A 58,559-nucleotide genomic window follows, 5' to 3' on the forward strand; every position below is an offset into this window, starting at 1 on the left:
TGCTGCCTTAATAATGTCTCGTTTGATAATAATATTTTAAATATTATTAACAACTTGTGTTAAACATTTGAAGTTTTAAAAGTATCAATATAACAAAAATATTAGGTTGGTGGGACAACTTTTTCCTATAGAACATCAAAAAAATAACATGTAAACAGTTTTCATCCTTCCCTTGAAGTGCTCCAACACCCACCCTACTTTTGCCGTACTTGAACCACGAAAAAAAATATATATATAAAAATACAACAAAAACAATTCTGTATTCGAGTAGGTTTTTATGGAAGATATTTAAAAAAGTAACAAATCCTTACCTCGCATGTCAATTTGACCCTCATAGGAATGAATGGGATGCGAAGAATGCTTCAGTACACATAGAAAAACCTAAAAATGCTAAAACTTTACAAAAAAATAAAAAAAATTATAATGTCTACATGTAAAGACGAACACATACTGAAGAGAAAAACTGACTTTAGCAGCAAGTGGCAACCTCCTCCAGTTTCTCTTGATGTGCAATTCATCGACTGGCCACTAGAGCCAGGCTCCAGAATCTCATTGGCTGCATAGGTCTTGGTGCACAATTCCGATTTGGTGACTACATCCGATTTTTTTGATGACCTGCTTACATCATCTTTTTAAAGCGACCAGTATCCAATATTTGCATTTACACTGTACACTGGTGAAACAGGCCAAGACGTTCTTAACCGGAAAAGGACAACAGCACGATATGCAATGGACGCAGACAATATGATTGTTTTTCTGTCTGCACTTTTCCACACATCTTTAAAGGTCAGCAAAACATCTGTCTCGTAAGGCGGAGAAAAAAAAAGGAGAGCCCTTGACAGGGTTGCCAGGTTTTCACAACAAAACCCGCTCAATTGCAACTCAAAACTGTGTTAAAGTAGCCCAATTCTGCAGGGAAAAAACTGCAGACCTGGCAACATTGGCCCTTGATCGCAGTTCTTGTCCACCTGAGTTGATGTCATTCGCCTCCGTCTTTTTTCCAATGGCATACGACTCACTTACTGGGGAATATCCGATTTGACCGCTTACATGGCAGACGCAAATGCACGTAGGCCTATCCGATTCAATGAATCCATGCGTTTTTTTACTGCTTACACGTTCATGTCATATCCGATCTGTGCCACATCAGAGGAAAAAAATCGGAATTGGGTCACTTGAACCATGCAGTGATGGCGCCATTGAGTCCAATGTTAAAATGCCCAACTATACAGCAGAATTAAACATGTTTACAGCCTGGTACAAATTATGGTTTTGGTCTATACGGCTAATTTTGCCCTTCATGACAACTGTTAACTTATTTGTGTACATTATATAAAGCCTTCTGCATAAATAAGGGTGTGGCCACTTTGAGTGACAAGTGGATTGCCGTTTGTCTGCTGTCTGTTAGTCATTACGTCACCTCAGCTCCGGCCACGTCCCGCCTCTTTGCCTATTTTCTGTTATCCGGGAGTGACACGCGGCGACTGCTCTTCAGAACCCTATGGGTGACGACATATACTCTTCGTCCACATTTTCTTAAAGTCTGTTTGGACCCAGCGGAACAGCTCATTTGCTCCATATAGAGCTATTAAACCATCTAATGGCAAGAATCATGAAATATCATGTTCTATTATCTCTTTTCCCACAAGAGGTCAGCAAAGTTATTTTTAATTTAGGTTGAAAGAATGTGAAGAATGTGCTTACATTATTTATTGATTAAGGAATAGTAATGTAAAGGTAAATAATATGAAAAATAAAAATAGAAGAAAAAAATATGATCAAAATTAAAATGAAATAAGGTTTCTGAACAACAACAAAAAAGTAAGTATAATTTTAAGGCTTCGGATCATTTTGACCCACAAGGGAAGGATTTTTTACTAACTGCAATGGAAGGATGAAGGTTAAATTGTACATGTTTGATCAAATCTATAATCACAACATAACCACTTCAGCTGGGTTAAGCATGTTTTATTACTTCCCAGAACCTCTTTGGGCTTTGGAACAAAATACAGATTTTATTATAAATGAAGGTGTATATTTTCATATTTTTTTAATATTCAAATTTGATAGTCTCACACACATGAGAGACATGCTATCAGTAATCAATTGTTATCAGTGACAATTGTTTTTGGACCTAAATAACTGTTGATTTAAAACTATTACACATTCATATTATATTTATAATCGTAGAATGGACAAAACATGCATTTCAAATACAAAGACAGACCATATCAGACCAGATCGCATTAAGAGCTCTTATCTAAATGTTGTTTTTTCTTGCTTGGCCTGGATGTTCTGTCAGACAGAGATCATGTTCAGTAAGCCAGAAATGTAGCAATGAGAAATAAGGCTCAAATTTTCATTATGAGAAGAAATTATACACTAATGCTCAGCGTGGCATTTGCATCCTCTAAACATGCTACTGTTGCTAAGAGACTATTGTTTGATGGTAGTTTTGAGAACTGCATTGACCTTATTTCAAAAAGACATATTGTTATGCGAGGTTTCTGTTTAGTTTGTATTAGTTTAGCTGTGTGAAGGGCCCTTCATTTACACGACAATGAAGTTTTGGGGGCCTGGGGCCTATTGCACAAAACTAGGATAAGGGATTAAGCCGGGATATTTTGGCGATCCTGGCTCAATTTATCTGCTAATATACAGTTATCTTTCGTTATCGTTCTTGGTATGAGTTTGCCTTCAGGGTACTACATTTTGCATAAAAAATACTAATATCACCAAGATATCCCAGCTTAATCCCTTATCCTGGTTTTGTTCAATAGGCCCCTAAAATCAAACTTTTATAGTTATCATCTCTGTAAAAATATTTGTGTAATGGTGATGTCTTGGGCATGCGTGTTCAGTCTAGGAGCATAGTGTTTCTTTACAAAGTGACATCGCCACCTACTGGCCTGGCAGCAGAATACAAAACTTTTTTAAACAAAGATCCGTGTGAACGAGAATTACTATATTTTGACAACATTGTTGCCTGTAAGTGAAAAACATTGCTGTCACGTAAACATACCCTTAGTTCATTTTTATTCTTTGTCCCTGTTCATTATGGGCTGTTTACACACTGTTTTCAACTAAAAACGGAAGAATTTTATGCGTTTTGGCCATAGACTGTAAAAAAAATTTGGACGTAGTGTCCGTCATCCGTAGGTTTCCAAAGATAATTTCTGAAGCCTTAAGTAGGCGGGGCAGTATATACACAGGTCCTTCTAAAAAAATTTGCATATTGTGATAAAATTCATTATTTTCCACAATGTAATGATAAAAATTTAACTTTCATATATTTTAGATTCATTGCACATCAACAGAAATATTTCAGGTCTTTTATTGTTTTAATACTGATGATTTTGGCATACAGCTCATGAAAACCCAAAATTCCTGTCTCAAAATATTAGCATATCATGAAAAGGTTCTCTAAACGAGCTATTAACCTAATCATCTGAATCAACTAATGAACTCTAAACGCCAGCCTGGCTCATTACTCAAAACCGCAATCATGGTAAGACTGCCGACCTGACTGCTGTCCAGAAGGCCATCATTGACACCCTCAAGCGAGAGGGTAAGACACAGAAAGAAATTGAATGAATAGGCTTTTCCCAGAGTGCTTTATCAAGGCACCTCAGTGGGAAGTCTGTGGGAAGGAAAAAGTGTGGCAAAAAACGCTGCACAACGAGAAGAGGTGACCGGACCCTGAGGAAGATTGTGGAGAAGGACCGATTCCAGACCTTGGGGGACCTGCGGAGGCAGTGGACTGAGTCTGGAGTAGAAACATCCAGAGCCACCGTGCAAAGGCGCGTGCAGGAAATGGGCTACAGGTGCCGCATTCCCCAGGTCAAGACACTATTGGGCTACAGAGAAGCAGCACTGGACTGTTGCTCAGTGGTCCAAAGTACTTTTTTCGGATGAAAGCAAATTTTGCATGTCATTCGGAAATCAAGGTGCCAGAGTCTGGAGGAAGACTGGGGAGAAGAAAATGCCAAAATGCCTGAAGTCCAGTGTCAAGTACCCACAGTCAGTGATGGTCTGGGGTGCCATGTCAGCTGCTGGTGTTGGTCCACTGTGTTTTATCAAGGGCAGGGTCAATGCAGCTAGCTATCAGGAGATTTTGGGGCACTTCATGATTCCATCTGCTGAAAAGCTTTATGGAGATGAAGATTTGTTTTTTCAGCACGACCTGGCACCTGCTCACAGTGCCAAAACCACTGGTAAATGGTTTACTGAGCATGGTATTACTGTGCTCAATTGGCCTGCCAACTCTCCTGACCTGAACCCCATAGAGAATCTGTGGGATATTGTGAAGAGAAAGTTGAGAGACGCAAGACCCAACACTCTGGATGAGCTTAAGGCCGCTATCGAAGCATTCTGGGCCTCCATAACACCTCAGCAGTGCCACAGGCTGATCGCCTCCATGCCACACCGCATTGAAAAGGTTTCCCGACCAAGTATTGAGTGCATATCGGAACATAATTATTTGAAGGTTTTTTTGTATTAAAAACACTTTTCTTTTATTGGTCGGATGAAATATGCTAATTTTTTTTAGATTTTGGGTTTTCATGAGCTGTATGTCTAAATCATCAGTATTAAAACAATAAAAGACCTGAAATATTTCACTTGGTGTGCAATGAATCTAAAACATATGAAAGTTCAAATTTTATCATTACATTATGGAAAATAATGAACTTTATCACAATATGCAAATTTTTTGAGAACGACCTGTATGTGTGTGTGTATATATATATATATATATATATATATATATATATATATATATATATACACACACTATTGTCCTAAAAATCTAGCTTCATTAGATAGTTGACTTTTGTCTGAATGTAGGCCTATGCCACTGTTGTTTTATTGTGTTCACCATACACATACCAAAAATAGGATAACATTGGTATTTTAGTTGAGGACAGAAATGACAAAACCTATTTAAAAGTATGAGTGGTTTGAACTTGTTTGAAACCATATAAAATATGCAATTAGACTTAAAAACCTGATAGACCTTCCTCATGTAATTGGCCTGGCATTTCCTTTATGGGTACAGTGGATGCAAATGTCAATAATCACAAGGGTGAGTGGACTCAATGTCATTCTGAAAAGAGAAAAGCAATCCATCTCTGAATGACCAGAGTATTATTTCAGCTGTTTGTGTAGTTCTGTAGCGCCCTCTGCAGATGATGCACAACTGCAATAATAACATACCAACCTAGCCTAATATATTCATCTTCTTCCTGTCATCTCAGTTCATAATCCAAATATATTTGGACACTCTAGCAATTATTAAAGAGATGTTTTATAATGAATAATATTTATAATAATAAATAATATATATATACAGTTATCAAAATGTCACTTTTTCATACAATGAAAACACAACTGCAATTATACAAGCAAATAAGGAAATAAATAAAAATCAATTACACTAGAGCAGGTTTATACAATTCTTGCCCTGGAGGGCCAATGATGCAATGCAGAGTTTAGCTCGAACCCTAATAAAACACACCTGGAGATGCCAGCTGCGTCCCAATTCGCCTACTTATACTACGTCCTAAAAGTATGTACTCTTTTTGTGAAGGTATACTTTTGAGTGTGTAGCAGAAAAGTATGCAAGCTTCGGGACATACTACTTCGCCATCTTTAACGGACTCTGTCGCTTAGTTACGTGCATCCCGTCACCGTTTATCTGCCCTGTCAATCATCGTCAGATTAGTCACAGTTCAAATTCTCCACATTCAGTTTAATCTCCTACCGTATCGGAGAGAAATGTAGGCGCTCGTTGATCTGCCATGTGTGGGCCTTCGTGGGTCAGAGACTTCATGTGTTTGCAGTTTAATGATGCATTTAAAAGTTAATGGCCAAACGTGTCATTAAAAAAGTTCACAATGCTGCTGCAGGTGAAATATAATGTGGACAACACTGAATATATTTTTGTCAGGTTAAATATTGATAGTTGGCTACTCAAACCCCTTTATCTAAACTTCTCTACTTAACCGTCTGACCCGCACATCCGTCATGTTTGTAGTTTTTTAACGCTTTTTATCCGCGTTTGTAGTTCTAATCGAATTCTCGTCCAACTCGCAAGGGGTTGTGGGCAATATCAGCCGTTAGAGTGAGCATCGATCCATACTTCGAATTCGGACCGGAAATAGTAAACCACTAATTCTATTTTCAAATACTATTTAGGATGGATAGTATGCGAATTGGGACGCAGGGAATGTCTTCAGGATCATTAGAAAATCACAGCTGGGCGAGTTTGATCAGGGTTGGAGCTGAACTCTACAGCACATTGGCCCTCCAGGGCAAGATTTTAATATCCCTGGACTAGACTATCATGTTTTAGTTATCGGACTCTTCCAAAAAAAGTTAAGTCAAAATAAGAAAGGACACTAAAAAAAGTTTACACTTAAAAGTGTTCATGCTGCCTTAAAATATTAAGTTTAGTCAACTTGAAATGTGAAGTTGTACTAAGTGACAACTTGAATAATTGTTGACAACTTTAAATTTTAAGGTAGCACAACTTTTAAAGTTGAAACAATTTTTTTACAGTGAACGTGAGAAGATATTTTCTGTTTTCTTATTACTTTGTATCTACATATTTAAATTTAAACAAACGTGCTATAAATACAATTAAGACAAATATAAAACGGTTGCTAAATAATAAAAAATACCAAAGACACATTTCTGTTAAAGCATTTTTTTAATAAGCAATTTCATTAAGTGTCATTCTTCCTACAGAGGATATAGTCTCTTGAGATATCAGAATGTTGCTATGCAACAAAAATAATAATCCCCTATGATGTGGTGAACAGGTGTTTACATTATAGTGACTGAAACACCATTTTGACCAATCAGAAGCCAAAACCAGAATTTGGCGTGACATTTTATTTATCATTAATATGTCGAGTGTTTTTTTTTAAATATATATTTACAAATGTGATCCTCTATAAAAGGGTAGCCACAGACCAAATAGGTTGTCATTTTTGTAAAATTTTCTAAACAAATGTGTAAATCTAAGAAAATTCTATTTAAAAAAAATGTGTGGCCTATTCTGTAATCAAAATGCCTTTGAAAATTGACATTTTCAAAAATAATAGTAATTTAATTTACATTTATTCATTTAGCAGACGCTTTCAACTGAATGACAAATAATGAATACATCAGTTCATCTTTAACCAGGTACAACACCACTGACAAAAGACCACTACAGTTATTGGTGAATGAAATGTATTGCTTATTTTTCATTTTTGTAGCATACCTTCTATGAAATTAAACCTCTTTTAAATAATTGTAATAAACGAATGACCCATGATAAAATGATGATTCCTGAGAACCATCATTCCTCAGAATTTCTTATAGCAATATCTTCATGTATATTATATTGCATGTAATTTGTTCACATATACATTAAACTCTGCTTTTTGTTTTAACCAGTGCTTTGAGTGACAATCTATAAAATATTATGGGCGACCAACCCCAAACCTGTAACAGCACACACCAAACACTGTCCACCCAAAAAGGCAGGGAAAAAACATTTTCTGCACACTTGATGCCTTAAAGGGATAGTTCACCCAAAAATGTCACCATTTACACACCCTCATGTGGTTTTAAACCTGTATGAGATTCTTTCTTCGGTTGAACACAAAAGAAGATATTTTAAACAATGTTGGTAACCGGACAGTTGATGGTAGCCATTGACCATTCCTTAGTAAGAAAAAAAAAATACTATGGAAATCATGTGCCATCAAATGTCTGGTTACCAACATCCTTTCAAATGTCTTCTTTTGTGTTCAACAGAAGAAAGAAACTCGTACAGGTTTGGAACCACCAAAAATGTAACTATCCCGTTGATATTAATGTCTGTGCTAATATATGCATTTAAAGGAGTGTGGGGACACACAGATTTGTCCATTTTCCAGCTATGTAACTGCCTTTAGTAAACTCAAAGATCCTTCTACATGACTGGACACTGAAGGGACAGTAATGGGTCATTTATTACGGAGAAAGGAATGACATCAGATGACACCCTTTTTAACATCCACATCCTCTTCTTTTACCTACAAGATTAAAATGACAGCAGATTAGATGAGATACTCAAGAACTTATTGCAGGGTGTGAAGGAATTTTTTTTTGTTTCAAAGTGCCCCATTATGCTTTTTTTGGATATAAATTGTTATGTAATGTGTATTATAGCTGTTTGTAATTGTAAACGGATCAAAGTTAAAATGGAGTTATTGTCTTCCAAAAGAAGGTTATTAAAACATTTGCATAATGACAGCCTATGGTCTTCATTGGCGGCCTGTAAACAATGACGCCATTGTTACTGTTCATATCACTCTGTATACAACTGCTGAGGAAGCCTCTGGAGATAACATTCAGCTATGGCAATGGATGTTACATTTCTGACACGTGATGCAAGTGGTAGATCAATCACAACAGACTTGGCCATTTGACCAATAAGAGTAGATCAATTAGGGATGCGCGGTGAGGAAATTTTTCCACTGGTTAAAGGGGGGGTGAAACACTCAGTTTCAGTCAATCTCATGTCAATCTTGAGTACCTATAGAGTAGTATTGCATCCTTCATATCTCCGAAAAGTCTTTAGTTTTATTATATTTATAAAAGAAATATAGGCTGTACCGAGTCTTTCCGGAAAAAAACGAGCGCCTGGAGGCGTATCGTGTGGGCGGAGCTAAAGAATGACAAGCGCGCAAAGCGGTGACGTCCTCAAGCGTGGAGAAACCCATCGCTATCTCAGCTAATACAGATAATGATCCAGAATCAAATCTGAGGGAGAAATAAATTGAACAGGAGAAACGGCAACATCAGGACGTCCGTCTCTGTGGTATGTACTGTATTTAGTGGCCTCTCCACATTTCTGTGTCTTTACTCGCAGTGTATGAGGACATGATTCGGTTTATGGACTATTGTATGCAACTAGACCTTAGAGGTAGCAAGCAAAATGGTTTTGCACGTCAGAATACTGTAACGTTATACAGAGAACAACAATGGAGTAACCGTTAAGCGCATTTGAATGACGAAGCACGCGATCGTGTCGTTTACTGATGTTTACTCATGCGTCCGTAGCCAAAAGCAGAGACATTTGAAGCAGTTTAAGTTAACTCACCGGCTGCTTCCAAAGCTGGACCGAAGCTTTATCGCTGGGACTGCTCCGTCAAAAACACACTTCTTTGGTATGATTTGGTAAAGTCCTGACAGCAGTGGCGTGTAAATCCACTTTGAGACGTGACTGAAACGATGTTGTTAAGCTTCCCGTCATTTCTGCGTTCAAATCGGTTCAAATGCAGCGCTGCCTTCCCGGAATGCTGTGCTGAAGCGTTGAAGTCGCTCGACGTCACCCATAGGAATAAAGAGAAGCGCGGCGCCACATAAGTGTTCACGGACGACTGGATCTGCATCTGAGAGACTGTTTACGGGCGCGCGCACCCTACCGGGAGAAGAGCCCGTACGACCCATACAAGGACCTTCCGTTCTATTAACGTCAAGTAGACCCATACTCGAAAAAAACTCGCCGAAACTTGTGAGAAACCGGAAGGAGTATTTTTAACACAGAAATACTCCATCAAACGTCCAACATTAGTTTTTGAAACTTTGTCTATGTTTAGGATGGGAATCCAAGTCTCTAACAGTGTAAAAAGCTCAGTATGCATGAAACAGCATTTCACCCCCCCTTTAATCGACATGTGACAACACTGGTAATCACAGGAGTTTTTCCCTCTTTTTTCCCCTTGCTTTTAAATCGCTTATGGTACATGCCCACTGGCACAAAGCAGAGCAAGTGCTTAAAATAATTCCTATAGCAGCTCAACTTCCAATGGAATAAACTGAAATCACTCGCTCTGCTCTGCGTCAGTGGACACGCACGGTATGAATTAGCAGCAGTTCAGGGGCGGGAACTGCTTCAATGGTGGGTTCATTATTATTCTTAACTCCTTCCCTGCCAAACACAGAATTTTCCATTATTTGTGAGAAAACGCTTCCCTGCCAAACACAGAATTTTCCGTTATTTGTGAGAAAACGCTTCCCTGCCAAACACAGAATTTTCAGTGTTTCCGTGTTTTCACTGTTATATGCTAGGGGGGCACTATTACACATCTTGTGAATGAGTACTGAATCTCCAGATCAAAACACAGGCGAAAAAGACACAGTAAAACAAGTCATATGTAAAATAATGTGATCATCAATATTAAACAGCATATAAATCAAAACTATCTAAATGTTACTGAATGAAATGTGGACCCAGGTATGGGACTTGTGCAAGCATTAGGGGTACTGATGGACTCAGTCTACTCCATCTGTGTTTGGTCATCATCTGGATAAAAATGTGATTTTCTCAGATATTTTTTGTTCAAAATGTTTTGTTTTTTTTAATGAAACATATATAAGTGTAGATCAAAATGGAATTAAGCTAGCCTGGATGCCAGCCGAACTTAGCTCCACCCACAATTTTTTTAGGGGTTCTCTGGGGGAAAAAGGGCGTTTGGGGGGTAAAATGTGTGTTATTTTGGCAAGAATGCCTGCTAAAATTCACACTCATGGGTCTATACATCACATAATAGTCGCTTCAACCCGCGGACATAAAAAACAACCCGCGGGGGGAAAAACGCGGACTTGGCAACACAGTGCGGTTGAACAATGTTGACATTTGACAATGCATCGCTTCGTTGCTCTGATTGGTTGTAGGTCTATCCAATTGATGTCTTTTCTGGTTCGGTTGAAACATGCCCCAAAATCACAGCCCAATGGAGCAGTTTTAGACTCATATTCTGACTAGAATTGAGTATGACCACATCAGGGTAGAATGAAGCTAGAATAAAACTTTTTTTTGTTCAAAGCAGAGGAGGGTCTGTTTGTTCTTTTGATATATTGCACGCTCAGATATTTATACAACAAAATATTCTGGGGCCATTACATTTTTGTGAAAATGATCAAAAACCCTGGCGGTAGCTGGCAACTTAAAAAAAAAACATTGGCAGGGAAAGAGTTATGGAAAAACAAAAAACAAAACAGTACATGACAAATTACAAACTTTCTTGAAATGAATGACAAAGCCACTTAAAGGGATAGTTCACCCAAAAATTAAAATTCTGTTGAAAAATCTAAATGAAAATATTTTTTTCCCCCACTATGGTAGTCAATGGGGGGGTGAGATCTGCTCGGTGACAAACATTCTTCCAAATATCTTCCATTGTGTACAGCAATACAAAGGAATTTTTACAGGTTTAGAAACAACTTACAGGTGAGTAAATGACAGAATTTTCATTTTTGGGTGAACTATCCCTTTAAATAAGGGCTTTTACATTAATCTTTGAAAACAAATCTAACCCTATTGTCTTGTTAGTCAAGAGTGAGGCAAAATGGACAAAGTGAGGTAAAATCGGAGTCCTGGTGTTGACGTTGTTCGGCTCACGCAGAAGTGACTGTGTCATGTTGTCACGTCTTCCCTCTTTTACAGTATTAGCATTTTCATCCATCTTGTGGTGTCCTGGGAACTAAGATTCACTTAAAGTAGGATCTGAATCGAATTTTCCAACTTGAGAACTACATAGTCACAAAGAATCGTTCTTTACACAGAATCTGAACCAGTGTCACAGACCATAATAATGTCAGCATCACTTGGCCAATGAGTATCGTTTTGCAAAAGGCAGATAAATAGTTTGATAAATTTGGTGAAAGGCAGGCTGTTCACATGCAATTATATGGGTAGTGTTTAATTAAAATTTTTGCTCATTGCATTCCTTCTCTTATAGACAAAATATTAAATAAAAATATATGGATTAGAGGCGTGTGATCAACGAGTTTTTCGAATGACTGTATGTGATTGGATAGTCCTTCAACCAATCAAACCACAAGAGGCGTGATCAACAGGCAGCGACCCATCGCTTCTCCATTTGTCATCGTGTTAAACCCGCCAATAGCGTGCCAGAAGGATAGGCCAGTCTGTGATTAGTTCCCGCAAAAGTGTAACAGAAGCAGTAGAAATGATTGGTAGACAGGTTTCCAGGCTGAGTTGCAGGGCGAAATCAAATCGCCGGCAGATCAGGCTGGGTTTACCCAGTCTAGATCCTCCCAGTCTCCGATCGTATTTTGGTAGTTTTTTTTTTCTCCACTGCAACTCAGCTGTGCGTCATCTCATTTTATTACGTCAAGACAACAAAAGATGTGATGAGCTACTCATCACAGAACACGAGGTTAAAAAAAAATCACGTAAATTTATATGGTCGCCAGTGGCGATCTCAGCAAAAATATCACTCACAAATTAATATTTTTTGTCGCAAATGCTACCGTTTTAATCGCAGTCTGGAGGCTTGTGCAATGTTTATTATAAGAAAATTCCAGTGTTATTTTGATATTGGATGCATGTAAACCTATTGTAGGAGACCTCTAAAACAATATTAGGATCCTTTAAAATAGCATAATAGGGGCACTTTAAAAAAACGTGTGGAGAATAGTCCTTAACTCCTCACCTGCTCAACTCCTTCCACCTCGGGAACGTAGAACTGCAGCATGTTCTGGATGCCACTCTTCAGTGTGATGATGGAGCTGGGACAGCTACTGCAGGAACCCTGCAGCTTCAGCTTTACAATACCGTCCTCAAAACCATGATACAACACGTCACCGCCGTCCTCCTGCACGGTGGGCCTGAGGTAGGACATGCAAATAGAGGAAAGGAGGTTGCTAGCATGATTATTCTTACGACTTCTGTGATTAAACATAAGAAGTGCTGACTACGGCAATCCATTTAGAGTATTCCTGTTGAGTCCAGTTGTCCTGTTTAGAATGAAGTGGTTCAGCATCCAGGACTAGTTTTATGATCTCTATTAACTTTTTGAAGTGTCAAAGTGGTAGTTGCATAGCTGTCAATGGAGGGACAGAAATCTCTCAGATTCCATCAAAAAGATCTTAAGTTGTGTTCTGAAGATGAACAAAAGTCTTACAGGTTTGGAGTGACATGAGGGCGAGGAATTAATGACAGAATTGTCCTCTTTGGGTGAACTATCCCTTTAAAGGCTGCACTGAACATAATAGAGAAAGTACAGAAATGTACTGTGGTACCTTATGCGTGTGTCCAGTAATTCTTTAATCATGGCCACCACTTCATCATCATCTTCCGAAGGAGCTGCAGGCATGAGCAACGTTTGTAAAGATCTTGAATTTAGTGATGATTTCAAGATAAGCATTCGAGGAAAAAAGAGAACAATGTTCAACCTGTGTCGGCACGTGGGGCATCTGCCTCATTGACAACAGGAAGCCCAGAGGTGAAGAAGTCCATAATTGTAGCAAAGACATCTGGTTTGATCACCTTCCACGGCGTTTCACCATCAGCCTGAATGAAAAAGAGGCATAATGCTTAAAAAAATCAAGTTAAATCATAACAGTTTTTAACCGGGCTGGTGTTTTACCTTAGTAATTGTTATGAAGTCGGGGCCAAAGAAGACACTCTTGACTCCTTCAATTCTGAACAACTGTCTGAGGAATACAAACAGCATCAGTACAGCAGAATCCCCTTCAGGTTCTGCTAGGAACACTATATTGCCAAACATTTTGGGACGCCTGCCTTTATAGGCACATTAACTTTAATGCAACCTATATATATATATATAGTTTCCATTATTTGGAAATTATATATATAGATATATTTATCACAAATGGTATTTGCAATGTCAAGCATCAATACTACTATTGCTCATGTGTCATTCATCTGTCATTTAAACATTTTTTCTCCATGACAGGTGAACTGACAGGTGAATAACACTGATGTAGAAGCATCTAACCCTAGCTGTAGCCTAAACTTGGCAAACTGTAAACTTTTCCCTCATATCTGATTGGTTGTTTGAAACGTTGTTCCAAAATAATTCAGGAACATGTTGTACTTGGAGAAATCACGCTCAACAATGCTTCTGTTTGACTGAAATTGCCTCTAATACATTACAGTTTTTGTAGTGTTTTCAAATTCAAAATAATCTAAATACTAAAAAATACATTTTAATCCAATTTTATAAAAGAAAAATTATTGTAAAGTGGATTTTTAGAGTTTAAAAATATATAATAGGGTCAGTGACATATAAGGATTTACAACTGGCCATTTTAAAATACAAACAAATAATAACATCTATTGCAATTGTTCAAACATTAAGAGTTGCTTTCTTAATGTAGTTAACAGATTTATTATTCTTGTAAATTGCATAAAACTGATAAAATGTTTTAAAAATACCATTCACTTAAGTATTCTGTATCAGGGAGTCCTGTTTCAGCCACAGAAATTAGATATTTTATTTTAATACAGTTATTTCTATTATTGGTCACACGACATGTTGAGTGGTCGCTTCAAAATTATTAAAAATATATTTAAAGAGATCAATAAACAATACATTTCATACACACAAAATTGAAATTTAAAAAAATTGATTTAATTTTATTAATTATTAATTTCACAGAATTGTTCTTATGAACATATATATATAGTCATAAGTCTCATGGGTATGTTTGTGGCAATAGCCAACAATGGGTCAAAATTATCCCATGGGTCAAAAATATCGCTTTTTCTTTTATGCCAAAAATCATTAGGATAGTAAGTAAAGAAGATCAAGTTCCATGAAGATATTTTGTAAATTTCCTACCATAAGTATATTAAAAAATGTATTATTAGTAGTAATATGCATTGGTAAAGACTTAATTTAGACAACTTTAAAGGCAGGGGTCCAGGGTCACACATGTGGCCTTGTTTTAAGCCCCTTCCTATTCTCCTGGCAATATACTCTGCTCTTGCTCGAGTTAACACGATGCCTATGGCGAGCATTTTGTTTCTATACTTGGCAGTGGCAACTGGTAAAATAAATAAAATAATAAATAAATAATAAATTACTAATAAATGCATAATTACTGAAATTAATGGTAGTATAATTGTCTATAATTGGTAGTTTCTTGATGGTTGCATCAAATCATACACTACCAAATGGTGTAGAAAATACATTTGAATATATTAAGGGTAATTTCAACAATGTTTTTAAAATGGCAGTTATGGCCAGATGGTCGCACGGCATGATATTTCGACACTTTAAATGACTATAAAAATGTTCACAAAACTAATATTTTTGGAAAAAATTCAACCATTTTTAACTGGGCAAAAAAAGGCAATCGGACAGAAAATGTAGGCGTCACGTCATTGACCCAATAAACAAAATAAACAACGGATGTGTTTAGTGTTAGTGTTAGTGTTTAGACTGGATAAAAACACAATCTTCACCTTGCCAAGGGCGAACAATACGCCTCTCGAGGTCCAGCGAAGTCCAGAGTCCCCGATTCCATCACCATGCGACCAGGGAGAAACTTCAGGCTGTTTGGGTTTGGAGTATCTTGGGTCTGAATAAACATGTTTCTGACTGATGAGATGGAAGAAGCGTTATGATTCATTCAACCAAACACTTTATCATAATGTACAAGCTGAATATTGGTAATACTTACTAAACATAGTGTTTGTCTGCTGTGGAATCTGCCTTTTGCGCACTCTGTGAAGGGGGGGTCTGTTGAGCCCTGTCCCATGGTAACTGCACACAGGATGACTTCGAGCACAGCAAATCATCAAATTATTGTACAGATTTTTACGATGAGATATTTTCCTGATATACCCTACTAACATATAGAATAACATATAAAGTGCTCTCGCAAAAAATATTCCTGCAATATTACATTAACATAGTATTATTATATAATAGCTGTGTGATGATACTATATAAATATATCATTGCTGTTTTGTTTTTTGTTGTTAATGGTAGTCAGTTTCGGACAAATTACTAGTTATTGTTAGTAGAGTAAAACAATAGTAACTTAGCATCGACGTTTGAAAAAGATCGCGTTATTATTGTTTGTTATGGTTTCTATGTTAAATGTATTTTGAAGGTGGTTATGGGCACCATGGTCATTTTTCTAATCCGTTTAGTAACCAGCTTTTGCATTACAGAAATCAATCTAGAAAAGTACAAATAGATATAATTAAGTGTATAACAGTGATTATAACAATGTGTCAACTTATGAATATTCATGACTTTATTACTCCAGTAAGTACCCTGCCTCTGCGTCACTCAGACCTTGTCAGTGTCAGTGATAATCTATTATGAAACCCTTTAAAACCCAAACGCTTCGCACGACTCTAAGCAATCTGACAGACATTACTTCTAACTCCGCACTGATATAGAGCAGTATTAAATAGTACAGTAACGACTTACGATCTCGTTAAAAGAACAGCTAAACTCCTTCCAACCCCAATGCTCTTGTAAGCGGCCATGCTCTTGAGGAGCAGCAAACTGTGTTCTTCTTCTTCTTTTAATTTAATGGCGGATTGCAACCATATCTTATCAGGTGCATACCGCCACCTACTGTACCAGAGTATGAAGCATGGATTCAATGAAACTACCTTACATCATGGTATTATAAATAAATAAAAAATAAAAAAAACAAAAATAAAAAAAACCCCATCATATTCTATAATATACCCCTATATTTTTCTGGTATTCCACAACTGCTTTCTGTGTGTCCTATATACCTTCTCCTGTCGTTCCCAGTATACCTTCAAGGTTCCATGTTCTTCCTGCCTGCCTTATTTTTTGCTTTAGACTATTCCTTTGTTCTACATATTTCCTACAATGCAACATTATGTGTTCCACACATTCTGTAATTTTGCATTCATTTGATTGATTTTTACCTAACATAAACAATGTTTTATTTAACCCCGTGTGGTCAAACCTCATTCTGGTTAAAACTACCTCCTCCCTTCTGTTTCTTCTGATTACACCCTGTGCATTGACAGATTTCTGTATACTATAATATTTCCTTCCATTATTATCAGTATTCCACCTATATTGCCATTTCTTCATCATTTCTTTTTTAATCATTGCCTTAGCTTCTCCTTTACCAAAGGGGATACTTATAATATCGTTGATTTTTTTGCTATTTTATCTGCCCTCTCATTCCCTTTTATATTAGCATGAGCAGGTACCCAGCAGAATCTCACATCTATCTGAAGCTTTCTTAGTCTAAATAAACTTTGAAGGATTTCTAGCATTAAATCTTCTCTATTAGATTTCATATTTTGAATACTGTAAAGGGCAGCTACAGAGTCAACACAACATACCACTCTGTCTGGTTTTACTTCCACCAACCACTGCAACCCTACAATAATTGCCATCAACTCTGCCGTGTAAACTGATAGCTGATCAGGTAATTTTTTCCCAATACTTAAATCCCATGTCGGAATGTATATTCCTATGCCTACCCTATTGCAAACTGGGTTACGTCACTTCCTGGATTTAATGCGGGGCGGAAATGAGAGAGAGAGGGAGAGAGAGAAGCTTTTATTTGTTAAGATTTCTTTCGCCATGCCAATAAAGCTATCTGAATTTTTTTTTCCTTTTTTTGTACAATTTTCCAACAAAACATACAATGATATGTAACTTTAAACAAACAAACAAAAACAAGACAAAAAAAAAAAAAAACAGAAGCTGAAGTTGAAGTTGGGGGATACACATAACAGATCTTACATTGTACAAGGTAAATTATTACATTTTGCTAATTACTTTTTTCAATATGAGAGATGTTTTAATACACTTCTTATTTCTAGTAACTGAGTTCTAGATAGACATTAGAGTCTGATAGACATTACTTTAGCTTTATGCAGGCTATATGAAACTTCACAAGAAGAATAATTAACTTTAATGCATTATCAATTATATCAGATCCAGTATTACAGTCCAAGAATAGGATCATAGACTCTTCTATTTTAATTATTTTGTCAAATGTATCAAAAACCAACATAGATACCTGCTAAATTCTTCTGAATATTTACAATTACAAAACAAATGTTTGAGAGCTTCAGATTCGAATTTACAAAAAGAGCATTGTGGTGAGAGGTCTTCTTTAAATTTGTTAAGAAACTCAATACATGGATAATACCGGTGCAGGTTTTTAAAATGAATTTCCTTGACCTTATTTGGCAGTAAAAACGTACTTACCTACGTACCAACTTTTCTCAATCGAAGCTATATTTAATAATAACTGTGATCTTTCAAACTGGAAGCGATTGAGGGACTCAAATACAACTATATAAAAAATAAAAATAAAAACATTCACTGATGCCCCAGAAGGAAACACAATGTTGGGACAATGTTGAATTTGAAGATCAATGTAAATTTTACCTAATTTGTCATCAGGAAAACATGCATCTTCTGTTGCTTCTATATATATATATATATATATATATATATATATATATATATATATATATATATATATATATATATATATATATATATATATATATATATATATATATATATAAACAAAATAAGAAATATTTCGACATTTTCATACTGTACAAAATATTTTATTTATTTAACAATTATTATGCCTATTATTTGTTATAAGCAGTACAGTCTGAAAAGGAGCGTAACTGTGAAAGAAGCACATTTCCTCAGACAAGCATGACTTGACCGATAGATTATCCTGTTGTTAGTTTGGGAGCAGCTCCTGCTCCTGCTGTGACCCGGATGTAGCGGTGCTCTGCCTCCACTCGTCTGATCCTCTTATCAGCGTCAAGGTGGCCGAGATGGATGTTGTCAACCAGGTAAGGCTTTCAATCACAGCTATTCGCATAATAAACAATGTACTGCAAAGTCCTCAAACTTATTCGCATATAGGTATAAAGGCAAGCAGGGCACTGTTATCTGCCTGACTAACATTGATTTTAACAGGACTTATCAGGACAAGAATATACCTAGAGACGACGTCTTGTTGACTTTCAGGGAATCCCTTTTTGATGTCACACAAATAAAACACTACAGAAAACCGTTAGCAATTCAAGACAATTCGCGTAAAACGGATTAATAACAATAGGATGCAAGCAATGCATTGCGATTGCGACGGTGGAATTTTATACGATGGGATATAACGTTACGTTATTATTTAGTATGAATGACTGAACTAACAACAAACGGGTAGCTGCACGATTCAGACTCGCTGATCAAATAGCTTAAATTCTTTATTTTTTTCATGTAGCATCTGTGTGATGATGAGTAATAAAAGTACGACATGTATCTATCTGTATTTATTGATGTCCAATTCGCGAACGAATCGTTTTTGAACCTTTTTTTTTTAGTGATTCGAACGAGCCGATTCATATATCGAATGGGAGACCTTTGGGAATAAAACTGTGAGTGGGTGACGTTTTTACAGTCTATGGTTGGAAAAATATACAGTATAAATATACCAAAACTAGAATGCTGCTTTTGACGATTCTAACTAACTTAGCTTAATAAATAAAACCGCCCGAGAGAACCGATTCCCTTAAATGAATCGAACTTCAGAATACTATTTAAACAGTGTTTGTCTTACATATAACATAACATGGATATCGCAATCTGGTTTTCAATAGCGGGTATATGGTTTGCATGGGCACTGAAGAGCAAGTGAGAAATGATTGTGCGACGCTGCATCAGTCTGCACTGCGCCGCATTCTCTCGCGTGCTCTCTGGCCCTATGCCCGCTGTGCGAGTCAAATATATCGGCCTGTAGCCTGCAAATGCTCGCTAGTTGCACTTTCATAAAGGAAACGTTGAGATAAGCAGCTTTGACTAATTCTAATGCTCGCAAAGTCTCCCTCTCCCCTCACGTGCGCTCTGTGGACGCTGCGGCGGGCAGCTGTGTCGTCATCACTGACGCAGGCAGGGAGCGAGAATGAGAGGGGGGAAATGTATTCAGAGAAAAGAGACGAATGCAAAATACGCGACTGTGCTCAGTAGAAGCGAAAAGCTGAAAATGCTTTCTACATTCTACAGACAGATATACTTTAGGTACAAAGATAGCTCTCTTGTGAAAAAGCAGTGTGCATAATATTTGTTAATGTGCACTTCGAATCGTATTTTAAAGGCACAATATGTAATGTTTCAGCATTAAAAATATAAAAGATCACTATATCTATGTTATATATTTTTTAAAGTTGTGTGTTTACATTATCCCGACAGTTCCAATTAACTTCTAAATCCAGAGAAATTAATATTTTAATTCGAAGACACGGACCGTGTCTTTATTTCCGTTATGTCGCCCGTCTTTCACGTCATATCCACGTTTGCGTCTTGCTTCCTGCGGAACTCGCCGAAAACCGCCAAACTCAAAGAGGAACACTGACAGTATAAGGGGAACACCCGTATAAAAAAGTCTGTATGATAATGGATCATGACTACTCTTTGCCTGAACGTTTTGCCAGCTCAACAAAGCGCAAACGTACGGGTGAAAAAAAATGACCCGAGAAGATTTTGGGACAGTAGAAGAAGCAAGAGACGTGTAAACCTTGGAGAAGCCTTTGAAAGATGGCGAAATCTTCGTGACAAGCTCGGACTGCAGAGAGATATGCTGATCTCGCTTTCGTTTTAATAAACAGGTAATTTAAGTAACCATTCAGCTAACATAATAATCATATAATCATAACATGCTGTATGTTTGCATATTGCATAGCGATCTTGACCACATTGAGACGCGTTTAGCTGAATACGTATACATTTTGTATTGCATCGGCTTTTCAAACAGGCGGATTCTGTGTTTTTGGAGACTGAAACTGAGACTTTTTAAAACTGATAGTATATTTCTATCCGTATATTTGGTGACACGATGTCATGTGTAAAACGCAGATGGACTAGCTATTATTGGTTTTATATGTAGCTGGAGAAAGTAACGTTAGCTTCATAAGGTAATATGCCACAAGGTGACCGTCACTTTTATCATATGTTAATACTAGCTACATATAATATCGATTTAATAATGATCTACTTATTCATATATCTCTGAGTTCCAAAAATAAATGTTTATTAGAATGATTGATGAACGTGGGGAGCGACACAGCGCGTGTTCCAATGAACAACGTATTGCTGGTGCTGGTTCTCTCATTTACTATTTTATGTTGGTAATGATAAACTAAATTGAAATTTATTTCCTTATTGAACAGTTGATATACAGAATGTTCGACAATCGCGGATGCCATGTCAACATATCTATAATTTGAGTAACTCAAATTATGATGCGCGGTTAATATGTCAACATAGCCTACCAACTTATAGGTATGTTGACATAGCGACCGCCCGCACAACATTCTGTCTCACACATTAGCTAACGTTACTGATAAGTTTGTTAAGTAACGGTAACTCGCTGCTATTTCATTAGATTGACATTATACAAAGTGAAAAGCCGTAACTAAACTTAACAATAATAGAGATGTAATATAACAATTACCTTGTCAGTGAACATGTTTTCTGCTGGAGATGCCAGATTCGCTGGTTGACAGTGACAATGACAACAACTCCCATGAGCCCACGCACTTTCCCGACGTCATCAAAGTACGTCTGTTGTTATTATTTTGAATGAGTGACCCCTAGTGGCCAAAATTTGCATACTGCACGTTTAAGTAGGCTATGTATACAATATAAAAACTTAACTATGATGTACTGAATTTTTTTGGAGAAACATAAAAAATATCAAGTACATTTTAAAGCTGTGAAATCAAAAAATATACTTTTTTGAATTAAGTAAAAAAATACCACAACAAAACAATTTGAGTATTTAACTTAAAGGGGTGGTTGCATGCAATTTCACTTTTTTTACTTTTGTTAGTGTGTAATGTTGCTGGTTGAGTATAAACAGTATCTGCAAAGTTACAGTGCTGAAAGTTCAATGCAAACGGAGATATTGTCTTTTAAAGTCCCTGTAAAGGCAATTCTATGAAAAAATTCTAAACACATTATAAATGTTAGAAATGTATTGCTAAAACACATTGCAAAGACTGTGAACTGTGAAGTACTAAATTGTGGAGTTAGACCGTTAAACAGTTTTTCACCATTGCTGTCCTCAGGATTTTCTAGGCGGGGCTAAAACGGTGGCTCGATGACGCACTGGAGCCTCTGCGCCTGGCCCCGCCCCTACTGTCGATGACGCGCTGTAGACACTGAGGCTCATTACTAGAGCACATTCGCATCAGTTTGCCGCTCAATCGCGAGTACTATTAGTTACTATAGCCTACAGTTTGCTAGCTAGCTATGCCTTCGTCGCGGAAATGCGTTACCTGGATGTAGTCACTTACAAAACAGATCAGTGTCCTTATTTAAATATCCGAAAAACGATCATATCAAGAAGAGGTGGATTAATTTTATGAAGAGCCAATTTGATAGAGAGTTGAGGATCACCACTAACAACCGCCTCTGTAGAGATCATTTTACACAGGATAGTTTTATAAACTTTCGTCGAAGACAACTGGGATTCACTGATAATCCGCTGTTACTGGTGAATGGGGCTGAACCGACTATCTCCCGCTTTCATCCTCCCGTCCCGCCACCTGCTAGCCTAACTTTATTTGTTTACGCTAGTTACATAACTAGCTAAATTGCATAAAACTGAGAGGAAAAAAGCACAGAGAATTCTGTTGCAGATCGAGGGGGATGATGTTGGTTATCGAATATGTCAATGTCCTCTAACGCCGGTTTCACACTGCACGCGCAAGCAGTGCGTTGGCAGGGCAGAAGCAGAGCGGGAGCCGCGCTGTTGTGCATTCACACCGGCAGCGTTCGTCTCGCGCAGATGAACCGCGGCTCGTTCTCCTCTGACACTGTCATTCTCGTGCTTTGATTTATGATGGGAAGCATATATGCTGTAAATGCAACCGTTTCCCCCTTTGTCCCAAAAACACATGCATATAACATGTTGTATAGGTAGTTTACATGATAAAAGTAACCTTAATATTCCTCTGGGTTTAATCATTTGTGTGATTATTAACGATGAGTATTATTAGTAAACAGTGCTCTAATCTGTTAACATGGGCACCGAAAAAAACACGCTGCTTACGCCCTGCTAACGCATGCAGTGTGTGAAACCGGCCTTAGTTTGTTTCTGGCTCTGGAGCATAGACCGTAAAAAAATACTGGACGCTCAAACATGTATGGCGATTTGAGTGAGGCAGAGGTAGCTTTCCCGCGAGTGGGGGTGGTTTCGGCGCAGCCAGCGGACACGCCCCCAGCGTTTGAGAGCAGAGAATACTGCTTATTTTTTCAAGATTTTGATCTCTTATTTTTTTTACTTTTATTATCATTCAAATTTGGCTGGGTGGTTAATAACATATTTCTCTGTGGTGTTACAAACTGAGATCACATACTTAATTTTGACTTTACAGGCTCTTTAAAGTTATGGCAGTTTATTACCTACAAAAATGGCTGGTTTGGACTACAACAAGCTTCTTCCTGGGTTGGTGACATCATAAACCCTTGCTAGTCACCGCAGATGTGACTTCTGCCGGTAATGGTAAGGGGCGTGGCGTTTCCGGACAACCTGTGCTTGGTACTTCAGCCAATAAAAATACAGGAAACTACATTTGGCCATCTAAACATCTAAGACCATTGAATTTTTCGGAGGGATGGGCTTTATAGAATCAGGAAAACAATTTATATACAGGAACAAATAGTAACAAAAGCACAGGACAATTTCTATGAATATCAACATAACCCTAATGAACTAAATTGCATTTTATGTAATTTTAAACTATAATACATTTTGCATTTAAAGGGTTAGTTCACCCAAAAATGACCAACGTCATTTCCTCTCTCAAGAAAAGACACTAAAGACATCGTTACAAAGCCCATCTGGGCTTTCCATTTTGGGCCTCTGACGTGAACTCACGAAGCACCATGATGTATACCCTGAGAATATCACGTTTCTCACAGTTCAGGCATCCAGGAAATGCACACTTTAGCACCATGTTGAGCACTATGCCAAGACCTAAAGCACAATCAAAGTAGAATTCAACAGCTTAGATACAGCGCGTCTTCCTCTGCAAAGTTTCTAACTTCCGGGTTAAGTGTCAGCACACCAGTTCATACCATAGGCTGTAAAAAAATATGGACGACTCGACATCATCCGTTTCCGCTTGCCCGAGTTGAAGCTTTCAGGTGGCCTGCACGGCGCTGACATCTTGGGACCGAGTGCGCACGCGCAGTAGCGATTTCGGGACCGGAGTTGTGCAGTAGAGAGCAGGAAGTAGAGGAGGAAGTACAGCTGCGATATCAAAAGCCCGCCCACACTCTCACAGATGCAGAACAATTAGTTATGTTAGTGTGAAATGAACAGTTACGGAAATGTAGAAATTAAAGCTAAAATTCCAATCTGCTCCCAAAAATCCTGAAGACAGTCAGTTAGTGCCTCAGTGACAACTTCAAGATGACAATCTCAGCTGTCAATCATGACGTCACACCCCCCGTTTTTATAGCATCAGATAACTAAGTAAAACTAAACTTTTTTTTAAAAACGAACACTTGAAATGAAATCATCGTGATGATAACTGCCTTCAATGACATAAACTAACTTTGGGGAAAAAATATTTGAGGTGTAATTTATTGTTTTTATTGTGTAATTTATTTACCCGAACGACATTAGGGTATGTAATTAAGGAGAGAATTCTCATTTTTGGGTGAACTAACCCTTTAACATTAGCCTGGATGCCTGTTGAACTCAGCCCTGAACACAACATTCGAGCTTGGGCAGTTCGGTCTGGACTCGATCCTTAGAGGAGTAATTATGCCAAAACAGAAACTGTTTGGACCAATTAAACTGTCAGGGCGGGCTTTAGACGATGATGGACAGATGATAAACCGTAACGTAATCATGTACGTCATCAAAGGGGCTTGGGTTGAATTTGTTCAAATCCTAAACGGAGAGCTTGTTTGGATCTGCATTGACCTTCACTATTTCTCCTGAAACTATGATCATGTTGGTAAGTACTTTGTGTATCATTAAAAAAAAAAAAAGAAAAAAAAAAAAGGCATTTGGGGGTAACGTGTGTTATTTTGACATGGTTGCCTGCTAAACTTCACATTCCTGGGTCAATATATATCACATAATTGAGGTCACTTCAACAAGCGGACATGGAAAACAACCCGCGAAAACACAGTGCAGTTGAGCTCTGTTGACATTTGAAAACTTTATAGCTCTGATTGGTTGTAGGTCTGTCCAATTGAGGTCTTTCCTGGTTCGGTTGAAACGCCCCATAATCACAGCCCAATGGAGCAGTTTCAGACTCATATTCTGACTAGAACTGAGTATGACCACGTCAGGCTAGTAAAAGTGTACAATATGAATCAATTTTCCAAACAGTTTTGTCTTACCCTGAATCATTATGGTACTGGATTAATTGAGAATGACCACGTCAGGCTACTTTAACATGAAGCGTTAAAAATGGTCTGAAAAAATGGTATATTATCATAATAAGTCTCTTAAAAGTATGCTAAATTGTACTTCTTTTTCACAGATAGATATACCAGGTTTTTTGCAGTACTTTTTGTTGTTGAATGACATAATCTGTTTATTTGTTTTTTTCAGTTGGTCGCCACTGGGCAGTTCACAATCATCAAGCAGCCATTAGGATTCATTAAAATCTTACAATGGGTAAGTAACTACAGTTCTTGCATGCTGTTATTCTTGCTATTTTTAATACATAACGTCCTATCTTTTCTCTTTTCTTCATATTATTTCCTTCTAAAAACGGTAATCTCTTTATATATTTGGGGTTGCACCTTTTAAAACTGTAATTTTACCAAAAGCACTGGTATTTCCTAGAGGCAAATGTAGTTTAGTTTCTCTTAATTATAGCTGGCAGTAAACACACACACACACACACACACACACACACACACAAACACACACACACACAAACACACACACACACACACACACACACACACACACACACACACACACACACACACACACACACACAGTGTTGTACGTTGTACACAGCTTGTGTGGGTGGCTGTGAACAGTCACTGCTGTTGCTTATGTAATGAAAGGAACCTGGCACTCGTTTACAAGTGATGGTATATCAAGACAATCGTTTATGAACCTTTAGATTCTTTGAGTTCAGGTGCTCCAGTATTTTTAGAAAATGTGTTTACAAATATGTGTTTTTGTGCATGTATAAACAGTGCTTTAAGTGGCCCAAAAGAGGTGCTGTTACTCTATTATTAATATTTTATTTTTTATTGTTTTGCCGACTCCCCTACTCCTCTAAGGTAACAACAACTATATTGGAGGGGTTTTATATAAAGCGCAGGGTTGCCAACTTCTGGAAAAGAAAATAAGTGACAATCGTGGTTCTTTAGGAAAATAAGGAACATAATAAGGGACACTCAAAATATGTGTACTGTACCGCACACAGTGTATGTTATTTCAGTTTCTACAGTTAAGTGTGTGTAAAGGCTCTCAGACAAACACATTTGAGTCATTCTGTGTCAAAATATGCAAATTTTCAGAAAATTTCCCAGCTTTTGTTCATTGTGTTTCTGAAGAAAGACAATCATATAAGAAAAAAAGACACAATATTTAATCTGGTGGATTTATATTTACTGAGTTATTCTATATTTTGTAGTAGGGGTCAGAATGACAAAATTTATAGGGGTGAAAAAATGACTTTATATCCTTTTTGATACTAATTCTTAAAACACTTTTGGATCCTTCATTTTAAGGCCCATTAATTTCCAGAGATATATGGATCTCAATGTGGCTCCATGAGTTAATTGGTAACCATTTTCAATGGTCTTATATTTTCTGAACAACAAATAAACTAGAATGTATCGATAAACTGATCAGCTCCATGAGTCGGTGGGCAGGGCTACTGAATTGAGCTGAGGGCACTCTGTGCGATTTTGCCCACGATTTGTCCGTCTGAGACAAATTTTGCAAATCCTAAAAGATTCCTCTGATCCTAGGCTTATTTGATGATCAATGTCCGTTGCGATCAAATTTTACCTCTGTGCAGGACCCATTACTGTGCAGGACCCGTTACATGTGCTGTAGAGGCGGTGTTTCGTAGCGCAATGACGTAAGGATGAGGCTCACAATCGTTTTCTGAGCCTGGTGTCTATAAAAGCTTTTCTTTGACTAACAAGGAAGTTTTCAGCTCTGAAACTTACAAGATAATTATATATGACCATGACCTTTTATATATCAAAAGCTCAAGGGAAAGTTGATTTCTCAGTTCATCACCCCTTTAATAGCTTGCGCTTTGCTTCACTTGTAATATGTCACGTATTTGTGCCCATTTCTGTCTAAACTTCTCTTTATAGCTTGCTCGAATTAATTGTTCAGAATTGTATAGTCATTGGATCGGAGCTGGCATGCATCCTCAGTTAACATAATGGTCTTGGTTTTCTCCAAGAAAAAAAAATGCAGAAATGTAATGGATGTTATGATGCTTTATTGCATAAATACATTCACTTGCCATTAAACAATTTAACTCCCATTTGTCAGGCACTGTGTAGGCTGTAGTCAGCACACAATCACAAAGGATAACAAAAGGAGTCTTCAATAGTAAATTCCACTAGGAACAAGAAGGAGAATCACAGGGAAGAAGCTCAAGAAATAAACACGCTTAAAGGAATAGTTCACCCAAAAATTTTAATTCAGTCATGAATTCCTCACCTTCATGTCATTCCAAACCCGTACGACCTTCGTTCATCTTCTGAACACTTCTTCTTCTTCTCTCGGCTGTTCCCTTCAGGGGTAACCCACAGCGAATCATCTGCCTCCATCTATTTCTATCCTCTGTATCCTCCTCTCTCAGACCGACTACCTTCATGTCCTCCTTCACTACATCCATAAACCTCCTCTTTGGTCTTCCTCTTGACCTCCTGTCTGGCAGCTCTAACCTCAGCATCCTTTTACCGATGTATTCACTCTCCCTCCTCTGAACATGTCCAAATCATCTCAACCTGGCCTCTCTAACTTTGTCTCCATGTGCTGTCCCTCTGATGTACTAATTCCTGATCCTATCCATCCTCGTCACTCCCAAAGAGAACCTCAACATCTTCAGCTCTGCTACCTCTAGCTCTTCCTCCTGTCTTTTCCTGTCTCCAAACCATACAACATTGCTGGTCTCACTACTGTTCTGTACACCTCTCCTTTTCGTTCTTGCTTGTACACTTTTATCACACAACAGACCTGACACTTTTCTCCACCCATTCCAACCTGCCTGCACACGCTTCTTCACCTCTTTTCCAAACTCCCCATTGCTCTGGACTGTTGACCCTAAGTACTTAAAATCCTGCACCTTCTTTACCTCTGCTCCCTGTAACCTCACTGTTCCACTTGGTTCCCTCTCATTCACACACATGTATTCTGTCTTGCTGCGACTAACCTTCATTCCTCTCCTCTCCAGAGCAAACCTCCACCTCTCTAGACTTTCCTCCACCTGCTCCCTGCTCTCACTACAGATCACAATGTCATCCGCAAACATCATAGTCCATGGAGATTCCTGTCTGACCTCATCTGTCAGCCTGTCCATCACCACCGCAAAGAAGAAGGGGCTCAGAGCCGATCCTTGATGCAGTCCCACCTTCACTGTGAAGTCCTCTGTCTCACATACGGCACACCTTACCACTGTCCTACTGCTCTCATACATATCCTGCACCACTCTAACATACTTCTCTGCCGCTCCAGACCTCCTCATACAATACCACAGCTCCTCTCTTGGCACTCTGTCATATCTAAATCTACAAAGACACAATGCAGCTCTTTCTGACCTTCTCTGTACTTGCACTTCTTCCCTTAGCCTTGCTTCCACTACTCTTTCCCACAACTTCATTGTATGGCTCATCATTTTAATACCTCTATAGTTTCCACAACTCTGTACCTCTCCCTTGTTCTTAAAAATCGGCACCAAAACACTTCTCCTCCATTCCTCATGCATCCTCTCACTCTCTAAGACCTTGTTGAACAAGCTAGTTAAAAACTTTACTGCCCTTTCTCCTAGACACTTCCATACCTCCACTGGTATGTCATCAGGGCCAACTGCCTTTCCTCTCTTCATCCTCTTCAAAGATCTCCTAACTTCACCCTTGCTAATACTTTCTACTACCTGGTCAACAATATCTGCCTCTACAACTCTTCTCTCCCTGTCATTTTCCTCATTCATCAGTTCTTCAAAGTACTCCTTCCATCTTTCCCTCACCCTCCTGTCACCTGTCAAAACATTTCCATCTCTATCTTTAATCACTCTAACCTGCTGCACATCCTTTCCATCTCTATCCCTCTGCCTCACCAGCCGATACACATCCCTCAAACCTTCCTTACTATCTAACCTTGCATACATGTCCTCATACGCTCTCTGTTTGGCCTTTGCCACCTCTATCTTGACCTCACGCTGCATCGCCCTATATTCCTGTATACTTTCCTCCGTCCTTTCACTGTCCCACTTCTTCCTAGCTAACTTCTTCCTCTGGATACTCTCCTGGACTTCCTCATTCCACCACCAAGTCTCCTTGTCTTCTTTCCTCCTTCCAGATGACACATCTAGCACCTTCCTACCCGTCTCCCTGATCACTTTGGCTGTAGTAGTCCAGTCATCTGGAAGCCCCTCCTGACCACCTAAAGCTTGCCTCAACTCCTCCCTGAAAACCACACAGGACTCTTCCTTTTCCAACTTCCACCACTTTGTCTTCTGCTCTGCTTTTACTCTCTTCATCTTCCTCACCACCAGAGTCATCTTACACACCGCCATCCTATGCTGTCTAGCTACACACTCACCTACCACTACTTTACAATCGCTAATTTCCATTAAATTACAGCGTCTACATAAGATATAGTCCACTTGTGTGCTCCTGCCACCACTCTTATATGTCACCCTGTGTTCCTGCCTCTTCTGAAAGTACGTGTCCACCACAGCCATCTCCATACTTTTAGCAAAGTCTACCAACCTCTGTCCTTCTGGGTTCCTTTCCTGAAGACCAAACCTGCCCATCACTTCCTCATTCCCACTATTCCCTTCCCCAACATGTCCATTCAAATCTGGCCCTATCACTACTCTCTCACCTCTGGGAACAGTCTGCATCACTTCCTCCAACTCGCTCCAGAATCTGTCTCTCTCATCTTGCTTACAACCTACTTGTGGAGAATAGGCACTAACAACATTCAACATCACACCTTCAATATCCAGCTTCAGACTCAACAACCTATCTGACACTCTCTCCAGAACATTCTTCACAAACTTCTCCTTCAGGATCACTCCAACTCCATTGTTCTTCCTGTCCACACCATTATAAAACAGTTTAAACCCTGCTCCAATGCTCCAGAACATTCTTCACAAACTTCTCCTTCAGGATCACTCCAACTCCATTTTTCTTCCTGTCCACACCATCATAAAACAGTTTAAACCCTGCTCCAATGCTTCTAGCCTTGCTCCCTTTCCACCTGGTCTCCTGGACACACAGAATGTCAACTTTCCTCCTCTGCATCATATCTACTAGCTCTCGGCCTTTACTTGTCATTGTACCAACATTCAAAGTCCCTACTTTCAGTCCTAAACTCTTGCCTTTCCTCTTCTCTTTCTGCCTACGGACACGCTTTCCTCCTCTCCTTGTTTGACTAACAGTAGCCCAATTTCCACCAGTGTCCTGTAGGTCAACAGCACTGATGGCGGTCGTTGTTAACCCGGGACCCAACCGATCCGGTTTGGAAGTCATATTCGTGATTCGCATAATGGATTTGGCAAAAAAAATTTGTCGGAGGCCCTTCCTGACACAACCCTCTCTATTTATCCGGGCTTGGGACCGGCACAAAAGGTACACTGGCGTGTGACAAATAAAGATATTTCTGATGAAATCTGAGAGGGTCTCTGGCCAGGGATGGAAATTAGCACCTGCCACCAGCCAAATGCGGGTGATTTTGCGTTGTGGCGGGTAAACTCGCTTCACCTACCGGCCACCGTGGCGGGTAAATAAAAATAGCATACTGTTTCCCCTCTTTATAAACTGTGTTCAGTGAATGCGAGTGCGGCCGTATGTCCGAATATGACCAGTCGTTTTCGCCGTCATTACCCGGATGTAGTGCCAGAAGACGCGAATAATAACCATAATAACTCGCGCGCACTGAGAGAAGATCCGTCACTAGGTGCGTTTCCATTACCCTTCAAATTGCGCATATTGAAATTGCGAATTGAAAACTCGCCTAATGGAATTGTCTTCCTAATGAAATTCCTAATGGAATTTCGCAAAAACTCCCATATATCGCAAAAAAGTTTTTACGCTCTCATGAGGTGGTTTTTCAGGCAATTCGAAAAAGGACATTTTCGCAAAACTGCAATGGAAAGAGTTTTTTCGCATTTACAGGTCACCTGTTGCGGTGACACATTGCTGCAACATAGGGCCAATATATTATATTTTCCACTCAATTCCACACCGTAAAGATAATGTAGTTAAAAGGACATATATTTTCTCCTAATAAGGACTACAGGCTATATATACTGTAATTAAGACATATATTCAAGAAATGTATTAAAACAGAAAGAGATAGCCTATAGTTTCAGCCTTACTCAAAGGCCGAGGAAACAGGCCAGTTACGCACGTCAATCCATTCCAGACGATCTTAGTTTGCTTCTTATTTAATAAACAGGCAATTAATTGATGAAACATCGATAAAAATAAAAATACAATTTATACAAAACGAAAAAAAAAAATTAAGAAAGACTTTCTAGAAAATAAAACTCGAAGTGATCAAAATCATGTGACTCCCCAGGTCACAAACATATTGCGATTCTTACTCATGCTGCTCACTTTTCATAATGAACATATTAATTAAATTAATAATATAACAGGCTAATGTTTAGTCCTAAACGTAGCCTATTTAGTTTCGTAGTTAGGCTATGTTTTTTTTAACCCACGGCCGATAAAAGCGCCGACGTTCTCATTTTTTCCTTCTTCCTTTAAGAGAGATGAAACAATTCACAATACTCTTGTCATTTTTAGCTATACAGATAAGTTCAAGACATAATTATAAACTATAAACTGTCTATTTTTATTTGTGGACTCAGGGAATTAATTATTTTGCATGCACTCACTCCAAACGCGGTCTTCATTTTAAAAAAATTATTTTGTTTATTAAATGCCATTTTTTTCTTTTCCAAAGCATTTCTAAATTCAATTCACATGCCCATCAAATGAAATATCTAGCCAAAATAACGAAAGTGGTAAAAACAAAAACAAAAAAACCCAACAAACATTTGAGTTACCATGCAAATTCAAACATTTCGCTCTACTCGCGTCAACCTGGCGCGCGTAAAAGTCGATCATTATTTACAGATGATGGTTCGGTTTGGAGAGAAGACGAGACGGAGCTTTTTATTAAACTCATAAAAGACAATAGGATTACAGTAATACTGGATGCTAAACACAGAAATGCCACATTATCATGAAGACCTTGAAGCAGATCTGACACACACACACACACACACACACACACACACACACACACACACACACACCTCATATCCGTGCCGCTTAAGTAACCTAAGGGGCTTTCCTTGCCATTAATGCTTGGATAACACGTATGTCTCCTTCCAATAATAATAATGGCTAGTGTGATGGATGGGATATACAAACCTACCAAGTGCCATCATTTTGGAATGACCTATCGCGAGAGGAAAGTAATATGTTTTAGTCGCATAACTGCAGCTATGGAAACGCTGTCATTTCGCAACAGTTTTTTATCGACATTTAAGAAATATCGCAAAAGTTTTTCGCAAATCTGTAATGGAAACGCAGCTACTGTCATCCGGAAGCGCGCACCCGTCTCACAGCGCGCAAATATTGAGTTCTCTTTCAAGTCTTGTGCTTAAACGGACAAACTCACACAAAAAGTATGCCAACATGTTCATCTTGATGAGAATTCTAGCAGACATAGTCTGAATATGCCTTAAGTGAACTTTATACAGTCGAGAAAGATGACGCATATCCCTCTATTAGGTCTTAAAGGGGCAGTAGCTTTTACTGCTATGTTTAATGTCAAACAAACGATAAGGACATCACTCACTGCTCTTGATTGAATAGCTTTTGTAAGTTTAATAAGGAATAATCTTTCATTTAAACAGTTAAATATGCAGTTATTTTACATTTGATTACTTTATTACATTTCTGTAGGCTTGTAGACCTGTACATTATTATTTAATGTACACATGAGTGAGATCAAGTTAAACATTTTACTTTGAATTTTATTTTATACTGTTTGATGTTGCAATGTGCTAAATAAATATTTGCATAATTTGTAATTGATTTATTATTTGAAACTTTAATATTAATTAATGTACTTGCAATGCCTTGATTTTTAGTAAAGTTACTCAGTCATAGCATTAGTCATAAATGCAATGGATAATTGGCATAATTTCTTTTAGTGCTTCGGTTTCAGCCAATAATTTTTATTTCGGTGCATCCCTACTGACAATGTTCTGCTCGGTATGTCGTCAACACGCTTCAGGAGATGCCAAAACTAGTAGTTTCATTGTTGGTACTAAAAACCTAAAACTGGAAGCCATAAAAGAATCATCCAAATGCCACATCCAGGTAAAGAAAAAAGAAAAAAGAGAGAACATAGAGCCCTACTCATTTAATGAAATGTATGTCAGTTCATGGTTTGTGTGTGTATAAGAGTGAAAAAATGTCAGTATTTCATTGAGATTTGAGATTAAATAAACTGCTTAAGTATTGTAGAGCTTGTAGTAGTAATTTTCACGTGCAGTTACACATTGTCGGTTAAAAACAAGAAAGTGGCTGGTAAAAACATTGAGTGGCTGGTAGATTTTGAAATCCACCAGCCACAGTGGCCGGTGGACAAAAAAGTTAATTTCCATCCCTGTCTCTGACCCTCCATAGACAGTAATTTAATCACCACTTTCAAGGCCCAGAAAGGCAGTAAAGACATCGTTAAAATATTCCATGTGACTCCAGTGGTTCAACCTTAATTTTAGGAAGTGTTGAGAATACTTTTTTTTACTTACTTAACTTAATACTTAATACTTTTTTAAGTGTAGTTCATTTTCTCAGAGAGTCCTCGTTGCTCAATTAGACATTTCGACATTTGCTTTTTTTTTCAGTCTTACCAAATGGATGTTATGATTTCATAACTTTTAAATTATATTAATGCATTTAACTTATTTCTGACTTTCTGCATTTAACTTATTTCTTTTTTTTTGTAGTGTTAATAAACTAGGGCTGTGCAATATATCGAAATTATCGAAATATTGCAAATTTACTAAAATAATTGTAATTGTAAACGAAATCTTGTAAATGTTTGCTAAAACACAGCTGGTCAGTTTCAGAAGTTGTAGCGATGCTTTCGTTTCCCAGAAAGAATGTGAAACACAAATGGTTTCATTCTCAGTTTTTAAATAATTTTTTTAATATAATTGAAATGGATTTTACACACTAATTGGAATATTGTATCGCATATTGAATATCGCATTATTTAACAAAATATTGCTTATCGCACTTTTCTTAAATATCACACAGTCCTAAAATAAACTATGAACTCTGTAAACTAGAGCCGATAAATGCAGCATGTTATTTTTTTATCCCATTATCACAAATATATCTATTGTCATTAGTGTATTTTTGATTGCCCATCTTGTCCTATTGCCGAAACAGAATCCAGGTTTGAAACAAAAGAAACAATTAAAGTGTAGTTACATCATTCCTTATTAGTGCCTTTCACCATTCTTTATTAATTTATTCCTTTATAGTTGAAAATCCTACCCATACTTAATGGCGATTTTCTTACAGTAGTTACAGCATCACAAAGCGAAAGCCTAGATGGGAACACGTAATTCACAGCAGGATAAAATGCAGCTGTTTCAAAATGAATTGAAAGAAAATCTGTGGTGATTTTAAAAGTCTGAAAGCTGGGATTTCAGTTAACAGCTTTCTGTTAAAGATTACACAACATCCAGTAGGATCAAATAAGATCGTACTGGATCTATGTTTTAATTCACCAATTATTTTCAACATCTGTCAAGCGAAGAGTGTCAAGCCCTGAACTTTATTAAAGCAAATACAAAATAATCGTTCTTGTGTGATTTACTTTCTGTTGTATTTTTGTCTCCATCGTTCTTATTATCTGTCCTGTTGCCTTCGCACAAAATCACTCAGTGCAAGTAATAACCCATTTAATTCCCTGAGACACTCAGACAGCCCAGAATAATGAAGTGTTGTGTTTATTTTATCGGGTACTTGTCCCATAATACATCAGTAACTATTTTGTACTGAGATTCATAAGTTGCATAAGTTGTGCATTTGAGTATGTTTATGCACATGTATGACTATTTAAGTGAGCTGCAGAACATTTTGGAACATTTATGCTTATCGAAAATGCACAGAAACATGATTTATTCTCTACAAAAACAAAAAAAAAATTAGTTAAATGTAGTTAAAAATTATTTACTTACCAGCCAGCAAGTAACCAACCATCAGCTTTGAAATGTGGATGAAATAATGTCAGTTTGTTGTTTCAATGTTAATTTTTTTTTTAGGAGAATTGGTTCAGGTAAAAAAAAAGCAAAACAAAATACTAATAGATCTAATGAATCTAATACAATCTAATAAATCTAATACTAATTCTCCAATGTTGAAAGTAAAATGTTGAATATAAAAAAAACATTGCCATATCAATGTGGGTTCGATTTGCCACAAAAAAAGAAAAGAAAAAAAGGATCATCCGATCTTTATCCATGTTGCTGATAAATGTAGTGTATTTAACTAATGGATACTTCACCTAAGAATTCTATCATTATTTACTCTCCCATGTCGTTCCAAACTGCAAACGGAACATAGAAGCCGTTTACACTGTCTCAGTGTTTTGTTTTTGTTTTTTCATCCATACAGTGAAGGTCAATGGGGACCAATGGTGTGTTCTTTAATGCTTATCAGAGTATCATGCCATTAGCTTAGCAACATGCTAATACCAAACTCAGCTGAAATAAATTGTGCACAGAGGGCTATTTGTGGCATGCAGGGATTCTGGCTTTGTAACATCCCTTATTCAGTGGTGGTTAGGAGGCAGCTATCAACGTAGGCAGCGAGGCAGCTCAGTTTGTTTTGCAACCGAGCTTATTTGTCTGTCTTGTTTGTGTGTAAGTGTGTGTGTGTGTAGAGTGACGTGTAGTAGATCAGCACAGTGTAGTGACAGATGGTGAAGCACCTCAGTAAGATTAATAGCCGGATTTTCTATTCAATCGGATCTTCCTGCAGCGAAGGGAGGGTGTGGTAAAAATACTCTGACCAACTAATCTCTCTCTCTCTCTCTCTCTCTCTCTCTCTCTCTCTCTCTCTCTCTCTCTCTCTCTCTCTCTCTCTCTCTCTCTCTCTCTCTCTCTCTCTCTCTCTCTCTCTCTCTCTCTCTCTCTCTCTCTCTCTCTCTCTCTCTCTCTCTCTCTCTCTCTCTCTCTCTCTCTCTCTCTCTCTCTGTGTGTGTGTGTTTTTGTGCCAGTGCATTTGCTAGGTGTTATTGTGTTAATTATTGCGCCTCATGTTTGTCACCTCATCTCATTTGCTAAGTATCCGTGATAACAGGTGCAGTCTTCTGGATACAGTAGCTGCATTTCTTTCCACTTGTGTATGCTTGTGTCAGCAGTGCAATCTGATTGGGTTAGCAGATATTTTATATTGTAAAGGGTGTGATACAACAGATGGTCAGCATAGAAACATTAACCATTCTCTTTATTTTATATGAAATTCCTTTCTTTTTCTTGACATTTTTTTAATTTTTACAAGTCTGAAACCATATTTTTTAATTTATTAAAATGTCTATTTTTATTTGATGGTGAAACATTATTTAAAAATTGGGTTATAAACAAGAGCCCTGAATCCTGCCTAAAATAAAAATGGAAAATAAATTCTAATAAATGAAATAGAACATTTGATATATCCCATGTGTCTTGAAATTAATATATACATAATGCATATTTAAATAGAATTTAAATTTGAAATGTTTAAAATGTAATATTACAGTTTTTACTGTGTTTTTGAACAAATTAACACAGCGATAAAAAACTTTTTCATTAACATAATTAAAAAAAAATGATTTCAAATGTTTGACTGGGAGTGTATATTGTAATGATTATGTGCGGTATGCCCTGTTTTAGTTTCATTTACACCCTGTTTGCTCTGTTCCCATTTTCCTTATGTCCCTATAGTTTTCCTGACACACACACACACATACACACACACACACCTGTTTCTGTTCTGCTCATTATCTGTATGTATGAACAAAGAAACTGAGGAAATGAAAGGATTATTTATATTTGTGTGTAGCTGTGATGTAGATACCCCTGCATTTCTCTTGCTTTTTAAATGACTCGCTATCTTTTGATTAGTGCGTGTTCATCTACACATGACAGAATATCGGGCTGAAGCAAAATTTTTTTTTTGCAGCGTTTTCTTTTCTTTCCCTTTTTTGTGTGAAATGAACCTGCCCACTGTCTAGTCACTCTGCTTGGTGCAGGGGGACCGTCCACTGGAGGAACATACCCCGGGCTTTATCGATCTGGCATACCTGACTTTCTATCTGGACTTCTCACTCTGTGTCTTTTTCTACACCAGCCTTAGCGAGTGGCTCAAGGCACACCTTCCAAGGAATGGTCCAAGGGAAGATTTGGCCATATTTGTGGAGTGGGTGCTGGTGAACAACATATCTGCGTTCACAATTGGCCTCGCAGAGGACATCAGTCCCATTCTCTATCGCATGGAGAGGTTGCCTGATCCCACTGCAGATGGAGAACTTGAGTATGCCACGATGCAGTAGTCAGCACTTGTGGAGAAGGACTGAGCCAACCATCGCCCCAGAACCCAAGCCCCAATGTGAGTCTGATCAGGTGCATGAGCCACCAACACTGTGTGATGAAGTGGGAGTGCTCGTGGAATTCAATGAAATGGAGGAAGATCCCTCCCACACTCCAACCACTGAGGGTGAGCTGCAGCTGGCTTCTGAAAACTCTTTATATGGTGACTTAGAAGAAGATATTTACCTTAATCTCCTGTCCCCGCTGGTCCTGTCCAGCTCTAGGTCTCCTGCATCCCCTCAGGTTCTGCCTAGTTCAGAGTCTCCTGTATCCCCTCAGGTTCTGCCCAGTTCAGAGTCTCCTGCATCCCCTCATGTTCTGCAGAGTCTCCTGTACCCCTCAAGTTCTGCCCAGTACAGAGTCTCCTGCATCCCCTCAGGTTCTGCAGAGTCTCCTGCATCCCTTCAGGTTCTGCAGAGTCTCCTGCATCCCCTCAGGTTCTGCAGTCTCCTGTATCCCCTCAAGTTCTGCCCAGTTCAGAGTCTCCTGCATCCCCTCAGGTTCTGCAGAGTCTCCTGCATCCCCTCAGGTTTTGCCCAGTTCAGAGTCTCCTGCATCCCCTCAGGTTCTGCCCAGTTCAGAGTCTCCTACATCCCCTCAGGTTCTGCAGAGTCTCCTGCATCCCCTCAGGTTCTGCAGAGTCTCCTGCATCCCCTCAGGTTCTGCAGAGTCTCCTGCATCCCCTCAGGTTCTGCCCAGTTCAGAGTCTCCTGCTTCCCCTCATGTTCTACCCAGTTCAGAGTCTCCTGCATCCCCTCAGGTTCTGCAGAGTCTCCTGTATCCCCTCAAGTTCTGCCCAGTTCAGAGTCTCCTGCATCTCCTCAGGTTCTGCAGAGTCTCCTGCATCCCCTCAGTTTCTGCCCAGTTCAGATTCTCCTGCATCCCCTCAGGTTCTGCAGAGTCTCCTGCATCCCCTCAGGTTCTGCCCAGTTCAAAATCTCCTGCATCCCCTCAGGTTCTGCCCAGTTCAGAGTCTCCTACATCCCCTCAGGTTCTGCAGAGTCTCCTGCATCCCCTCATGTTCTGCCCAGTTCAGAGTCTCCTGCATCCCCTCAGGTTCTGCCCAGTTCAGAGTCTCCTGCATCCCCTCAGGTTCTGCCCAGTTCAGAGTCTCCTGCATCCCCTCAGGTTCTGCCCAGTTCAGAGTCTCCTGCATCCCCTCAGGTTCTGCCTAGTTCAGAGTCTCCTGCATCCCCTCAGGTTCTGGCCAGTTCAGAGTCTCCTGCATCCCCTTAGGTTCTGCCCAGTTCAGAGTCTCCTGCATCCCCTCAGGTTCTGCCCAGTTCAGAGTCTCCTGCATCCCCTCAGGTTCTGCCCAGTTCAGAGTCTCCTGCATCCCCTCAGGTTCTGCCTAGTTCAGAGTCTCCCGTGCCTCTAGAGTTCCCACCCAGCCTCCTTCTTCCACCTTTTCTTTCAAAAGTCAGCCAGTCCTTCAGCACCCCTTCCACTGATTCCGTTTAGCACCTCACCTTCTCCTATGACACCACTCTATTATGTGGATTTGCCTCGGGTCTTCAGGTCTCCAGCTTCACCCAGGCAAGTGAATCCCATAGCTCCACCTTTAGCCACTGATCCATTCATTCCACCTTGACCCGTCGACCTGTTGGCTGCACCTTGGCTCCATCCTGCTTCAGCTCCACCAGATACCATTGTCCTTACGATTCCACCAGGGTTCCTCATCCCTCCAACTTCACCTTGGTTAGCCGAAGCTCTGCCTGGACAATGAACTTCAGAGGCATCCACTGTACTCCATCTGCTCACCCATTTGGCTTTGTCTGGCTCCGTCTTTTCTCCGGCTTCACCTCAGTCCACTGGCACCCTGGCTTCAACTCAGTCCTCTGGTACCCTGGCTTCAACTCAGTCCCCTGTCCCACCGGCTTCACCTCAGTCCTCTGACATTCTGGCCTCAACTCAGATTCTCGTTACTGTGGCTCATTCTCTGCATGGGGGATCATCAGTGTCGCCCTGCACCATCTGCACCATCCATCTGCACCTAGAGCTTCACTTCCATCGGCTCCATTTCGGCTCATCTTTCCCTAGTTAGTTTACCTGGCTGTTAATTAATTCCCACCTTTTTCATGTTCTACTCATTATCTCCCTTCTTTATATACCCATAGTTTCCTCAGTTTCTTTGTATAATTATTTATGTTAATGTATAGTTGTGATTATAATACTGTGTGTTCTCCTTGCTTATTAAAGAACTCTGAGAAAAAAAGTCTGTTAAGAGCTCATCCAAAAAATGTGTGATTTATATGTTGTCTGCAATAACACCTTGAAAATGTTATATTTATCATATGGTACATTTGTAAATGGCCATTTTTAGGACACCCGTATCATGCTAATTGCCATTCTACACACTTATTTACTATAACAACTGACTCTTTCTTTGTATTTTTCAGTTCTTTGCCATCTTTGCGTTCTCCACCTGTGGCGGTTATTCTGGAGTGTTTCGCCTGAGCGTGGAGTGTAAGAACCGCACAGAGAGTGACCTAAACATTGAGGTTGAGTTTGAATACCCATTCAGGTCAGTGTTCCACTGCCAGATCGCAGTACTGCAGACAAAAGTCCTAAATAAATATTGACATTCTTCCACTCTTTAATTGATGTGTTGATTCACCCAGTTCACACATGGTAGGTCAAGCATAGGTTAAGGTCTCTTGTAATTAATATATATGCATGATTTCATCTGATATTTTTTTTGTGTGTGTGTGTGTGTGTGTGTGCAAAAACAACACTAAAAAGTTACATTCAGCTCTTGTAAATCAATGCTAGATATACTCAGGCGTCTTGAGTATGTCTACATGAAGCTACAATACACCTGAGCAGAACAATGTGTCTCTAGAGATGTTTTAAATGTTTAAAACGCCAAATAAAGCAAAAAGCAATGCAATGGGCAAATACATTCTTAAACTGCATGTTCATATAGGAAAACAGCGTGGAAAATACTTTCGATGTGAATGGCCACTTATTCACATGACACAGCAGTACTGTAGCTGAAGTTAAAACAGCCCTGACCTGTCAAGGGATGGACTCCACTAGACCCCTGAAGGTGTGCTGTGATGTCTGGCACCAAGATGTTAGCAGCTGATCCTTTAAGTCCTGTAAGTTATGAGGAGGAGCCTCAATGGATCTGACTTGTTTGTTCAGCACATCCAGATGCTTGATTTGATTGAGATCCAGGAATTTGGAGGTCAAGTCAATACCTCAAATTCGTTGTTGTGCTCCTCAAACCAGTGCTTAGGTAGGTGATACGCATCAAAGTAACATGGATGGCAGGACCCAAGGTTTCCAGGAGAACATTGCCCAAAGCATCACACTGCCTCCGCCAGCTTGCCTTCTTCCCATAGTGCATCCTGGTGCCATGTGTTCCCCAAGTAAACGATGCACATGCACTTGGCAATCCATGTTATGTAGAAGAGACCAGGCCACCTTCTTCCATTGCTCCGTGGTCCAGTTCTGATGCTCCCTGTTGGTGCTTTTGGCAGTGGACAGGGGTCAGCATGGGCCACCTTACTGGTCCTCAGCTATGCAGCCCCGTACGCAACAAACTAAGATGCACTGTATATTCTGACACCTTTCTATCAGAACCAGCATTAACGTCTTGAGCAATTTGAGCTACAGTAGCTCAAATATTTGATCGGACCACACAGGCCAGCCTTCGCTCCCCACGTGCATCAATGAGTCTTGGCCACCCATGACGCAACTGTTCATTCCTTGGACCACTTTTGATAGATACTGACCACTGCAGACTGGGAACACCCCACAAGGGCTGCAGTTTTGGAGATGCTCTGACCCAGTCATCTAGCCATTTAAATTTGGCCCTTGTCAAACTCGCTCAAATGCCTTGCGCTTGCCCATTTTCCTGCTTTTAACACATCAACTTTGAGGACAAAATGTTCACTTGCTGCCTAATATATCCCACCCACTAACAGGTGCTTTGATGAAGAGATAATCAAGTGTTATTTATCATAATGTTATGCCTGATCGGTGTATAACATAATGCATTTATTTGCAGAACAGAGATCTGAATTTTGAATGATGTCTGGTTTCAAGTTCTTGTTTAATTTTGTTGTTTAGGTTTTTTAAGAGGGGATTTTGGAAATTCCATAATCACTCCATAAATCAGAAAATACTGTCAACAGCCAGAATATTACATTTTCACCATGTTTGTAGGAATAAAATGTTTAGTATACTGTATATCAGGCAAATTATATATTATATATATATATATATATATATTTTTTTTTTTTTTTTTTTTTTTTTATATATATATAGACATTTACCGAGTGTCTTTCTCCACAGACTGCACCAGGTATGGTTTGATGCTCCTACGTGTAAAGGGCCTGAACGTGAACGTCTCTTTCTAGTGGGAAACAGCTCTTCCTCTGCTGAGTTCTTTGTCACCATAGGTGTCTTTTCCTTCCTTTATACAATGGCAGCCATTTCCGTGTACCTCTTCCTCCTGGAGAAGTACCGCGAGGGAAACAAAGGTGCTCAGGCTGTGAGTCGATTAAATTAAAAATCTAAATTTCAGCTGATTAACATCTTCTACTTTAGCTCAGCAAAAACTGAATGACTTAAATGTGGGAATGAAAAAATTGTAACACTTTACAATAAGTTCCTTTTTGTTAATGATACTTAATGCATTTCCTAACATTAGCTGACAATGAGCAATACATTTGTTGCAGTATTTATATATCTTTGTTAATGTTATGGAGTATTCCAATGAAAAAATATAAATCATTTGGTTTTGTTGTTCTACAGGATTTTGTGGTGACAGCTATTTTTACCTTTATGTGGTTGGTGAGTTCAGCGGCGTGGGCCAAAGGTCTCTCGGATGTTAAGAGGTCAACTGACCCCGATGAGGTCATCAACCTCATCGCTGCATGTGATCGTGAGGAAAACCGCTGCAAAGAAATCCATGAGCCTGTGGTTTCTGGCCTGAACACATCTGTGGTGGGTACATCACTATAAACAATGTTATTATGCACATATATTAAATGTATTTATACATAATGACATGTGGCCATTTGAGACAGGTTAGATATTATGTTAATGAGCACTGATGAAACAAACATGATTCCTGTAAGATACTGTAGTCATGCAGTGATAATCATTCATTATGCTCCATTATACACTGTTACACACAAACTCAGCCACCAAATGAACAACATTTAATGTTGAAATGTGGTTAAAATAATGCAAGTTGTAGTTTCAACATTTAAAGTCCCAGAGTTTGACCTCACAGCTCCTCCTCTCCATCTCGCGCTCATAGCAGACGAAGGGTAGAGGGGAGTCGTTACGCATTTTAAACCGCAAGCCGTCAAACCGACTTCATCTGAGAAGGAACGCCGTTTCCAGACCGGAAGTAACTTTTCAGATTTTGATCATATAAACTTTATTGCAGACACAGGTCCATATCACACATCAAACAGTACAAAACTGTATGTCTATTTTTCTGTGTATTAACTTTTTGATTTTGGTTTCATGAGGACTTTAAAGTGCCCCTATTATGCTTTTTCAGTTATGACCTTTCATGTGTGTAATATAGCTGTTTTTGAATGTAAAATGTATGCAAAGTTTCTGAAAAAAACGGATTGATTCGGAACTGCCTCAAACTAATCATTATTTGGGCTGTCAAAATTAATGCATTAACACAAATTAATTTTTACAGCACTAAATTTATTAACGCCCAAATAACGCAGCGCGCATTTTCTTTTTGACCCGTGGCCCGTAGTTGGAGATATTGAGATAAGCCATAGACATAAAGGATGCCGCAGCAAACATTAATAGGGAAAGAAATGGGTTAACATTAATATTACTATTCTAAACCAAAAGTGCAGTTATTGCCTACAAGCTACCATATTTTCTGCTTAACTTTTATAGACTCCAGGCCGAAAGAAAAGTGTGTTTTTACACTGAGCACATTCTCTGCAGTCCGAGCGCGATGCACTGAAGCTCACTCTCACTCATATCCGTAAATCATTAACACCATCACCGCTTACAGTACATGTGTTTTGTTGAACTAAATACATTACAATCAGCTACAACAAATATGCAGGTTACTTTTCTGAACAAGAGCGCTCCCAAGTTTGTTTCTCACACTGTTCAAGTGAATCGTGACACAGTTAGTTGGACACACACACACACACACACACACACACAAAATACTGGCATTCCAATAGGGAATGCACATCTCTTAAAGGGGCCACACTATATTCCTACTCGTTACAACCTTCAGGTATGGTGTGGTACTGGTGTGCTCTCAGGTCCGCATGACAGCTTTCACATTACCAATTCATACAAACTGTGCCCTGTTCTGAACTAAACTGCCAGTGTAAAAACTCCCTTTATTAATATTCCTAAAATGAGAGAAAGTACTGCTTATTTAAATTTTTAAGCTTATGCTTAAGAGACATGAACAAGTTATTGAAAAACATCTGTGACCTTTGATACATGTCTAGTCTTCATGCTCTGAGTATGGTTTCACTAATAATAAATGAACATTTGCATAAAGCATGCATATTTTTCTATACCCATGTTGATGAGAGTATTAAAAACTTTAAACATATTAATTTTAAAGGGGCCATATAATGTCATTTTATACAAGTTAATATGATTCTTTAGTATCTAAATTAAAACTTTGTAATATACTTTAATTAAAAATTCTCATTAGTATTGTAAGAAAATGCTAATTTTACCTGGTCAAAAACAGCTGTTTTCACCAAGCCATTTCCAACATGACTTCGCGTAAACATACACGCCACTTTCTAAAGCCAACTGGCGTGTTATCTGTACGACTTTTGAGCTATTCGCTTGTATGTCTGTGCAATGCGACTCTATATTTATGTGATTAAATATTTGAATCAATTGACAGCCCTAATTCTTATTTAAAATGTTTTATTCAATACTAAAATATTATTGACAGTGATTCAACCTTGATCTGTTATGTTGATATATCTGTGAATAAATGTTGAAATGCCAACTGGAAATGCTTTTTTCTCCAGAATGTTCATTTTTAATGACAGGAAAACATTTCCCAAATCCCATTTGTGATCCCATTTATGTTCAGACTTTAGAATGGTCAAATTTTTATGGCCAGTTATGCAGCCCCAATACCACTGGGGCATCAGCTGCTACAACCAGGATTAGTTGCAACGTGTATGTATGTTTAGTCTAAAGAAACTGGCAGTATTTTCATCAGGTAAAACAGGGTGTATATGTTTTTTGGTATACAAATGAATGCATAAAGTATGTGCAAGTAACCATTTGGCTTGTTTCTCTTATTCCTGCAGGCGTTTGGGTTCTGTAACATGGTGCTATGGGCTGGGAACCTGTGGTTCGTCTTCAAGGAAACCGGTTGGCTTGGAGCCTTTGCTGGCACTTACGCGCCCTCTGGAGAGAAGCAGCCAGCACCAGACTCCTTCGGCCAGGGTGGGCACAACTAAAAGACTGAACATTAAAGCATGATACATTAGCTTATGTATTATTACTACCAAAATTAAGTTAATGTGAATCCGAATCTAAAGAAAAAATGAAGTCAGTATTACAGTAATGAGGATAAAGGAATGTGATTTAAATAATATCTTTAATTTTCATTATAATAATGTCAGTGCAAAAATTACATTTGAATTATCCAGCAAATAGGCTTATTTTCTTTAATCTTTTTTTAATGACTTTATGACTTTATATTTTATAAGATTCACCCTAATATAACTGTCATTTGATTATTTATTTTTTTGACATTTTATGGCTTGCAAAGGTCATCATCCTATTTTATTATATTCTCTTTCCAATTTATTTTTCTAGGCTATGGACAAGAAGGTTATGGACAGGAATCTTATGCCGGCTCTCAGGGCGGGTACCAGCCCGAATACAGCCAACAGCCAGGAGGTGGATACGAAGGTGGCGGTTACAACCAAGGAGTATATGGTCAGGGTGAGCCCACCTCCTTCTCCAATGAGATGTGAGCCCTGCTCCGCTGGCTGAAGCATTGCACTGGTGAGTGAACAAACCAGCAATGTTTTGGTGCTAAGTACTTAGGATGCGTACTGTCTTGATTTTGCCTTGACACAGACAAGTTTCTTAAGTTCGCTACTGCCAAGGTGGTTTACTCTCACAATGCATGTCACAACTCACCCACTCCAAAGTAAGACCCCTAGTGTCAGTCATCGGCACGCTACGTCTCATTCCCTCCATCAGGGAACAAAGGTTACAAAAGTAACCAAGATGTTTGCCATAGCGCCAACTCCATGACGCAGAGTCAAAGTTCCACTCTGAAGAGGAACGTCTAGGTTACATTAGTAACCCTAGTTCCTTGAGAAGTTGAACAAGATGCTGCGTCTCGATGCCAACTCAATTCCCAGAATGCTTCGCTGCCCTGTGCCATTCCCTAACGCCACCAACTTGATTACAGTGACTGAGTTGGAGAAGACACTACAATTAAAAACTGAACGTGTCTGTTCAATATAATGAGTGAGTCACCGCGCGAGTATCACAGCACTGAGCACTAACTGCACGAGTGATGAGAGCTGAGGTAATCGCGACTACACTCGCGGCATACATTCACAACGCGAGTTCAGTCTGGCGCGTTTCAGTTCATGCCTTTACAAGCTTAACTTTCATAGAAATTAATTTGAGAAGTTAAAAGACTTACATTGCACACCATAGCTCCGTTTAAATGAGTGCCTGTAGCTGCGACCTGAGCTCTCCCTGCAAGCTGAGTAAAGTTTTAAACTTAACTATCAACATTCAAGGGGTCATATAATACATTTTGCATTGTATACTACTGATCAAAGTTTGGGGTACGATTTTTTTTATGTTTTTGAAAGAAGTCTCTTAGGCTCGCCAATGCTGCATGTTTTTGATTAAAGAAACAGTGATATCGTAAAATATTATTACAAATAAAAATAACTTATTTGAATATTAACTATTTGAAAATAACTATTTGAAATAACTATTTGAATATATTTTAAAATGTAATTGAAGACTGCAGTAATGATGCTGAAAGTTCTGCATTGCCATTGCAGGAATTAGTGTCACATGATCCATAAGAAATCATTCCAATTGGCTGATTTGATGCTCAATAAACATTTAAACATATAAGCATATTTCCATTGGTGTCCACTATATTGGTTGTCAATATTCCTTGCAACAAAAAAATGGCATTATAACTTTTAACAACATTTCCAGTATGCTGTATACACATAGTGTACACAGTCATATATTTTTAAAGGTGCACTATGTAACAATTTTTCAGTAAAAAAAACCAAGTGTTATTCATTTTGTTCAGTTGAGTTCTTACAATATCCTAAAACTTTCCTACTTTTTGTAAATTGTGAGAAAATTGCAATTTTAACCAATGAACCAGGATGTGTAATGGAGTCGTCTGTTAATTGTGTCATATCTGCGTTATCCTCGTTTTCCGATTTTATTCTGCAGAGTACTTTACTCTTAAGCCGCCTTTCCACTGCACACGACATTCGGACACGACTGTCGGAGTTTGCCCCCTAGTGGCAGTCGCACAGAAATGTTATTATGATCGTACACGGCTACATGGGAGAGATCTTGCGGTCTCATTTGTATACTTCTCTAGAATCATATCGCAACCTTCTCATATACGGTAGACAAAAACATGACGACACACTGCGTCTTTTAAGTGTTTTTTTTAATTCTCTGATCTGTTCATTCTTCCAACAGCCATAGGACCGGACCAGCTGCCTCAAACTAGTAAACTAGATCACATAAGTTAAACTACTAAGGTGAACTGTGATTCACTCTCACAGACACACACACAAGCGGCGCAGCGATCGTTACACAAGAGCCAGACAGCAGATGCTGACCTATCTAATATCAGCACTAAATAACACAGTTTACTCTTATTCATACATTGAATATAATGATGGTGTATGTATGTGTTTTAATTACCGACTGACACCGACCCATTCGGCAGATTTATTTAGAAAAATATATAATTTAATATTCATCTATTATGCATTTTTAAAAAGGTTGTAAAACAAAATAAAACCTGATAAACAAAAAGAATAATAATTCTCAACTTGCGCGCACACTGATTTGATTGGACAACTTTGGAATACATCACATCCGGTCGGCGTGTCGCATACGGTGTAGTCGCTCAAGTTCAAATATTTGAACGCATCCGAAGCTCAAATCGGTTCCGTAAATTCCGCATTCGCATATGGTCGGCACCCCACGCAATCCCTGTACGACTCTCCATTGGAAATGAATGACTTCCGGTCCGACGGTGGTCGTTTGTCGTGTGCAGTGGAAAGGCGGCTTTAGCAGCGTGAACTTGTGCCAGAGCAACCTCTGAGCGAACGCACAGAGTAACGTCATAACATAATTTTAAACACACTCAAATGTATCTAATATGATAAACAGAGCTGCGTTACCTCATACTCATGACCGGAAAACTAGAAATTGCACTGTCGACTAGCATAATAAAAGTCCCGCTGCTTGCGAGGCGATTGTTAATTAATCTCACTAACAATCCAGCGGCCTTGCTCAGCTCAACACTCTGTCCTGCTGTGCTTCATACAGTAACGTTAATAACCGCATCCATGAACGTGATTTCTGCCGAGTCCTATTTTCCACCGGCTGTGAGGTGAAAACCACATGTCCCAAGATGCTGCGCTCAAATTTGGCGTCAACAAACTACGCCTTTGCTTTGAATTGGCGCCCTCCAGCGGACGGAAAAGTTACATAGTGCACCTTTAAAGGTCCCATGGCATGGGTTGTTTTATTATTTTATAATGTTTCTTGGGGTGTACTTATATTGATAGTATGGTTTTAAGATTTAAAAAAATGATTTTTAATAATTTAGAAATAAAAGGCATTTTTTCTATACTGATATTAGCCTTCTGTTTAGAATGCTCTGTTTCAAGGGGCGTGTCTGCTGTGAGTCTTTAGTGAAAACACCCACTGCTGTGATTGGCTGACATCTTTGCATTTAAAACGTGCAGATGGGGGCGTGGTTTAGCTGGAGCAGCTGCAGCGCTGCCAGTCGAGAGAGAGACAGAGAGTAACTGGGGAAAGATTGCTGAGGAAGTGTTATTCTACCGAGTTTTTGAGAGCGCGCGTTTATTTTGTTTGTATCTGAGAGCTCTGAATAAACACGAGTGAACTTTGCAACGTTATTTCTCTCACAAAATGCTTTCACCACAGCTAACAACAAACACGACATCGACATGAATACAGTAAGAGCTTCTGTTGAACATAATGAGCAGCGTCATTCAAACGTGTGATTGACCGATCCGAACATTATAACGAGTGTTATTTGATTGCTCTCTGTAGTTTAAGCATTTAAATAACAGATTTGTTTCATGCTGCTAACAGAAACAACGTTAAGTTGATGGTTTTAGTCACTGACTTGATTCACTGATGCATCAAGACGGCCAGCGGCAGGACTGACAGTTTTAAACGATTTAGAAAGAAAGTTTGTGTGAACTTGAATGATTAGCTACACATCATAACTCACTGATCCCAGATCAGGCATTAATGAACACTATTACTCACTGTTTGTGGCGGTCCTCTTAAATCCTTATGGTAAAGCCTGTGCTGCTGACATCCACTGATAAAACTGACTCCTTTCTCTACTAATTCTCTGGGTGGGCAAAGCAGAGGAAGGGGCGGTAACCTGTCCTGATGACGTCATAACAGGAGAATTCAAGATCAGCTCATCTGAGCTCTCAGTTTCTCAAAGGCAAAGAAAGACAGCCAGAACTCGTTTTATACTGATCAAAATTTCTAGCAACTTAGGGACAATATTCAGGGCATGGGAACTCATATTAATGTTGAAAAACCTCATAAAATAGAAATGTCATGCCATGGGACCTTTAAGTTAAATTTCAAGGTTTCAATGTATTATGCTGTTTTAACATTGTTATGCATTTTTTAATTGATAAAAATTGTAAACGTTTAAACGTGTTGTCCCTGCAGATCACAGCAAGAGGACGGTCATGTGATCAGCCAGCATGGAAACTACTGGCTATGTTTCCACTGTCTTCAGATGGTTCAAAGGGAAGGGGTGGGTGGTATTAAAGCACATATAAGAAATCTTATCAGGGTTGATATTAACTTCATAACCAAGAGGAAACGATTGGGACCCAGGAGGAAGTGAGTCCCTAATTTTAACATACTGTCTATTACACCAAATCCAGCGGAAGATTATTCATCCTATTATGATGAGGAAAAACTTGAATATGCTACCAAAAAAAAAAAGATGTTTATGTTAGGTACGGGGAGCCGTTTGAATGAATTATATGAATTATAGTAATATTAACCTGAATGTGTTTGTGTGGTGTAAATATGATTTATATTTAATTAGATATACTGTAATGTGACTTTAACTTATTGTTGCTTTTTACGTGATTCCACTTGTAGTCCCCACATGTTTTTATCTTACCACTTCACCACCTCAGTCATTCGACCCATGGTAAGAGATTTGACCTTATACCTCCTAATGAATGTTTTTTTTTTATTATTATTTGTGTGAAACATTCTTTGCAGGTTTGTGAGAACACAAAGATTAAGTAGTATAAACATTCGTGTCAACCACTACTAGAAGTGTTAACAGAAGTCAGTAGTCTTAGTAAACTGGTAGGGAGAGAAACTGAGTAACAGAAAAGCGTAAGGACAAAGTGAAACAGGAAAGCCGCTGTTAATCAAAATGAGAACAAATTATGCACATGCACATGATTTTTTTTCCTTTTTATGTTTTGTTATATGTCCAAACCTGTGTAAACTAAAGCACAAATGTATTATTGGTGCTATGAAAACATTACAGTGAACACTTACGAAAGGCAGTCACGGGTGCTTCAGTACTTGATTGTTTTGTTTTTCGAGTGCTGTGAAACGCCACTGATGCTCTTATTCAGACATGAGTGTGAATGAACCCTTTATATTCTTTCTGAAAACTCATTTCCATGTGTTTTGGCTTTTGCTCACACTGATAAGTATGTTTTTATGTCGTTACATGAAGGTGCATATTGCTTTCTTTCTCTCCCTCATTATATCATCTGATAATGTAAAATAAAACGATGTTAGACAATGACGAGTGATGACATCAATGCTCCAGTGTGTTTGTTTTTAGTAGCGCTTAATTTTATGAATTCTAATGTCTTACATTTTTGAAGGACTATTACATAAAGAGCCATTGTCATTTCACTATGGAGTTAAAGAGAAGTGACATGACTAATTATTATCTTAAGGTCAAAATATTTTGAGTTCTCTAGGATATGCAAAAAACATTATATTTCCAAAGGTATTGGGACACCTCTCCACGTCACTGAATTCAGGTGTTCCAATCACTTTCATGGCCACAGGTGTATAAATCAAACACCTATTCATGCAGACGCTTCTACAAACATTTGTGAAAGAAGGGGTCTCTCTCAGGAGCCCCCTGTTCAATAAGTCCATTCGTGAAATTTCCTCGCTACTAAATATTCCACGGTCAGCTGTTAGTGGTATTATAACAAAGTGGCAAGGGAAGTTTATTTATAAAGCACATATCATACACTGTGGCAATTTAAAGTGCTTTACACAGAAATGCAATTAAAATATTCATAAGAGTATAAATAATTGTTTACAGAAACTACAGAAACAACATTCCTGAATTGAAATCAAACTACCAGTAGAATGAATAAAAAGGAGATTTTGCGCCTATATAAACCTATATAAAATACTAAGTTCATTTATTGAAAATGTACAGTTAATATAACATTATGGTATGCATACAGAACATTAACAACAAATACCGGTAATTCAGGCTAAATTCCAGTATAGATATATGATAACAAATACGTAGCAAACATACACTGTAAAAAATTTAACTGTAAAGTTATGACAACATATGTTTTTACATTATTTTAACTCATCAAAATAAGTTAAGCAATGTTAAACTTGTTTTTATTAGTTATACAAGATGTAACTCGTTTTTTTAAAGTCAGTTTAACATAATTTAAGTTGAAATAACTTAAACATCAAAGTCGATTGTACTGCAAAAGTTCAGAATTCAAAATTTGCCTTTTTTTTTACACTGTAGGCTACCTATGTTGCATTGTAAACACTTAACCATACGGTGATAATTAGGTTATTGATTCATAAAAAAAGGCAACAGACACCTTACCGCTCCAAAGTTTAACCATTCCTCTCTCGTTTGGTTTGAAGTAAAAAAAAATTAAAAAAAAAATCCTCCAATTTTGTTTAATCCTCGTCCTCCTCAGTTTCCTCCTCCTCTTCATCTCTCCCTGTAAACTCATCACTCGCGCCAGCCTCTACAACAAGTTCATTATTGTACAGCTCCTCTTCGTCCTCCTTATGTTCCGCTGCGCGTCTGTCCGCCTCGCGCAGGCAATTAAAAAGTCTTAACGTTACTTGCGGCCTGATGGATGGGTTCTCTGCCACGTCAACGCGATTTTTTTAAAATCCTTTTTATGGAATTTTGCATCGCTGCTGTTTCTCTATCACACAACTGCAAATTACAGGCTAAGTGAATAGGTAATAATAAACTGAGGGGGCCTGTCATCATAGTGGGCGGGCCTGTGCCCGTCAGGCCCGTCCGCTGGCTACGTCCCTGATGTTGAGGCCTGCCCAGAAAAACGTTGGTTCTAATAATAGCCCCGGCCGCTATTAGAGACCGGCCTATGTTGGAGACCCGGCCGCTAAAGGAATACAGGCCAATATTAGAGGATTTACGGTAAGTACATTTACATTTTTTACATTTATGCATTTAGCAGACACTTTTATCCAAAGCAACTTACAACTCAGATAGACAACATCAAGTAGATCTGGGTGTCGTCAGCGTAGCTGTGGTAAGCAATCTGGTTCTTTCTCATTATTTGGTTCAGTGGGAGCATGTACAGGTTGAACAGGAGTGGCGCAAGAATTGACCCATGTGGGACTACTCATGTCATGGATCTCCACTCAGATTTATGGTCTCCTATACTCACATAATAACCTCTGCCTTCTAAGTATGACCTAAACCATTTGAGGACTGTTTTTTTTAGGCTTTTTCATTGAAAAAGCGTGGTGGTCGCCGCTTTTTGGTTTATTTCTGGGGACTCGCAGTAATAGCGTGTGGAGTCTAATTCCAGCATACACAAGTTCCTCCATTTTCTCTGAGAAGTTCAGAAGCAGGGAAGCTGGAGAGAGGAATAACATGTCTGGTGAGGGGGTCTGTTGCTCTGGTGTTACTGGAGGCTGTAATATGTTGTCCTGGCTTCCTTGGCTGTTTTCCAGAAAGTCATCCTTGGGTGCTGAATCTTGGAGCAGTTCTAATCCATCACAGTATGTCTGTGGTGAGATCTGTAGGCAGGGCTTTGCTGGGAATGTATCCGTGCGAAGTGGTTGTTGTGGCTGCGGGGTGTTATCATTGTCCTTGTGGGATGTGTCAGCTGTATGTCCATTCAGATGCTGAAGTGAAGTCCTTTGGTCATTCATACTCTGTAAAGGTGTGTGTGTGTGTGCCATTCAGGTTAAGTAGATTGCCACACACAGCTGAAGGATGATAGAGGGAGAAGTAGATATTGTCCTTTAACACTCTTGCTAAGTTTGTTTGGGTGGAGGCCATCCTGTTTAAACAGCTGTCTCTGACTCAAAAAAAAATTCCCTGTGTATGTCAAAAACGGTTTCATGTGGAAGGAAGCATGTAGTTGTATCCCTGCTGCTAATATTTCTAAAACTGGAGTCACCCACTATCAGATTCCTAGGCTTGGCTGTGCTCTGAGCTAAGTGCCGCTGTCTTCTTAACCTTGAGCGCCAGATAGCATCAGTGTTAGCTGCGGGCTGATTATGTCTGTGTTCGATCACATCTGGGGATTTCTCACCCACATTCAACACGTTTGGGGATTCCTCACCCATATTCATTAATACGTCAAATCTGTTCTTCAGATGTATAGGCGGTGGTAGAGGATGCTACTGCGACAATTGTTGATACTCGTGACAATCTGATGCCTTTAGGTCTCACTCCCTGTTCGTGCCATTGATTGTGTGTTGATCACAGCTTGTATCTCTACACTCATTTTGGCCTGTTTAGGAGCACTAGATTCATGGGACTCACTGGCTGTATGCTGAGAGCGTCCATGATGAAGGTCTGCTGTGTGATGTATGCTGTCAGTGGGAGGCTGGTCGGATAAAAAAAAATCCCCTTTTTTGAAGTTTTCCAGTCACAAAAGTTTCTAGTTTTAGCAATGATGTCAAGCTTTATCGTTAGAACAATGTGCTGATTTGTTGTAGTTAAAATTGGAAGATAAAATATAAAAAGCAAAGCACGGCACAGTAAGCAAGAACAGTAGCTGAGCAGGAAGCAGATAGTGGAAGCAGTGGAAGCAAACTGGTTCAACAGTGGTAGGCCACGTAAAACCACAGAGTGGGGTCAGCGCATGCTGAGGTGCATTGCGCAGAAGTCATTAGCTAAAGACCTCCAAATTTCATGTGGCCTTCAGATTAGCTCAAGAGCAGTGTGTAGAGAGCTTCATGGAATGGGTTTTCCATGGCCGAGCAACTACATCCAAGCCATCACCAAGTGCAATGCAAAGTGTCGGATGCAGTGGTGTAAAGCACGGCACCACTGGACTCTAGAGCAGTCAGTGGAGACGTGTTCTCTGGAGTGACCAATCACACTCCTCTATCTGGAGATATGATGGAAGAGTCTGGGTTTGCCGGTTGCCAGGAGAACGGTGCATGCCTGACTGCATTGTGTCAAGTGTAATGTTTGGCGGAGGGGGATTATAGTGTGAGGTTGTTATTCAGGGGTTGGGCTTAGCCTCTTAGTTCCAGTGAAAGGAACTCTTAATGCTTCAGCATACCAAGATATTTTGAACAATTTCATGCTCCCAACTTTGCGCAACAGTGCACAAACACAGGTCCATGAAGACATGGATGAGCGAGTTTGGTGTGGAGGAACTTGACTGACCTGCACAGAGTCCTGAACTCAACCCGATAGATCACCTTTGGGATGAATTAGAGCAGAGTCTGTGAGCCAGGCCTTCTCATCCAACATCAGTACCGGACCTTAGAAATTCGCTTCTAGAAGATTGGTCAAAAATTCCCATAAACACACGCCTAAATCTGGTGGAAAGCCTTCCCAGAAGAGATGAAGCTGTTAAAGCAGCAACGGGTGGGCTAACTCCACATTGAACCCTATGGATTAAGAATGGGATGTCATTAAAGTTTTTCATATTCCTTTCATATTTCAGTGTGTATCATATTCCTGATCTCATAACAGACATGGTTGATGCCTTTTACTACCAGAAGAGGGAGACATTTAGTAAATGACATGATCTGAATGGAAATTTGACCCTTGAAATTAGCAAAATAAATCAAAACTAAATAAAAAAGATTTAATATAGAAAGTTACTAAATAAATACTGTATATTGTAGGCAGTCAATGGGCATTTTTTGTACGCTTCAAGTACGCTACCATCAAGATTTTTTATTAATATTTTTATTCAGCTAAAACAAATTAAATTGGCCAAAAATTACATTTATGTTACAAAAGATTTTCATTTCAATTAAATGCTGTTCTGTTTTCTAAATTGATTTCTGCACTGTAAAAATTATTTAGAAAAAAAGTTACCTGGTTGCCTTAAAATTTTGAGTTCATTGAAATTCAAATTTTGAGTTAATACAATGAACATTTTTTGAGATTCGGCAACCTTTATTAAAATATTATTAAAAGATTTTGTAAGCATATTGGGTAATTGTGTGTGTTTTATTTCTGATGACGCAGTGAAACATGCCAAATAGTTTTATTTTCATGATTTATCAAAAAAAATGTATATGGTTCAGATACAATAATATTTTGAGTTTCTATTTATTAAACAAATTTCCTTCATTGTATCAACCCAAATTTTTAATTTCAATAAACTCAAAATTTTAAGGCAACCAGGTTACTTACTTTTTTAAGTTAAACAAACAAAAAACAACAATAATGTTTTACAGTGTGATGCAGAAAATTCAGCTTTAAGATCATAGGCATAAATTAAATTTTAAATATGTTCAAATAGAAAACATTTATGTTTAATTGCATTACTGTTAAATTGTATTTTTTTTATGAAATACATGCAGCATTGGTGAGCAAAAGGCCTCTTTTAAAAACATCTTAATTTTGAACGGTATTGTGTGTGTACCATCGGATTTACTATATTCATTGTAAACATGAATCAGTGTTTCTTTTAGATTACTGTATTTAATTGGTGTATTAAAAAGTTTATCTTACAGTTTGCATGACTGTTACAAGTGCTACAGTATAACAATTAATTTCCATTCAGTGAGAGAACAATGATTGATGTCTTGATGGTTTCTTTTCATATTTGCAGTGCAGGTTTGTTTTATTTTATTACAGTGAGGAAAATAAGTATTTGAACAGCCTGCTATTTTGCAAGTTCTCCCACTTAAAAATCATAGAGGGATCTGAAATTGTCATCGTAGGTGCATGTCCACTGTGAGAAACATAATCTTAAATCCAGAAATCACAATGTATGATTTTTTTAACTATTTTTTTTTATTTTTTATGATACAGCTGCAAATAAGAATTTTAACACCTGAGAAAATCAATGTTAATATTTGGTACAGTAGCCTTTATTTGCAATTACAGAGGTCAAATGTTTCCTGTAGTTTTTCACCAGGTTTGCACACACTCCTAGAGGGATTTTGGCCCACTCCTCCACACAGATCTTCTCTAGATCAGTCAGGTTTCTGTCCTGTCGCTGAGAAACACAGAGTTTGAGCTCCTTCCAAAGATTCTCTATTGGGTTTAGGTCTGGAGACTGGCTAGGCCACACCAAAACCTTGATATGCTTCTTACAGAGATACTCCTTGGTTATCCTGGCTGTGTGCTTCGGGTCTTTGTCATGTTGGAAGACCCAGCCTTGACTCATCTTCAATGCTCTTACTGAGGGAAGGCGGTTGTTCCCCAAAATCGTGCAATACATGGCCCCGGTCATACTCTCCTTAATACAGTGCAGTCGCCCTGTCCCATGTGCATAAAAACACCCCCAAAGCATGATGCTACCACCCAAGCTTTACAGTAGGGATGGTGTTCTTGGGAGGGTACTCATCATTCTTCTTCCTCCAAACACGTTTAATGGAATTATGACCAAAAAGTTATATTTTGGTCTCATCTGACCACATGGCTTTCTCCCATGACTCCTCTGGATCATCTAAATGGTCATTGGCAAACTTAAGACGGGCCTGGACATGTGCTGGTTTAAGCAGGGGAACCTTCCGTATACCATGCATGATTTCAATCCATGACGTCTTAGTGTATTACAAACAGTAACCTAGGACACTGTGGTTCCAGCTCTTTTCAGGTCATTGACCAGCTTGTGTTTAGCTTCTTCCATTTTCTAATGATTGCTCCAACAGTGGACCTTTTTCCACTAAGCTGCTTGGAAATTTCCCCATAGCCCTTTCCAGCCTTGTGGAGGTGTACAATTTTGTCTCTAGTGTCTTTGGACAGCTCTTTGGTCTTGGCCATGTTAGTAGTTGGATTCTTACTGATTTTATGGGGTGGACAGGTGTCTTTATGCAGCTAACGACCTCAAACAGGTGCATCTATTTTAGGATAATAAATGGAGTGGAGGTGGACATTTTAAAGGCAGACTAACAGGTCTTTGAGGGTCAGAATTCTAGCTAATAGACAGGTGTTCAAATACTTATTTGCAGCTGTGTCATATAGTTAAAAAGTCATATATTGTGATTTCTGGATTTTTTTTAATTTAGATTATGTCTCTTTTACAGTGGACATGCACCGACAATGATAATTTCAGATCCCTCCATGATTTCCAAGTGCACTGTAAAAAAAGGCAAATTTTGAACTTTTGCAGTACAATCGACTCGGATGTTTAAGTTATTTCAACTTAAATTATGTTAAACTGACTTAATAAAATTAGTTACATCTTGTATAACTAATAAAAACAAGTTTAACATTGCTTAACTTATTTTGATGAGTTAAAACAATGGAAAAAAATATGTTGTCATAACTTGTTGAACATATAATTTTTTACAGTGTGGGAGAATTTGCAAAATAGCAGGGTGTTCAAATACTTATTTTCCTCACTGTATATCTGAAATAGGCCTCAAGCCAGAAAAGTGTGGTTTCCTGCTGGTGCCTCCCTGCATGTGGCAGCACATTTGTTATGATCACTCACTTGTGTTGCCAAAACAAGGCCCTCTGTGTGTGTCTGCCCACAGGATGACCTGCTAGGGAGAGACGTCAAAAGCGACCCAAATTTCTTATGGCACAGAATATTTCCACAGTGTCACTTAAAATCAAATTTTTACCTATATAAACCATAGTTTCCATGAGAACTCTCTCTCTCTCTCAGATTCCCTGACACACCCTGTAAATCAGGAGAGAGAAACACACTCCAGATGTGAAGCATTTACAGTTTATTTCCCCATTAAAAACCAGTTGTCACCGCTCTTCACAGCTTCTTCTCCTGCTCTTACACTGTAAACCAATAAGCAAGATTTAATTTTGCCTGAAGAAAACAGTTTGAGTAACTTTAAGATTTGTATACATTTATTTGTTTTTGTTTTTTTTTGCATCAGAAATTAAAGTCCCAATATATATATATATATATATATATATATATATATATATATATATATATATATATATATATATATATATATAATTTATTTATTTATTTATTATTATAAATTATATTTATCATGCCCAAACAACCATAGTATTATTATTATAGTAATCAGGTAATATGTGTACGTTACAAACAAACAAATTTATGCATAAATATATATGTTTGTGTATAATACGCACACACACACGTAGTGTTTCTATGTTTTATGTGGACTCTCCATAGGCGTAATG

General features: G+C 38.5%; 3 protein-coding genes across 5 annotated transcripts; 2 read left to right on the forward strand and 1 right to left on the reverse strand.

Annotated features, from left to right (window-relative positions):
• Nucleotides 1-6,801: 6,801 nt before the first annotated feature.
• On the reverse strand, nucleotides 6,802-16,358 carry nfu1 (NFU1 iron-sulfur cluster scaffold homolog (S. cerevisiae)). 2 transcript variants are annotated; one of them, XM_067412476.1, is made up of 8 exons: nucleotides 16,257-16,358; nucleotides 15,496-15,593; nucleotides 15,278-15,413; nucleotides 13,434-13,500; nucleotides 13,240-13,357; nucleotides 13,087-13,150; nucleotides 12,498-12,672; nucleotides 6,802-8,066 (listed from the first exon to the last, which is right to left on the reverse strand). In XM_067412476.1, exons 1-8 carry the CDS (start codon nucleotides 16,313-16,315, stop codon nucleotides 8,025-8,027), a joined length of 759 nt encoding a protein of 252 aa, XP_067268577.1. In that variant the 5' UTR covers nucleotides 16,316-16,358; the 3' UTR covers nucleotides 6,802-8,024. The 2 variants fall into 2 exon arrangements, with proteins under 2 accessions (XP_067268577.1, XP_067268578.1); XM_067412477.1 differs by having other exon boundaries at nucleotides 15,496-15,578; nucleotides 16,257-16,324.
• Nucleotides 16,359-18,528: 2,170 nt separating this feature from the next.
• On the forward strand, nucleotides 18,529-50,789 carry sypb (synaptophysin b). Of its 2 annotated transcripts, XM_067412479.1 has the most exons (9): nucleotides 18,529-18,649; nucleotides 25,432-25,497; nucleotides 36,438-36,512; nucleotides 40,105-40,229; nucleotides 42,008-42,206; nucleotides 42,470-42,661; nucleotides 45,001-45,139; nucleotides 45,515-45,706; nucleotides 49,664-50,789. In XM_067412479.1, the coding sequence occupies exons 1-8, from the start codon at nucleotides 18,632-18,634 to the stop codon at nucleotides 45,673-45,675; spliced, it is 975 nt and encodes a 324-aa protein (XP_067268580.1). In that variant the 5' UTR covers nucleotides 18,529-18,631; the 3' UTR covers nucleotides 45,676-45,706; nucleotides 49,664-50,789. The 2 variants fall into 2 exon arrangements, with proteins under 2 accessions (XP_067268580.1, XP_067268581.1); XM_067412480.1 differs by lacking the exon at nucleotides 36,438-36,512.
• Nucleotides 37,462-39,749, forward strand: LOC137038354 (DNA-directed RNA polymerase II subunit RPB1-like). Its single transcript, XM_067412841.1, has 6 exons — nucleotides 37,462-37,832; nucleotides 37,924-38,696; nucleotides 38,762-38,905; nucleotides 38,978-39,124; nucleotides 39,224-39,241; nucleotides 39,513-39,749. The coding sequence occupies exons 1-6, from the start codon at nucleotides 37,637-37,639 to the stop codon at nucleotides 39,747-39,749; spliced, it is 1,515 nt and encodes a 504-aa protein (XP_067268942.1). The 5' UTR covers nucleotides 37,462-37,636.
• Nucleotides 50,790-58,559: the final 7,770 nt, after the last annotated feature.

The sequence above is a fragment of the Pseudorasbora parva genome, chromosome 13 (genome assembly GCF_024679245.1).
Source record: "Pseudorasbora parva isolate DD20220531a chromosome 13, ASM2467924v1, whole genome shotgun sequence".
Lineage (NCBI taxonomy): Eukaryota > Metazoa > Chordata > Actinopteri > Cypriniformes > Gobionidae > Pseudorasbora > Pseudorasbora parva.

Bases quoted from the DNA above. Each gene is read 5' to 3' on its own strand.
- nfu1 (XM_067412476.1), bottom strand. From the start codon at position 16,315: ATGGCCGCTTACAAGAGCATTGGGGTTGGAAGGAGTTTAGCTGTTCTT. The intron at 15,594-16,256 runs GTAAGTCGTTAC...CTGTGCTCGAAG, and splicing joins GCTGTTCTTTTAACGAGATC to TCATCCTGTGTGCAGTTACC. The intron at 12,673-13,086 runs GTACCACAGTAC...GTCCTACCTCAG, and splicing joins TTACTGGACACACGCATAAG to GCCCACCGTGCAGGAGGACG.
- sypb (XM_067412479.1), top strand. The intron at 36,513-40,104 runs GTTAGCAGATAT...TGTATTTTTCAG, and splicing joins CAGCAGTGCAATCTGATTGG to TTCTTTGCCATCTTTGCGTT. The intron at 40,230-42,007 runs GTCAGTGTTCCA...CTTTCTCCACAG, and splicing joins GAGTTTGAATACCCATTCAG to ACTGCACCAGGTATGGTTTG.
- LOC137038354 (XM_067412841.1), top strand. From the start codon at position 37,637: ATGGAGAACTTGAGTATGCCACGATGCAGTAGTCAGCACTTGTGGAGA. The intron at 37,833-37,923 runs GTGAGCTGCAGC...GGTCCTGTCCAG, and splicing joins CCACACTCCAACCACTGAGG to CTCTAGGTCTCCTGCATCCC. The intron at 38,697-38,761 runs GTTCTGCAGAGT...GCATCCCCTCAG, and splicing joins AGTCTCCTACATCCCCTCAG to GTTCTGCCCAGTTCAGAGTC.